The sequence below is a fragment of the Cupressus sempervirens genome, chromosome 11 (genome assembly GCF_028749045.1).
Source record: "Cupressus sempervirens isolate cs-2001-9-10 chromosome 11, ASM2874904v1, whole genome shotgun sequence".
Lineage (NCBI taxonomy): Eukaryota > Viridiplantae > Streptophyta > Pinopsida > Cupressales > Cupressaceae > Cupressus > Cupressus sempervirens.
In genome coordinates, this window is record NC_143128.1 from 304323273 (window position 1) to 304395361 (window position 72089).

General features: G+C 34.7%; 1 non-coding gene across 1 annotated transcript; it reads right to left on the reverse strand.

Annotated features, from left to right (window-relative positions):
• Positions 1-26238: 26238 nt before the first annotated feature.
• On the reverse strand, positions 26239-26310 carry TRNAD-GUC (transfer RNA aspartic acid (anticodon GUC)). Its single transcript has one exon. It is a non-coding gene; the product is annotated as a tRNA-Asp (tRNA).
• Between the last annotated feature and the right edge of the window lie 45779 nt (positions 26311-72089).

Sequence of the window (72089 nt, forward strand, 5' to 3'; positions counted from 1 at the left end):
TCTTTTAGGTTTTGTGATATCCTTCTATAAGGATTGATCAGTTGTATATTTCATTCATTCTTTTTGTCTGATAATATAATCTTGCATATTTTTAGAGCTAAATCATTACATTCTCTTGTCTTTTCTTATCTATGATATGTTCTTGCATGCAGGTGTTCTATTGAATCTGTGGATTTGTATTTCTCAAATCCTTTAGCTTTCAAATCTTATTAACTTACAATTATCCTTTATAGACTTGGATTTTAATTCTCTCCTATTATAGAGCTTATAAGTTATTAGTTCTTTTCTATAAATCATTTGAATGATGCAGTTTCCTTTTATTTGTTTTATTACTTATAAAATTAGATTTAAAAACTTTCAAATTTAAGGAAAATGTCTATATGAAAAACTACAAAATGAGGATGATATGACATGTTTTCTCACCCTATAGCATTTACCTATTAACCTATTTCTATTTCACAAGGAAAAAAGTGACACCTTGCCAAGTTGTAAAAATAGGATAGCATGGCATGTTAAAATACTAAAGAAGATAATATGTCATTTTAACCCATTATGATAGAATTCAACCCTTGGAAAAAATAAATTTGATTGGTTGTCTATGATGTTTCAATGATGGAAAAATTAACCAATAGTACAAGACATGTAAAAATTATATTAAGGAATACTTTTGAATCTTGATTGTTTGAAATTGAAATTGGATCTATAAAGAAACGCTAATTGGTCCAATTTTGAGTATAGATATTAACCAAAGACTACTTAGAATTTAAGATTGGGTTTTTTTTTTTTGAGTATAGATATTAACCAAAGACTACTTAGAATTTAATATGTCATTTAAATAACCCATTATGATAGAATTCAAACCTTGGAAAAAATATATTTGATTGGTTGTCTATGATGTTTCAATGATGGCAAAATTAACCAATAGTACAGTACATGTAAAAATTCTACTAAGGAATACTTTTGAATCTTGATTGTTTGAAATTGAAATTGGATCTATAAAGAAAAGCTAATTGGTCCAATTTTGAGTATAGATATTAACCAAAGACTACTTAGAATTTAATATTGGTGTTTTTTTTTTTTTAAACTTTTATAATCACCACCCATACTAATGTCATCATTCTTGGATTTCCCAATCAAATTCTAGCATTTCTTTCTAGCACATGAATGTTTATTAGTCTCATATCATGGATGGATTCATTCAATAACCACCTCATGGAAAGTTTTCTTTCAAATATCTTGTTAGAAATAGAGAATATTGAGGAAGGGTTAGCGATTGGGTGGGTGTGCTTTAGTATTCTATCACTTTAGCCCAAATACATAATTTAATACTTAACCATATGCATATACAAATAAATGAACTGAAAAGTAAAGTATACAATGCCAAGAAACTCTAACACCATGATTTATTTTAGAGGAAACCCTAGCCAAGGAAAAATCCTAGTGGGGATGGTACCTACAAAAAGGCACTAATATAAAAGTTCTTCATTAGAATACCTGACCCTATTAGGATTCATTGCATACATTTAGTACATCATTCCTTGTTAGAGGTCTCAACCCTATTAGGAGTTGTAACAAAATAGATCTCATTTCTCATAGAAAGATATAGATCTATATTACAAGTAATAGATACAATAACAAAATGAATATTTTGATATTAGCTATGGCTAATTAGTCCTTTGTAGATTGTGCATTTGGTTCTGCTAATACGACAATTGATTGCATCTAACTATAGAAATGTCATAATAGTATCATACATAAATCTCTGATATCATGTGCATATCAATAACATATTTCACATTATCAAATTCCCTTCTTATATACCCTTCTAATTATATGTATCTAGTTGGCCTGATGAAACATGTAAACATGTATCCAAAAATTATTATCAAATCTTGTTAACTGAGGGTTAAAATATAGGATGCCATCCCTACATTTCTAAGTAATTGAATTGACAAAGAAATTCAATTCCTTAGGCAAAAATACCTTATCTCTAACTCATAGTTTATATTCTACGATATAGACATGTCTTCATGTTAAATTAAACCAAAAAATATGCCAACCACTTAAAATAATTACATCATATATAGACTACATTCTATCATAATACAAATATTGTGAAATTAATACTTACCTAGTAAAGCTCTCTGACTAAAATGGTACCACTGCTAATAGCATTCTTGAATTATACTTAGGTATTTTTTGCATTCAACAAAAACCAAAATTGTACATAAGTCCACCTAACCTTACCTTCATGTAGAATTTTCATAAATTAAAATATCCATGCCATCATATCTAACTACTTTCCAATAATGTCCCCCTTTTCATTAATGACAAAACTTCATGAAAATTTGACAAAGTGTTAAAATTGTTAGAGCTTCAAAACTATCCAAAAACTTAACCTAATAAAAAACTTAATCAAGATGTCCATACTTTTACCTCCTCATTATATACTTTCACTTTCTTGATACTATACTTTTCTTTCTATTATTTACAAATTCTTCACTAATATAACTCCCCCCTTAACATTGATGGAAAAGGTGAGTAAACTATGTACAAGTAAAAAATTTAATACCTCAAAAAAAATTCATATCAGCTTCAAAATATCTACAAAGTTCCTTCTTAGTGTGTCAATCTTAGTATCCCATGTCTTCTTCATGTTTTTATCCACTTGGATAACTCCACAAATTGCATATGTTGAAATATCTTCTCCTTGGAGATTTGTAAGCTTGAAAACCTCATAAGTCTTCTTAGAAGACTCCAAAAACTCTAATTTCTTTTGCATTATCTCTAATTTGAGTGTTAGAAGACTTTTCAATAATGAGAATATATTCAATACTTTGTTTGTTTCCCTTTGTAGGAGACTCAGAGCATCAAAACTTTACTAATAGTTTTGTCCATATCAACCACATTCTAGTATGACTTAATAAACTAATTTGTTATCTTTTCTAACATATCTAAATCATCTTTGATACATTTGGTGACATCCACAATATACTTTATAGATTTTATAGAAACATCCTCTTATCTCCTTAATGCTTTCATCAATCACTTGAATATCATTAACAATGTTTGCATACACCATATGAAATTGTTCCCTTTCAAATTCATGTTCTACCTTGGTCTTGGAAAACTCGAGAAGTGAATTGTAATGAGCATCAAAGTCTTCTATCACACTTGTCAAATTTTCAACAACATTGTTTTTTTCAAAATAAATTGTGATGGAAATGTCTTCTATAGTCTATCCAATACTTATTCCAATATTTCAATATGGCTTTTATATTTCTTTCCCAATCTTTCCTTTTCTTTTACAAAATTCATTAAAATATCTTCATTAATATTGTTAGATAGTAAAGTCCGCCAAGATAACTAAGAGTGGGGAGAGTGATTCAATTATACAATTAAAACAACTCTCAATATTCTTATTAATTCTAAGATATGTAAATAGTAGATGCAACAACCGTAGTAAGATAACCATGCACAATAACACTAGATTTATTGATTAGAGGGAAAACCTCGGTGGGAATGATACCCACAAAATGATGTACTAATATAAATGTTCCTTGTGAAAGGATAGACCCTGTTAGGAGTAAATGAAATACATTAAATACATAGCAGTCCCTATTAGGAGATTCTAACCCTATTAAAATTTGTTCCAACCCTATTAGGAGTTGTTTAGGAAGATAGATGGACCCACTGTCCAAACAATTTTAGTACTATCCTCATTGAATAAAACAATGGTACATCAACACAATCAAACAACAACTTCTCTTCCAAATACAGTTCCTTGTTTGCTCATTGTGCCTCAACTGCACCAAACACGTATTTGATCAAAAGATATTCATTATTAGGTTTATTGGATCACACATACAAGTTCACATGCTCCCATTACAAAAATATATGCACTGGATGAATTTAACCAAGAAATCATATTTCTTTTATACCAAGTCCTAAAAAATTATCAAGTTGGCCTTGAGGCTTTCCCAATTTAGAATAACAACATAGGACCCACTTTAGATGTTATATTTACATGTTACATTACAATATTACATCATTTTACAATCATACATAGATTTTCAACTCATGGTATTTTTAACTCTTCACTCGATGCTCATCCAGATGTGTGTGATTAACATCAAAATCTTCATCATAGCTTCTACCTCTTTTTAAGTTTTCATGACCAGATTCTATCTCTATTAAGAGATACAATCCAAACAACACTAACTGCTACCGAGTAACTCTATATGAATATTGCCTTCACTAAATCAATTATTTCTTTGTCTAGTCTTTGTATTTTTGTATGCACTCTTAACTATAGCATGTAGACACTCAATATGAAATCTTCTCAACTGTGCATAATCTCATCCTCATTCCTCAAACCATCTGAAACCAAACTCTATCTATTGCTTAGGTAGTCTTCACATAGTAAATAATATGTTGACATTAGTGATAAGCTCTACCATGAATGCAATAGACAACATCTAAATCATTTCTCCAATAGTGCTAGGATACTCCCCCATAGGAATACCATCAAAATTCATGGTTAACAATCTTCCTCTCTCACATTGATCAAAACATAGATGAAAAACATATAAGATTCATGAATACCAAATGTCTTTTAGCTACAATTCCTCCCCATCGATGTTGTCCATGAATAGCATCTGTACTATAACCCACATGCCTAACCTTTAGAAGGTATAAATCTCCCTCATACATCAGCATATTTTCAAATCATCTTCATCAATTAATTCTCTCCTTCAAGAACAACTCTCTCCCAAAGGATAAGCTCCTTTGAATCATCTTCCCTCACTAACATCAATAAGCATACTTCATGTGTTACTATGTCCCATAAGATATCTCAAAATATTCATATCAAAGGATTTTTTTCATGTGTATTTCTCTCTTATTGACATCAATGACAAAGGTATGTTAATGTCAATTATCTTCATAGGGTATGTAATAATCTCAATTGTCCAAAGGTGCTATCAAATACCATTACCAAGAGTCCTTAAATAGTACTTTGTACCAACTACTCAAAAGTAGGTTGGGGCGTAACCACAAGCATATCTCTCAAGTACTTAAAATTGTCCTTTTATAAATATTTCTTCTATCTACTCCTTTTTGCTAACATATTTAGGTCCAGTCTCTTGCTCTATAACTTTCTCTCTCAAAAAGTGATATTTAATGTGTGTGTGTGTGTGTGTGTGCACGCGCGTGCGCGCTTTGTCTTTGAATGTAAAACTAGATTCTTTGACATCCTCATTGTACTTGTGTTGTCACAATATATGATAATGGGCTCTATAACTCAATCCCAATGTGTTCTAATATTTATTTCATCCATATAATCTTATTAAAATTACTTTTTCTACCACATACTCTACTTCTATCATACTCCATGAAATACAATCATGTTTCTTACTTAACCAAGAAGCCAATCTTCCTCCCAAGAAGAATGCTCCACCACTAGTAGTTTTTCTTTAATCTACACTTCCTACCAAACATGGATCAATGTATGCACATAAAGTAAAATCATTTGATCTATCATATCATAATCCAAAATTGGGTGTACCCTTCAGTTATCTAAAACTTCATTTTACTATTGTATAACGTGACTCTTTAGAATTAGCTTGAAATCTTGCCACAATTCCACCTACATTAGATATATCAAGTCTAGTGTGTATTGCAATCCACCAATCACAGATCTATACTTTCTCTTCTCAACAATAGGGGTTTCATCTTTGCTAAATAATTTTTGACTAGTTACCATCGGTGTTCCAACAGGTTTGCAACTTTCCAAACCAATTTTTTTTAACAAGTTTTTAATATACTTAGCTTGTGATATGAAGATACCATCTTTATTCTGAATAATATACAATCCCAAGAAATACTTCATCTCACTAATCATACTCATCTCAAACTCTTTCTTCATCTCTGTTGCAAATGCTTCACTTTCTTTATCATAACCTCCAAATATTATCTCATCCATAATTACTTCAACAATTAGTAAGCTATTGTCAATCTCCTTCAAATACAAATTTCTATTAGCATTATCTTTTGCAAATCCCAAACTTATCAAATACTTATCTAATCTCACATACCAGGATCCAGGTGCTTGTTTCAATCCATACAATGATTTCTTCAATTTTAAAATAATATCTCCTTTATCTATCAAAGGAAAACCATCAAGATACTCAATATATACCTCTTCTTCTAATTCTCCATTTAGAATTGATTTGACATCCATTTGATACACTTTGAATTTCTCGTTAGCTATTCCCTCATCTTTTTTCTAAATGCCCACTTCGTTCCAATAAATGTCTTATCCTTAGATCTAAGAACTAATTCTTATATATTGTTCTTTTCAATCTGATCTAGTTCTTATTTCAAAACCTTATTCCAAAAATCATCTTTACTAGTTTTATTAGCACTTTTAGTTTCAATCTAAGAAATCAAACATAATTCTTCTTGTACCTTGTTTCTTGTAATAACTCCTCTACATTTTTTACCAATAATCTGATTTGCAAGGTGATTCTTTATCAAGTTTATATTATGTGTCACTACTTCAACTTTGACTTCAATTCTAGGTTTAGATCTTAGTTCTTCTCTTTGTTCTTCTCTTTGTGCTTCTCTCTATATTTCATATTGAAACTTAGTTTCAATCTCATAAAATAACTCTTGATCAAAAATTTCACTGTTAGGCCTTGGATTAATCTCTTCATCAAAATTGTAATCAAGTATTCTTTCCTAAATTCTAAACATATCATCAACTCTCACACTTGCACTCTCAACAATATTTGTAGTTCTCTAATTAAAACATCTATATGCCTTACTTTCCAATGAATATCCAAGAAACATACCTTCATCACACCTTGAGTCAAACTTTTCAACATCATCATCTCTCTCACTGGAACATTTACTTCCAAAGATGATAATAGTGCTTCTCTAGCAAGCATATTGAACATGAATACATCTTTTTTATTTTCATCACAACCTTCAAAATTTTCTTCTTCAATCACATCCTTTTTTCTCTTAGTTATCAACCAATAACCCAGATGCATGCATAGAAAATGTATCTTCATCTTTCCTTTCCAACTATCATAGTTAACTCCATAAAATTTGGACATTTTTTTCTAAACTGTTCCATATAGATCTCCATAAGATATTAAGCTTTTCCTTCAAGGATCTAATGCTCTGATACCAATTGTTAGAAAGTAAAGTCTACCAAGATAACTAAGGGGGGGCATTGTGAATCATGTATTCAATTAAAATAACTCTCAATATTCTTATTAATTATAAAACATGTGAATAGTAAATGCAAAAATCATAGAAAGATAACCATACACAATACTGCAAGATCTATTAACTAGGGAAACCATTGTTCAAAGGGAAAATCTTGGTGGGGATGGTACCCACAAAATGATGTACTAATATGAATCTTCCTTCTAAAATGATGGACCTCGTTAGAGTCAATGAAATATATTCAGTAAATGTCAGTCCCTCCTAGGAGACTTTGAATCCATGTTAGGGTATTCCAACCCAGTTAGGAGTTCTTTAGGAATATAGATGAATTTATCATCCCAATAGCTTCAATACTATCCTTTCTAAATAATAAAATGGTACATCAAAATTATCTATCAATAACTCTTTTCCAAATACAATTCCTTATCTACTCACCGTACCTCAACTGTACCAAACACTTCTCTGATCAAAATATATTTGTTTTCAGGCTCACTAGATCTCACATATAATTTTGTATACTTCCATTACACAAATATCCCCACTAGATGATTTCAACCAAATAAATAGTCTTTCCTTAATACCAAGTCCTAAAAAAACCTATTGAGTTGGCCTTGAAGCTCTCTCAATTTACAATAATAATAATATAGGACCAACTTAAGATATTACATTTATGCAATATCCCTCAAATAATATAGATAATATATATGGGATTCCTAGCTGATTATTACACACACACACACACACACACACACATATAAAAGATAAATAATAGTAAACAAGTGCAAATTAATAAATATTAAAATAACCAAATAACAAGAAAGGTAATACTAGGAACTATAACATCAAATTATAACATCCCTAAATAAAATAATAACAAATGAATGCCATACACCACATCAACCTATAAATCAAAGGATGAGATCCTTGAAATGTGTGCGGCTAGTATATATGGGTAAGTGCACCAAGTTATGGTGCCAAAAGGGGGTATAAGTGGCCACTTTCTTTTTTCTGAAATCAACAATTTTTGAACTTCAATAAGAATTTAAAGATAGTTATGCTCAAAATTTTAAGATATGACAAAAACAAAAGTAGTAGTCCTTTGAATCAAGTTTCTAAACTACTTTTTTTTTTCAAAATGGTTTAGTTTTAGGACCTCAAAAAAGGGGGCCATAGAAAGTGGTATTGTTTTTTTAGAAAAAAAACATAACATAGTGCAAAGTGTTTTTGATTAAGTAAAACAAGTTTTAAAGGGATCCTGAAACCCAAAAGTTTTTACAACATATCAAAAATATAGATATTCAGAGAAAAGTCCAACATCAACGAAACTACTTAACAAAAGCCAACCCTAGACAACAAGCCCATGGTCAGGAAACAAAAAACCAACAAAACTAGAACAAGAAAAAACCAGCTACACTAGGAAAGAATGAGATAGCAACAAAAGCACTAACTATCAATTCTCTCTATCAAGAACCTATAGGGACTCTATAGCTTCTTTGGTCTTCCTATTGTCCTCGTCCTCCTAGTCCTAGTTCTGAGCATCCACCTAGTCCCTAATTTCTTTTGAATCATCCTCATCCTTCCCAATTTCTAGGCTAGTCTTCTCCATCTTTTCCCCACCGAATCCAGCACTAATCAGTGATTCACCTAGGCTATATTAAAGTTTTCATTCAGAGCATTCAAATTAGCGATCACCTGATTTGCCAGGTTTTGGTGGGAGAACTCCATCCTTTGGACTCTTTGTTTAACCTTGTTGATTCTATCCTCCCGGTCTGCCCTGTGTTCCTAGATGTTGAAGTGCCATTGGCTTCCACCTTGGCTTCTATCCTGTTCATTGTGTCCCTGGTCACTACCAATTTTTTGGTTACCATCCTAGCTTCTTCTCCCCTTAAGTTCTTCAATTTTATGGAATAACCATTTGATAGACTGGAAGTTGATGCTATTCCTAGTGTTGCTCAAAAGGTTAGGGCTAGTTTCCCTTGCATTATTAGAGATAACAACCAAACCAAGATCAATGAGATCATCACAGTGGGTTTTTCCATAAATTTCCTCCATCACTTGAATATTCAAAGGCTCCCTAACAATCCCCAAATTGGTTGTATTCGAATTAAAATTCCTCCAAGCCCTCCTCCTATTTTTCGTTGTCACCTCCCCACTCTCTTTTACCCCAAAATATCTATAGATAGGGAGGAAGTGGGGCCAGGGAAAGGAATCTCAGGGATCTGGTCTTTGGTTTCTAAAGCCACATCTGCTTTCATTTTCTTAGGATTCCCTGACACGTCAGTTGAATCCTCCACCTCCTTTTCACTTTCCCTCCCCTTCTTCTCCTCCTTATCCTCATCATCCCCCTTCTCCACTTCCTTTGAGTCAATATCCTTTTCATCATCATTATCCTCCTCCTCCTCCTGAGGCTCAAGCTTGGGGGGAATGGGGGGTAAACCTTTGGGGCTCTTTCTGTAGGGAATGTGGGCAGAGGGTTTCCTTTCTTCTTTAGGTTTAGACGAAACAATGTCCTCTTCTTCTAATTTTATGCTCTGCACATCCTCTAAGTCTAAGCTCCTATTTTCCTTGGATACATACCCAGTATCACCAAGGGATTTTCCCATGGTTTGAGACTTCAGATACTCATAAACTAGGAGGAGTAATCCCTCATGAAGAGTTGGGTTAGCGGTTGGTTTCCTCTTGAAACCCTCAATACCCTTGCTCATGAAGGTGAAGAGATAACAAGGAAAAAAAATTTTGATACCATCCCTAAAGTGATTAAACAAGACAAAATGATGTGTTCTTATCCTATCAAATCTGGGGTCCATGGAAATATATTCAATGATAATCTTGAAAACATACCTCCATAACTTTTTAATGGACTCCATCTCATAATACATCTCCACCTTGATAAGCTTATTTAGCTCCTTTTCATCCTTCACAAAAACTTTGACAATGTTCATCAACATTTTCTTATCTCTGAAAAAATTACACCCTTCCAAAGGGATTTCCGCAACCCGAGCTATCAATTTCACATTGACATGGTGGGTTACCCCTTCAATTTTGACTCTCCCATTTTTCTAAGAATCCACCATAATCTTGGTGATCCCCACATCAAATCCATGGAGCTTCTCTAGGAATCTAGTGATTCTACCCTTTTCCAATTTATGCCAAACCTTCAGTTTCTCCTTCCAATTCCTTGCCTCTCTCGATGGCTCCCTCCTGATTCTTTCCCCCACCATGGTTTCCTCTAAAACAATAAGCCCCCACCTACTCGAAAACATTTTCAAAAATACCAGTATTAATGGTAGTATTCAAAACAACCCTTAAAGCATTCCATCTGTACATGCTATTATATTTTTAAAAGAGTTTTGCATGATTTTTATTAACTCCCCCTCCTATGTGCAATCTTGCAAATCTTTCGATTATTAATTTTGGATTTTTCTAGTACTTCCCTAGATGCAATCTTGCAGAATTAAATTATTCACTGCCACCGAAAACATGTCGCTAACATGCCATGTCATCTTCACATTATTGATGACCACTTCATTAGCAAACCAATCAGTAGCCAAGTTGGCCTCCCTATACACGTGGCTGATATAGGTCTTGTTGAACTTTCCCTAGTCAGACTTTAATTCCTCGATCATATTTGCAATGGTCCAAGAAGGCATAGAGTGACCATTGAGACAATTGATGATGTTTAATGAATCCCCCTCCAACCATAGTTTCTCAATCCCAAAAGTCAAGGCCAATTTAACAATTTGACTGGCAGCACTAGCTTCAGCAAAGTGGTTTGTCTGATGTCCTAGCGGGTAGGAAAAAGCTACAACTCCTCCACCATAGTTGTTTTTGATAATGCCTCCACTGCCAGCAAGACTTGGGTTCCCTTTAGCGGCCCCATTAAAATTAGCCTTGTACCAATTTTCATAGGGGAAAAACCACCTGGCCTCCTGTCTTTTCCTATCCCTGTCCATTTTCCTTTGTCTGCTTTCCCACCTTCAATATTTCCTTCCTTTGTGGTGGCGAAGTTCTGCTTTATTAATCCTTCAATTTTCTCAGCAATGACAAACTCAAGGGATTCCCTGTCTCTGAAGATTCGATTATTCCCTTCTTTCCAAATAACCCCGCAGAAATGCGAGAGGGACTAGGAGCCAATTAATTGGGTGATTAAACCACCTTTATGTGCACTCCTCCATCAGCTGAAGAATTCTTGAATGTTGACTAGGAGCACTAACTAACCCCTAAGTCCCTTGTTAGGAGGTTCCAAACATTGGAGGAATAGGAGCAATGAATGATTAAGTGATTAACCATCTCCAAAGAATGCTTGCATAAACTGCATCTATTGGGGATAATCTAGCCTCTCTTAGCTAAATTATCTAGAGTAAGGATTTTGTCTTGGAGAAAAAGCCAGAAGAATATGTTGATTTTTGGGGTAAGGCCAAGGATCCATTCCTTAGCCCAAATGGGTTTTTCCATTCTATCCTACAAAAAAGTTCCCAGAGGCAACAAAATATTGGTCATTCAAGTTACCTCCCCAGATGACTTCATCCCCCTTGTTATTTATTAAAATAGCATTCAAGTTAGTCATCAAAGAATTGAGTTCCAAGGAGATCATAGATAAGTCCTACCATCCATTACCTATTCTATAATCACTGACTTTTAGACCATATCTTCTTATGCATGGCTCTACCCATCTACCATAATTGTGGTGCTCAATAAGAGGTCCCTAGCTCATCCAGTCATCCTACCAAAATAAGATATTCTCACCTTTGCCAATTTTCTATTTAAACTTGGACTTAGCCAGGGCCATAGCCTTTAGGATCCCATTCCATATGTAAGATCCTTGAGGAGTTTCAACATAGTGCAAAGTGTTGTCCCCCAAAAATTTTAACTTTCTTTTTGAAATTCTTTAATCGCTCTAGTCAAAAGTTACCTAATTCCGTGTAGTTTATCCTAGATTTTTTGGGCAATTTTATAATACATATTTTTTTAATAAATTTTGCAATTGGACACATCCCAAAAATGTGAAATATATCTGTGATCCCCCTAGAAATGATGAAGACTAATCTAAAATCAAAACTTCTTTTTTGAAAAGTGTGTAGAATGGAGTCTAACTTCTAAAAAACTAAGTTGTTGCAAAATTTGATCAATGAGCTAAAATATATACCCCAATTAGTACATGTTGGTTTTTGACAAAAAAGGGACATACATTCAAAAGAAATTATAATTGAAAGGCTTAAAATAGTTCAAATTTGAAATAAATTATATGGTTAAATAGCTAACATAGAGAGCTCCAATGTCATGTAACCTGATTTTATCAATGATCAACCATAAGGAAACTTGAAGGAGAGCACAAAAGAAAAATCAATCATTTTTTGTATGTTTTCTACAAAAACATGTCTTAGACCAATTTAAAGGCTTCAAACCTTTGGGTTGGATCCCCAAGGAAAATCCAAGCCTTAGGCTTTCTATGATCCAAATTTTTAAATAGTATGTGTGTGCCATAGGGTGTGTTGTTTATGTAAAGCCTTTTTAAATTTAGGCTTACATTGCATGTATGCACTATAGTGCACACACACTTTGTAAGCCTAAATTTCAATAGAGAGGGAAGAAGGGAGGGAAGGACAGAGGGAAGGACAAAGGGAGAGAGGGTAGAGTAAGAAAGAGAGAGAGTAGAGGATGGTGAGAGAGTAGGAAATGGGAGAGGGTGGGATAAGGAGAGAGGGAGGGATAAATGGAGAGAGAGAGAGAGAGAGAGAGAGAGAGAGAGAGAGAGAGAGAGAGAGAGAGAGAGAGAGAGAGTAGGGGATGGGAGAAGATGAGATGGGGACAGAGAGAGAGGGGGGGGGATTGGAGAGGGAGAGAGTAAGAGAGAGAGGGAGAGGAGGGGATGAGAGAGGGTGTGATAGGGAGAGAGAGAGAGAGAGAGAGAGAGAGAGAGAGAGAGAGAGAGAGAACTGTGTGTAAGAAATATATAGTATAAGGGAGGAGTAGGAGAGAGATTTAGCTAGAGAAATAGAGAGAGAGAGAGAGAGAGAGAGAGAGAGAGAGAGAGTAGGGGATGGGAGATAGTAGGATAGAGAGAGAGTGTGAGAAAGGATGGGACTAGAGGGAGTGAGAGAGAGAGTAGGAGATGAGAGAGGGTCTAATAGGGGGAGAGAGAGAGAGAGAAAGAGGGGAGAGAGAGAGAGAGAGAGAGAGAGAGAGAGAGAGAGAGAGAGAGAGAGAGAGATGTGTGTGAGAAATATATAGTATAATATAGAAGCGGGATATAGATTTAGCTAAAGAAATGGAGAGAGAGAGAGAGAGAGAGAGTAGGGGATGGGAGATGGTGGGATATAGAGAGACAGAGTCACCCATTAATGTTTTGAGCAAGCGTAAGCCATTATAGTGTGACCCACAAATTTTGTCATGGACTCCAGCTAATGCTCATTCAGACTCATCCGTCTCTAAGCACCTAAGGAGAATTCCATCTAGACCCATCCTATACAAGTTACAAGAGAGAAGGTCATTTGATAAGTCTTTCAACTGGTCATGGACTTTCTTTTAGGGTGAGTTGAAGCTAGGCAAGGTAGTGGTTTTTTAGATTGGATTGTAGACAATGCAACACAAGGGCATAATAGACTCATTAGATAAAACAATGGACTTTAGACTTTACCTTGTGTATTTTTTAATTTGAACCTCTTTGAATTTTGAGATTCTCACAAAACTTGTGTTAAATCAAGGCTTGTTGATCCATGTAAAACAAAGATAAAACCATGGAACTTTTATAACAAAGCCTCATATCCAGATCTCACATAAACATGTTCAAATGTAAAATTCTATAATATACTACATAAGATTCTAGTTCCATGGATTACCTCAACCAAAAAAGTACAAGTTCATGGATTTAGCATCTAATTAAAGTTATATCAAATCATTGAAAAGGGAAGAATTGGTAGTAGCCTCCAAGTGTAAAGTTAAGAGACACACCATGTTGAATCCTAGATGCAGAAAATCACAACCAAAAAATAAAAAGCTATGGGATACATCTTGTAAAAACAAAGGTACATTCCCAATGTGCCTAAAAAGGTTATAGTTAGACATGGTCTCCAATTGTAAAACTGTCTGCAACCCCACATTCTTACCTCAATTGACAAGGTGCAAGTCCTAGGATGAAGCATTTAAGCCAAACTATGTCCCCAATGTAGTTAAAAATTATATAACTGGAAAATGCTTCCAACCAAATAATCTCTTGTAACAAAACACATTTAAGTTTGCATGTGGAAACAAGAGTTGGGTCCTAGAATGCAACATCTAAACTAAAGCACATCCACAATGTTCTTGAAAAGGGTACAATTAGCCATAGCCTACAATTTTAAGCATTTCATACTCTAGGTAAGAAACTACAAATCCTTCCCTATAATCTAAGTCAAAGATATGCCTCAAGAAACATGTGTATAAGAGGGCATATGTCACATGTGCTCCACATAATGTGTGACAGACAATTGAACAAAATGCATTGCAATGGAAATGAATCACAAGCTTCCTAACAATTAAAACCATGTCAAAATAAATTATCCAATAATTATTTAAATCTACCATTCTATATAATTCTAATGTATAATTTAACCTAAACAAAGCACAAATATCCCTTTTATGGAACAATCTTCCACATAAGCTTCTTTAAAATTGTGACATTACATCTAATTCAAATGTGTTAACTAAGTTGATTCACTATCTAAACTAGACCAACACAGATGGAAACCCTTTAAATGGTACTTGATCTCATCCACAAAGAAGCAAGCTCTGAATCAATACAAGGAAGACCCCCACGATTCCTCAAGCTCACAAAACAAGCACATGCAAAAGATAAAGAAAGAGTAATCATTAAGCCTTCTCTATGCAAACCCCTCAAATAATGGTGCCATCCGATAGAGTTCTAAGGGCAATGGAGGGATATGCAAGGTCATATGGATTGTTTCTTGGGTGCTAATTGTCGGCTAGATCAAAGCAAAATTAAAATAAAAAATTGGTAAATTCATGTGCATGTAGCTAGCAGAGATGAAGTTCATGTAACTATCTGACATTTTTCTGGTGGAGCAAATTTTCTCTCCTACCACTTGCTTGGCATGTCCCATCAAATTTTGCAGTGTGAGACATGATGCTTCAATGGGAAATGCCCACAATATATAGCCTATTGGCTAAATATGCATAAAGTTTAATTAAGAAAATGAAATATAGCATATGTTGTTTACATGCATCATTCATAAGGAACCATTCAAGAAGTGTAAAAGAGATGAGTCTTATCAACTCTGTTGTTAAATTGGTAAAATTACACTTTAGAATTTGCATCAAAAGAACTGAGCTCAGCCTACATATTAGTTAAGGTCTTTTTGAACTCAAGGTTATCTTGGTAAAGGACTCATGGATGAGATTATGAAATGTCTTTTACTAGTCAAAAAAAAATTATTAAATTCCTTAAAATCCATTTTAAGGTATAACAATTCACCTCTAATCTATTTTTTGTATTGATTAGTTAGGGTTTCCAACTTTACACAAGACTAAGTGTGAATTATGAGATACTAATTTATGGAAAATTTTAATCTCAAATTTAGTTGCCTACAAGGCCCTGCCTTGTATTGGGAGAGGTAGGCAGTTATGCAAAGAGTATTATCTCCAACTATGTCCATCAAATATTTAAAAAGGTGAAATATGATTCACATGTAGTAAAAAAGAATGAGATTCCCAATCCAAACATTGTGTAATAGCATAATTTTCAAAGTGTTTTCCTACTCCTCTCACATTAGAATTGACAATGTCGACATCATAGTAGATAACAGATAAGGGACAAGCTAATCTCCATCCAAAATGTACTAAAGACAAAACAAAGTCAAACTTTTTTTTTACGTAGTAATTTTTTTCCAATTTTTTTGTTGCTTTTGACTACAAATTATGTAGATCATGAAGATCAAACACTAAAATTTTAGAAAAACCCATTATGTTTTCATTTTTTTGAAAATTGGTCAATTGTACAGTTTGGATGGAGGATAGCCACATCCTGATAGATAATGTAATGCCCTACCAAGGGATCCAAAAGAATTAACCTAAAGTTTTACTAGGTTTGGCAACCATTTATTTTTTTAAGATAACATATAATAACAAACATAAATAGCGGAAGCAATAACATACAATCATTCATAAGCAAACATAATAGATTACATTCTTTAAGGATCCCAAGACGTTGTCACATTTAAATTTAAATAATACTAAGTCTAATAAATACCACATCCACATGAAAGAATAATTACAAGACCAAATCCATTTAAATAATATACATTTTTTATGAATGCCACTTGGCAATAAAATTCAGAATGCACAATCATCTACTATACATGTCATAGGGTATGAAAGGCTAAAAGAATATACATTTATAAAAATAGATTATATCATCCCTTTTAGATCCATGAAGAAAAGTACAATACAATAATTGAAATCATCCATCATAAAGATATAATCATCCATCATAATATACAAAGATAGAATGAAATGCAATGCAAACAAGGAACTTCGGCCATGGCATCAACGAACAGATCTCAATGGTAAAAGTAAAAAGCACTACAACCCAACCTCATGGTAACCCAAAAAGGTCCACTCCCACCACACTAAGGAGATAGTCTCAAGTCCCAAACAGGATATCAATCCCAAAATCAAAAATAATATCTAAGTCAAAGAAACCCTAAAAGTAATCTAACTCAAAGGTTCCAAGATAAATCGACATCTAGACCTAGAGGTAAACACAGACACGTAGTGAATCTACTATGTAAGTGGGCAAGTGTCATTGCAAAAATCAATGCTAGAGTTACCCTGGTAGTCTAACTTGACCCCAGCCCCTTAGTGTCTCTATGTGGTACTAGTATCCTTTTGTACTAACAAGGCAATCTAACGATGCATGGTCGCAACCAAGCATTCTCTCTACTCCCATCCTAGTGTGTACTAGCACTCGAGGCATGGACAAGAGTAGACAAAGACTCTTAGATTAGGTTCATTTTATTCCCATTTAGTGTAATGTTTTCACTTATTAAACAACTTACAATGGGTTACCCTAGCAACCACTTTGGGCCTCGGCCTCCATTGCAAGCCACTTCACGACATTACATATAGATAACCTACCCTAAGCTCATAAAATCACAAATCAAAAAATCATAGAATTTCCCATAGTCATATACAAAGGACCAGAAAACATCAAAAGATAATTCACAATAACCCATCAGTTCTTTACAAGCAACTAGAAAGCATCCCAAAAATACTAATCAAAGACTCAAAAAGGTTAAGTCAAATATGTCATAACATTCATCTCATTATCCCACAACAACACTGAAAGCAATAACAAACAATATAACCAAACTCATCATAGAGCATACCAAACACATTACCATGGTTGACTTTAAAAGATCAAGATCAATTCATCATAATATCACAAACACAGAACTCCCAAGCCTCTGGCAGATGTCTTAAAACTAATCATCACTCTAGTCAACCCAAACACAAAACATAGACAACATACAGATAACAGTGTAGTTCCATAATTTGGTTTGATTTGAAAATACATAGTTGAGTTAACAGTAAGGTTTAAGTATTTGTTTCAATGTATGTTTCAAGTAGGTGAGATTCACAGTTTACCCTTACAATTTAACTCATTTCTAATATTTGAATAAAATGCACAATTACCCTTATTCGATTATAAGTCAAATATTCTAAATTAATTTAAAGGTATTTATTTACTGAATTATTAAAATAATAATTATCGATTTTCAAACAAAATCATTACAATTTTACTAAAATCAATAGTATTAATAATAATAAAATAAATCTAAAACTTCATTAATTAATTTCCATTATTAATTAAACTTAATTAAACTAAATTTAATTAAATAAAAATAACTATATTAACGTTCATTAATTATTTATTATATTAACTAATATTAAATGATAATTTTAATTAATAAATAATAAACTCTTAATAATAAAATTAATAATAAATATTATTAATAAAATAATAATGAAATTTTATTTTATTTTTAAACTTTATAAAGAAATAAATAAATAGAACCTATGAATGCATGGTCGCAGGCCTACTGCCATGGCAACCCTGCTACCATGACACCAGGCGTACCTGGTGTTCATGGCAGCAGGCCTTCCATGTGGCCTTTAATGGCCACCGACACCTTGTGCTATCGTGCGGCCTTTAATGGCCACTGACAGCCTGTGCTTTCATGGAAGGTATATGGTGGGAGGTGGGGGGTTTGACAGCCCCATCTCCCCACCAAATTTTATATATATATAAAGAATAATAGCACCCCCCGCCCCCCCCCCCCCCCCCCCCCCCCCCAAAATATATATATATATATATATATATAACACAATTTCTATCCATACTCTGATAGGAAAATTACAACAAACCAATCAAATTTTCAGTTTAAGATTTTGATTTCATTTCAAACCCTTTCTGATTTAAAACTAATTTCTTTCATCTATAGAATGAGGGTTTCCAATAGTTTCAAGCCTCACATATATAGAGAAAATAATATGAATGCCAATAAATTCAGATGGAAGACTGAAAGATTCATTACAACGAGATCTAGAAAATAATTCAACAACCATAAAGAAGACATGAAATACAAAGAAACATAAATTGTTGGGTGAATAAACACGAGGATCTACCTAGCTTTGATGCTAATTTGCGAACACCTGAAGATTGTGAGAGAAATCTCTTCTCTCAAAACCTTCTCTCTGAAAATTCCCTTTTCCAAAATTCCCGGTCCCTGAAAAATGGACCCTCAAATGTTGATAAGGAGTTCTCTCCTAAATTTGGGGCACTAATTGTGATATCACCCCAGGGAACTCCTTGATCACAACTTTTTAACTCTTTATTATCTTTTTTGAAACTTTATGCAATTTTAAATATCTTTAATGATTTAATTTTCTCTCTTTTAAATTAATTTATTATATTTTAATCTCATGCATTATAAGATTTATGCAATTTAATTAAAATAAACTTTATTAAATAATTGCTTACTCTCTCTTAATAATTTTTTAAGCATTTTTAATACAATATTTATTAACTTAAGTAATAATATTATTTACCATTTATTTAAAAATGATCTCCTAAATATATTATTATTAAATTAATTAAATATTATTGCGCTCTCAAATTAGAACTATAATTTCCTCTTTAAATTTTAATTATTTTTATTTAATTAATTTATCAATTAATTAAAAATAATTAAATATTGAAATATCATAATAATTTTCTGTTAAATTAAATCATTAATTAATTTTTTAATTTGACTTAATTAATTGAAAGATCACCAAAGACTTATAAGACGAAATACGAAAACTCACCATAGAATACCACATACAAGATCAAACTCAAGTGTTATAATCACAAATTTATGTCATATGACGAATTCGAAAGGGTAATCATCTTAGATACTTGTCCTAATTTTCTAAGACAATTGGTTTGAAGTTTTAGGATTTGGACTCAAGAATTTGTCTCCCCTCTCTTACCATTGAGATATTGTGATAAAGTATGCTCATTCTAGCAATTCAGGGAAGTCAATACCTGGTACTTGTAATCTACATAAAATCCATGCATGTACAAACACATATATTCTAAGCTAAACAGGCAATGGTAATAAGTGGTGCATCATGTAGATCCCGACTAGCAAGTGACTATGACTCCCTTCCTTAACCACATCAGAAACATCATACATAAAGAAAACATACACACACATCATACACATGCAGTATGGGGTAAGTATCCATAAGAAAACACGTATAAATAATCCATCTAACTAATCATCATCAAATAATTGAAATCACTGTAATAATCATTATCAAGGTACAATCATGAATACATAAAGTAACAAGTACCAAAGTAGTCTCATCATAAAATCAACTGAGTATGAAAAAAATATCTGATAATCTGAAAGATAATGCTATTAATCATTAAGCATAAACTAACCTAAAAAAATTGGCACTAGTAACAAAATGTAAACTAGGGGCAGGCACTATAGATAATGGGGATTTTTTTTCCAAAAAATGGATACTTTATATTTTGACATAGCTTGAATTACTATTTCGAAATTTGCTTCAAGACATGAAGCTTACCTAATTACATTGTTGGGAAAAAAAATTACTAATGCCAGCTCAACTTGCAAGTCTGATAGAAAAGAGTAGTACAACTATTGTGTTCATTTACAAGCAAATGATTTGCATTACATGGAAAACTACCAAGGCTCCATTAGCACGTTCATTATGTGCAATACATTTTGTCAAACAAACAACTATGGTTGTGGCTATGGTGACAACGGAGGGGGTGAAAGCTTTCGAATTTAATTTTTATTATTTTTCTTAATAAATTCATTTTTTTTCCTTACTTTTTTTTTCTAGCAGTCAATAGAAAAATAGATAGCTAGGCTTTTTAGATTTTTTAAATACATATAAATTTATAAAGTTTAAGAAAAATATCTATGTTTGAAAAAAATCAAATCTCATTGGTAAAAATAATTGTCATTATGCACTTCATGAAATTCCTTACAATACATATGATTTTTAGTTCATGCCATAAGGTAGGAGACTAAAGTTTTCAGTAGCTTCCTCGAACATTGTGCATTCTTCCTTTAACCTATGGTCGTTAGAAAAAATTTGCTATTAAAATAAATTTTTTATTTACTTTTTCTATTTTTCCATTGGCTATGAGTTTTATTCCTAGTAGTCTTTTTAATTTTTCTGTTAAAAGATTATGAAAAAATCTGGAAGGTGTTGGAAATGTGTGATGTTGCATAAAGGTTGCATGAAGTTTGGTAGTTGGCTAGTGTTAGAGATGGCAAATGTTAATAGCATGCCTTTTTAATATTCTATTTAGGGTCTACTATCATTTTTAATCACTGTTGTCCATAGGCAAGGACTAATGATTCGCAAATGTTTTCCATAAAATGCACTTGCAAATTATATCTTGCAAACTTATCATCAATTTTTCCATTAATATTTCTAATTTTCCATTGGTCGAAGGCTTTATTCTCGGTGGTCTTTTCCTTTTTTCAGCACCAAAAATTATGCAGTAAATAAGAATTCAAAGGATGTGGCAAGCAGTGGCAATTGAATAATGCATTGTAGCCAAATTGTAGCCAGGTGCCCTCTACAAACTCTAGATGTGGTGTGTGCATGTAACCTAGCTAATCCACTTCTATTTACCTAATACTACAACCAAATGAACACGATCTTCACTTTTAACATTGTTGTCTTCGCTTTTAACATGTTGTCTGCAACTTGAATTTGGGTTCAATTTTCATAGGTATCTTTGTTTATTATTAGTTGATAGTGCATTCTCTTTCAGTTACTTACCCTTCTATTGAATACAATTTCTTTTTTCCCAGAGCCTATGTACAAGACTTATTACTGGTTTTATTTTGAATATTTTCTATGTTTCTTGCAAGCTTTGACATTCCATACATTTCGTAGATATTATATTCTTGGATTATCATCTCTTCTCATTCAAATCTTCTACATCAAAAGTCAATGATATGGATTACTATTGATTTTTTTAAATTGATTTATCTCTAGCAATCTAAGATTTATTTAAACATAAAATCATAGAGCATCTTGCAAAATCACTGTGTACAAAATCCCTCGTGCACATATCCTGCAATCCTTACATTACTTTTAGTCAATATGTCTAATAGTTCATGTTCTGATGAGGATTTCTCTATCTGCGGTAAAATAACTTTATTTATTCTCCAGGAATTTTGATTCCTGCAATTCCCCTATTCTTCTCTAAAGGCTATCATGTTGATTTATGCAATCCCACTGTAAATAAATTTTACCTACAAACCAAAGGATCAGGTGGGTTATATGTCAGTTTTAATGTACTTCGAAATTGAACTTACAATAGAATTTATTTTTGAGTTGTTTCGAGTGCTTAAGATTTGTGGGTGTTGGAGAAATGATACTGGTATTCATGGTTTTGGATTTGTGTTCCATTCTTTGATGCTTAGGTAAACTCTATTATGGAGAATTTGGGTTTAATTACAGATTTTATTCATTTATATTTTAGATCAAACCTAAAAATACCAAACTCTATAATTTATTAGTAGAAAGTTAGATGTTCTAGAACATGAAAGAAAATGAAAAATGGATTCAATACATTACTACGATAAGATAATTATGTTTGTATTTCATTTTGAAGGGTCTTTTTCTTTCATGTGTTAAGTATGTTCACAAGGAAGCTTGACAAGGGATTCATAGAAATCATATCATTTTTTCTAATAAACATTGAAGCTGGGCTCAATTCTATGAATAATGAAAAAATTGGTACTATAAATTTAGGTGAAGGTTGCAATATAAGCAACTGCAATTAAGTTATTAAGAATTAATTTTATGTTTTTAGTTACATTGTTATCTAATCTTAGCATCTTGATTACTAAAATAGATATTAATTTTAAAAATATTAATTTGAACACAAGACCCTACACCCAAAAAATTCTTCAAGGTATCAATAAAATTTCAAACATTATATGAGCTAAAGAGACATTTGAGTCTACTAAAAATCAATTTTTAATATCTTTTTTCTAGCATGACAAAGAAAAATGTTTTTGTAATTGTTATGATTTTTTTTTTTTTTAATGCTTTTTTTTGTAGTTCTTATGATTTTTTTTTTTTTTTTTTGTGAATGTTTGGTTGTTCTTGAACAACTTTTCAATAGAAATTAGTGGAAGTTTCATTGCAAGTCACTCTGCTTTTCCAATGCATGACTATGAAAGGAACAAATCAGTGGTGAAGACCTGGAATGGAATGCGTACTACTGAAAATTTTGTGGCATATTTGATGCACATAAACAAGGAATTGAATCAGGTATTTTTAGAAGTAGTTATCATGTCTATCCGATGTCACTGCTTAACTTTGTATTATTATAATCTGTGTTGTAGGGTTGTGTAGTATTTCCATCATGCTGGTTTAAAAAGTGGGCTTTTCCATCAAGAAAGTTTCCCATTTTGCAGATCTATGATCCACTCAGAGTCAAAGGCATGGTACACAATGATGGTTTCTTTTATGTATTTAGCATCAATAGGAAATTGGCATTATATGCATGCTCCAATATGCTTTGCTAATTGAAAGCTCAACATAGACGTTTGGATTTTTTTTCAATAAATTGATCCTTTTAACGGTAGAAACTGAAAAATATTTCCACCAAATTATGGCCCTCTTATTTAGTCCAATTAAAATGAATGTTCGAGTTTAAAATTTCATTTTCCCATTGGAAGAGCTGCTTTTTCCTTATGGTTTTTTTATTTTCCTCCTTACAAAAATCTGCAAATAAAGCAGCATGGTGAGTAATGGCAAAAGGATATGTTACAATAGGCTGCAAGCTTTGAACATTGGGATATAATATCTGTTCAAGCACAGTATTCAAACAAGAGCTCTTAGCGAGCTGTAGTCCCTTCCTTTAAGCTTAGAATGAGAAAATATTGTATTTTTTAGAAAAGGTATTTTGCAATTAGAGTGTCAATTGTTATTAATCTATTATTTTTTTTGTTATTAATTAATTTTTATTTAAATAAAGTTAATCTTTCTTGTAAAATTTAGAAATCAATAAATTTATAAAATAGTAGTTTTTTAATGAAATGGTAGAATGAAAATGATTTATTTTTAATGAAATAATAGATGTTTAAAAAACAGTAATCAAAAGTTCCCATTTGTGTGATCTTATTATTGGAATGGCTAAATAAGCAAGTCATATATCTATTTTACTATTGGTTCCTAAAATTTGGTCCCGAAAATTGAATCACCTTAAACTCTCACAAATGAAAAATAATTTACATTTCAGAAACATAAACACAAATAGAAATAGTGTACAAAATAGTTAAAATAAAATTCATAAAGAAGACTTAGAATTTACTTATATTTATATATATGTATATTTCAAATCATTCTAATATTTCAAAAATTAAAGATTAAATTTATTTCTTAATTGAAATCGCACAGTTGTATTCATTAGATTATAAATTATCAACACAAGATTTTATTCAAAATATTTATAATAATTGAAGAGTTCAATATTCTCTGAAAACATACTTGATATGTCTTAATCTGCAGCTTGCCAAATGGAAAGATAATATAATAGCCTGGTCCAACGTGTAGCTTCCCAAAGCACACAGTAAGAGCCCTGCACCACGTATCCAGTGTACAAATTATAATATTTGCTACGCCCTCACGGGACATCCCTAACTTACATGTTTTGTACGGAAATTAAAATGAAATTGAATTTCTGGTGAATTTGGGGATTCATTCAGAATGTATCTAAGTTTAATAGAGAACACTACAAAGTGAGTACGGTTAGGCTGCAAAATTACTGCGAGATGAGAAGATAATTTGCTACTCGGAATCTTAAATCTTTTCTTCTGTGAATTTCTGTTGATCTTTTTTTCATGATTTTAAAATGGAAAATTTGGCACATACTTGCAGATGTCGATCAGCTACAACTCAAAATGTTAGTTGGCAACATAATATTTGGAAGGCGTTGCATTATTGTTATCGAAGTCCAATGTCGGTGGTTCTCCGCAGCCAAATCAATCATACCTTTTTGCCACCAACATTCCTCAAGCTCGATGCGAAATAAATGCATCTATATCCTGTCTTTACTAGTTCTTACTTTTCCTAAATACTCATAGGCTGGTTGGTTAAAATCATAACCTGGTTTTCAATTTCATCTTCTAATTTTGGTCAAAAATTCGAAGAAGTTTCTTCCAACAAAAAGGTGAAATTCGAAATTAAAATCAGGTTTTGAATTTTATTACAATTTTTTTAATAATATTGTGGGGTCCACGGTATATTCATCTTCCGTGTCAACCAAATGGACCATTAGCTTTCCAAACCACAAAACCAAGATTTCGAAAACATGGTTATAAGATAACTTGGTTATGGCAGAAATTTATCTTCCCCAACCAAACGGGGCCTTAGCCAAAAAGAAAAATGAGAAATAGGTAGGGAAGGAAACGGAAACATTAGTTCACTACCTTATATAACACAGAAATTAATAACATATTAATACTATTATTTTTTTATTGTGAACAAATTTTAATTGATGCCTATTTTCCTCTTGATTGCACACCATAGGGATGATCTCTAAACTAGTTTGGGTAGACATGATTGAACGTGGATGGTGAGAGATCTTATTGGTATAATGTTGTGGGTTTGAAGAACGAAAATGAGAGGTTGGTTAGAACATCTTATGTTTGCAATTCTCCGTTGCAAGGATTTACAGCTTACTTGCCTGTGGATGCCCAATTAGAACAATGAGCATAGTTCACTCAATCGGATCCCTCGTGACTATTACAGTTGACTGGCAAAGGCTGATAGCACTAGAGAGGAATGCAACTGGCAAGGGAAAGGAGAAGAGAAACCAATCCTGATAATCCAGTCCTTGCACCCTAGCAATAGTGTAACCTTTTGTTGGCTAACACTTAAACCAAGATCTTGGGACTGTTATATAATTGGGGATAAGCACTAAACCAGTACACTTCATGTGAGTGCTATGTTGATCCTATTATGATTCTATCTTTTCATGTGTCACCTACAAACACACATTATTCCTACGTTGTCATAGGCGGGGACTAGAGCTGCACGCAGCCCTTGTTAATGATGAAATTTTACCAGAAAAATAATATTTATATTTACATCACATTTACAATAATATCACACTTCTTTGTCCAATGTTATAATTTATAGCTACTTTCTCTGGTGTACAGAACTCAAATTCCTCTGCAAATGGGTACTCTTGATCTACTTCGACTCATCAAAAAAACGCAATCTTCGAAATCTCCTAGAAGAACAGCGGCTTAACGAGCACCTTGGTAAATCTAAAATAAATTTGGACGATGTTTTTGAATTTGAAAAATGAAAACAAAATATTCTAACAGTTTACTTGCATATTCATCGTATATTCATTGTTTTCAATTAAATTTAATGCAAAAAAGTGGTCATCGCCGTTGCCGGGGATCGAACCCGGGTCACCCGCGTGACAGGCGGGAATACTTACCACTATACTACAACGACTGCTATATTTTTTAAAAACTCAACCCGAATTCATTTTGACAAGATGTTCTTAGCGGATTTAAGTTTTAATGGCGCCGCAGAACATATTCGGCAAATCTTGGCAAGACCCAGTTTGCAAAACTGAGGATTGTATAATTTTTCACAAGGTACTAATTCAACGTGCAATCTCAAAGAGAGAAGATCATAATCAGTCTCCTAGATTTAAAAACATCATAAAATAAACACGATAGAAAACAAGCTATATAACGAACTACACCCCAAAAAAAAAAAAAACTGAGCTCGTACTTGGCCAGGCTTATTATTATCTGGAAAGCTTAAACATCAAACTAAGCTGTGTTATATTTAAAAATATATGAACTAAGATGAGTTTAAAAAAGAAGTATAAGATAATATTTTAACCTTGATTGGCGTTTTATTAAATTATTAATAAACCTTTAATTTTATCTTATTTTGAACTTTGCTTTAGGGTTTTATTACTACATTACAAGTTTAAAACCATTTAAAAGCTTTGAGAATGGTTTGCAGGATTTGAAACAGTGCCCTCTAGTTTATCCAGATAGAAATAAGAAATTGACCTTTTCGTTTAGTAATTTATCTCCCCTAGTTTTGTATAATTAATTATAGTTTTATGGACTAGTTGAAAGTCAGTTATTAGTTTGAAATCAAAATTAAATTGTTAAAGATATCGTTGAAAAGAAGCGTGACTGTTTCTAATTTAAACAATTACTGTTCTCATTTGGCAGTGGGTATGAATGGATTCTGAAAGTTTGAGGTTTGCAATCACCTGTCGTTGAATTATAAGTTTAATCTTAGGTCTTTAATGAGGTTTAAGGGGTGGAGATTAGTGGTGTATAATTTAGAGTTGCTCTTTCGAGTTAAGCATTGAAATTCTGATGTTACAGGGGAGTGCTATTAATTTCAGTCTGAAGTACGAGATCGAGATTCTAAATACTCATTTTGTGTTAGTCGATCTTATTGATATTTGGGTGGTGAAAAGTTTTTAACTCCTTACTTGTATCTGTGTCTGTGTGTATACTTCTTAGATAGATGGTAGGTTGGTGTTTAACCTGCTCTATGAGTGGTCATACAATTACACTAATATCTATCATAAAATATCCTCTTGTCATAACTTTAAATTTCATAATTAGTTTGTCATAAAGATTGCAAAGGTGTAAAAAGTATGTGCTAATATTCAGATTCATGATGCTTTGAAGATCTCTGGTAAATTCAAATTATCTAAGATCTTTATTATCTGAGATTCTAATCGGTTAGAGATTTCTTTGATAATTAGTAGTGGATAACATATATGATATATAGTCTCCTCTTTCTCATCTCTTGGAAACCAATATACAAGATTCTGATGAAAATAGAACATGAATTTTAAACCAATCTATTCAATGGGAAATAGAGCACGGGATCAAGCATAAAACTAGGCCTTTGATATTTAAAATACCTTTCTTTATATATTTATAGCAGAAGTCTTTACAAAGATCATTTTGAGTTATATTATCTATGAACACTACAGACGTGAATTGCAAATGTCAAGGCACAAAGATCACCAAGGACAACTAGTTTAAGGCCAACAAAGGGAGAGATGGAATGGAAGACACTATCAGAGATATTAAGAAGGAAAATGCAAACTACAGAGATCACTAGCCATAAATCCTTAATAACGGGGAAACTAATGTCATCATGAAAAAGTGACATGAGTGCACCAGAGCTCCGTTTCTTTTGCTTGACTTGTTAAAGTTGGGTAACACAAAAAGTCATAATTGAAGACTTTTTCTCCAATTGCTCCTAACTTTATTTACTCCTTCCAAAGTAATGATAATTGTGTTGGCAAGATGTATTTTCTGCAGTTGTTTTGTGCCTATTTTGAACTAGGGTTTGTGTTTATCCATGTGAAAGTTTCCTTAAATAAAAGCTCTAGCAAAGTGGGTGGAAGCTCTTAGATCTTTATATCTTGAAGTTACTTTTTAATCAACTAATGTGAGGATCACTATATGTGAGGTGGCACTCCTTTTTCTAAGTGTCTGACCACGTGAAATAATCTTCTATTAATAATTTCTTAAGGAAGGGTTGTCATACCATGTGTTTGGCCCCTTTTATTTCCCTAGTTGCTCACAACTTTGTTTTAAGCTATCTAGCTGTGGTCTACACACATTTTTAATATTAAAACCTTAGTATATAACTGATTTTCCTTTTTTTTCCTGTGAGAAAGGTGGGGACATGATCCAACGGTTAGCACATCTTCGCGAGGCCTGATAGAGATCATATAAAAAAAGTGGGTGTGAATATGTGTTTGATCACGGGAGAAAGGTTTTGAATATCATTGCATTGCTGGTTGAGAGATCGATGGCTCTCTCTTACTCGCTAGCCTCTCTCTCTTTCTTTGTGAAAAAGCAAGATCACACAACATGGCAGGGACATGTCCAGTCATAAGCATTATTATCGCTTTCATTAGTCCACGTAATTCTAGCATAGATCAGGCTTGGTGGTTCTGAAAGCACAAGCATCAAGCAAAGGCATTACGATGACGCCATATGGACTTGGGATGATCGAACGCACTTCACAAATCAACCCATTATTTTAATTAGACAGCTCTCACTTCTTTATGAGAATCTCCCTCCTATATGAAAAAGCGAGATACTAACGCATGTTCCATTTACTAGCGGAGTAATTACTCAGTGGGATTTGACAAGTCAACTGGGACCAAACATTATATTGGACCACATAGATGATGTCAGTGGACCTGAACGCAGTCGTGTACATAGTTTTCTCTCTTCTGCTTTTTGAAAAATTGAGATGCTTCCACATGTCCATTTTGTGCATAAGGAGATTCAAGTCACTTAACAAGGAGATTTTACATGAGTTCAAATCAATGGCTAGGACTTAATTGTGGAATAAAGGAAGATTCACTTTTGATGAGTAATCTTAAGGGAAGATGAAAGGTCCACGCTTTCTTGCACGATATGATAGTTATCTGGTGAAGAAGCGAGATGCGAACACGTGGATTACTTTTCTCTGGAACATGGAATTTTCAAAGGAGCTTACAAGGTACTCTTGATTCTTATTGGATGAATAGCAGGTCCTAGGTGATGATGAGGATGGTTAGTTAGGGTCATACAGAGATGATAGTTGTCTGATGCAAAATAAAAGAAGATAAATGATAGATATTCAAATTTTGTACTATGACTAAGGAATAGTCTTTTCTACTTGACACTGGGGTTATTTTTCATGGTAATGGTTTTAATACCACTTTGAGAGAATTAAATTTGTCACTTCATTATTTATCATTACAATAGTGCATTCATAATCCAGAGTTACAATCATTTGCGATAAGAGAGCTCACAGCAAAATTTAGGCAAATTTTTTCAGCGAAAAAGAGAAAGAACAAGTAATAGAACTCAATCTTCAAATCCTAATTTGATATTCTTACAAAATTGAAGTTCTGGGTCTCTCTAGGATTTTGAATTATTGTTAAAATCCTAGTTTTCAATTGGCAAACCAACATAGAACCCTAGTGGTCTTAGTAACCTTAATTTGTAAGGATGACACCCAAGAAGTATTCTAGTAAACTCAATTTTGATGATAGGCACTTACAAGAAGATTTCATTTACCAATTGCTCCTGTCAAAAGAAGGTAGGGAAGCAATAGGGGATTGGAAAACCCTAAAAAATGAAGTTCTCCTAGTATTAAAAGATAAATATAGCAATATCCATGATTGACATATGCCAATTAAGGGTGTAGATGTATATAAGAGATGGTACAGTCAAGCTAATGTTGGAATCCCTTTATATAATGTGTGGCAATATCACCTAGGAAAATTAGTCTTTCCCACTATCTTTCTGGATATTGACTTATTGTAAGAACTTGCAAAAAAATATGACCCTATCACACACAAAATTATGGATGTAAATGGAGAATTTTTACTAAGTATAGATGTTCAATCCATTAGGAAGTCTTTCGATCTTCATCCACCCCTAGATGTGAATAGTGAAATTGACGTCAAAATATTTGAAGATGCCTTCAACCAAGTTGGACTAGATATGCAATAGAGCTTGATCCCTCCTTTCTTAAATGATGTGGATGCAATCAAATTAACACCTGTAGCTATCTCATATATTATAGGTAATATAGAGCACTGTGATGATATATTGGTTAATACACACACTGCTCTATATTAGGTGTTAGGGTTGGAAAATAGAGGAAAATTTAGTAAATCAGCTATGTCAATGTGCTTGTGAATCCAGAAGTAATGTGGTAATTTATAATTTTCCCCAATACTTAGAAGCAAGAATTAGTTAAGGGTTGGCAGCTTTTCATAGAGGAGAGATAACATATTTAAGATGGTAATCAATTCTCATGCATATGATATGTTTTTATAATAGATATTACTTTGTTGATCATATGTATAGGGAGTTTGTGAGGGATGATGATACATTACCACTACAGTTGTGGTCAACTATCTTGTTAGTTGATTAGGACTAGCCCAGTTTTACTTTGTTTGAAAATTAGTTTGGAATTTCTCTCTAAAGAAGAATGTTGCCCTTTGTTAGAAACTTGTCTCTTATCATATAAGTAGGCTTAAGACCAATTATTTGTAATGTTAAGCTAAAGATATCTCACCAATGGTGAGATATTATTTCTATCCTCACACAACTATTGTTAGAGTTTATGGTTTCATTGGAAGACCTCTTGTAATGTTGAGGTATGCTCCTTTGAGGATTGGATTTTTAGAATTCATGAGGTGGATTAGTATGCTCCAAGATACTGACTTCCTAGAAAAGGCATGTAAGGGGACCTTCTTCCCAAACCTCATAGTTTTCCATCATTTTGCAATGATAAAAGGAGGGCAAAAGGAGTTGAACATTTCAATTCCTCAAACCTTACTCCATGGAGTTTAGTTCCAAAAAAATAAATGATATGGAGGGCTTTTGTCAAATTTTAATACATAAGATAAATGTAACACCAAGGGGTAAGCATGAATTTGATTTCCTAAAAGACATCATTAGAAATGATAATGAAATTGATTCTCAAAAGAAAAAGAAGGGAAGATGGCATGCTTTTAAGGAATTGTTGGAGCATATTCATAAAGAGGACCCAACATATGATCCTTGTCAGATGCCAAGACATGGGCTTAGAAGCTAAGGATAATATTTGAGAATTTTCAGGAGTGTATGATACAATGAGTGAGAAACTCAGCAGAGTCAAAGCATCAAAGGTCACATTCATAGAGGATGTTGAAGAATTAGATATGTTGTTAAAATCTTCTGACATGATTGTCGAAGAAGTAAGGGGGGAGAAGAGACTAATATAAGAGTTAGAGCCTCAAGAAGGTGAGTCTGTAAAGAGAATTAGAACTAAGGGGGGCTTAAGGCTACACCATAGGAAAAGATTTTCTAGAAAGCTAGTAGAGCCAGTGATCTTGGAAGGTCAAGAGGTAGAGAACTCAACTAGAAAAACCGCTTCCCCACAGTTACCTAAACCAACTACTCCACCCTCACCCTCAGGGAGGCATCATGATTTCATGCTTGAAAATAGGGGAACCCCTAGTAGTATACTACCTACGCAAGATGTGGATTAGCAAGGTGAAGCAAATATTCTTGAAGAAAAAGAGGAGGAAGATTGCCTTTACATACCAAAATAATTACTAAATGAAGGACTCCTCCAGGTACCAAGGATACTAGTGTTTAATATCACCACCCAAGAGATCAAAGGACTCTTCCCTAAGGATCCAAGAAAAGAAACTTGTAGAGAAAGATGATGATTTTGTTAAATTGGTACCTTTCAAGAAGTTTCTATCACAACACTATAGGTTAGAATATCATCAAAAGATAGAAGAAAAGAAAGTACAAATACCAAGTGTTGATGTAGAGGACCTCATTCAAGAAATTGAGGTAGAAATGATGAATAGGTTTGAGGCCCTTATCCTGGAAGAAGGAAGAGATATTATTGAGAAATTAGGAGTTTTGTTGTTACCAAATGTCAATATAGAAGATGGTGTGGCTTTTGATTCCGTAATGCAAGACATGAGATTGATAAGGCTAAATATTAAGGAATCAGATAGGCCAACAACAAGCATGTACTATAGTGAGGACTTAGCTTCCTTAGCTACTTGGTCCTTCTCATCCTCTACTTATGGGAAGTTCATATTTTTTTTGCCTATGAAACTCAGTCAAAGATAACTACTAGTCTAACAACTAAAGCGAGTTTATAAGAACAGAGAGTGATTGAGATAGAAGAAATTAAGCCTCCTAGTATAGACAAGCTATCATGTGTAGATAGAGAAAGTTCTTCAAGGCAATTGAGTATTGTGCCATTTACATTGAGAGCTACCATAGTGCCACTCCAACTGATTCCACCCAAGGAAGGAAGAGATGTTAATGCTTTGATCAAGGAGGTGGTTGATCTATAGTTATAATTTGAAAATTAGAAAAGCATCTTGGTTTTGATAAAGAGGTCATTATTTGGACTATAATAATGCACTTGCATGAGAAAATTAACTCTAGAATATTTAAACTCCACCAAGTGTGTGAGTTGTTATATCTATCAATCAGCAAACTAGAAGATGATAGAACTTTGGCAAAACCAACATATCAAAAGTGGCTTGACATAATATTGAAAATAAAGAAAATTGAACTATATGTGAGAGTGGATCCTAATCCTCCTTGAGATGCCATGCCCATAGTTCAGATTATCAAGTCACTAAAGTACTTTTCATTTTTCCTTGATTACATTAAGAATATGTCAATGGAGCTACAAGAAAATTTAGAGAGTTTCTTGGACACATTAGTGACACCAATTTTGAAAGAGGGTAAAAGTGTGAAGGAATTCACTAAGTGGAAAAATGAAGATATTTTCAAGGTAAATGACGTGGTAAAACACACAGCCTAAGCTATGAACATGACACTTTTTCAAGAGTTTATTTCAAAATTACTAAATTCTTGGGTATTTTATGAAAACTTTGAGAAAGAAGTAACACAAGCCACAGTAAAGCGTAATCCATACAAATAGTTGGAAAATCATATGCTCAAGAACAAATGGCCAATAAATGATAGATTTGAGGAGTGGGTTAAAAAGGTACATTCCTATTGATGATTCCGACAATGAGGGTCCACCTGAGCAGCAATGATTTTGAAGATATTCTCTTTTGGAAATAATATGTGGTTAAGGAGAAGGAGCATCTAGTCATGTGATCTAAATCTATCACATCAGATTAGGTTATGTGCAGGATCATGGTCAACCAAACTATGCCCTTAAGTGGTAGTGAAAAACTAGCAATTCAAGGTTATGTCAACTTGATGCATAATTTTAAAGTAGTTATGGACTTTATATCAAAAATTTGTAAGAAAAGAATATGTAGGAAATTGAATTTAGTTTCTAAACTACTATGCCCTATCTAAAGAAAAAAAATTGTTTGGTCAAAATCTTGGATTTTAATGCAGTAGCACAAAAGTTTTAGGACAAAAATAAGAACTAGGTGTATGTCTGACCACCTTAATGAAAATAAAATGTAATATTTTTTAATAAGATTCTAGAAATAAGAATTGCACTCATGCCCAGATGTGACACATATTTTTGGGTATTTTTATTCCAAACAAATAATTAATTATGGATTTTCTACTTTACCATTTTCAAAATTAAAAAACTCTCATGTATGACCACCTTAACTAATTGAAAAAAAATTCAAACTCATTTTTTTCTTTTTTATCCTTTTAGGAGTAGAAGCATAGAATGTGATGCATCTTTTGGATTTCAAAAGTATTAAATGGTTTGAAAGTTATAGTTATTTTTCAATCAATATTTCAATCAGGACTTTGTAGCTAACTCCATTAGAAAATAAGTTACAATTACTTACTAAACTCATAATTTAACAGAAATCATATCGATGTAAAGTTGAGAATGATCTCAAGAAATCCTCTTTGATTTCATCAAATTTGGATGAAAAAAAAGTCCTTGGCTACATAGTCGAAGTCATAAGCATATAATAGCAAGCCAAAAACATGTTTTTGGTGTTGACCATGGAGGGTTGGCACCTAAAGAAAAACCAAGCCTAATCAGGTATCCATTCCTAAATCAAATACTCATTCCCAAATTGAATACTCATTCTCAGATCGGATACCCAATTTTCCCAAAAACAAAAATTTAATTTAAAAAAAAATTAAACTTTTTTTTAAAATTAAAAATTAATTTTATACAATTTTTTTAATAATAGTATGACCCATTTTTAGGATCCTTAGTATGTTTTTTTAAAGGCTAGGACCCTTAACCGTACAAATAATGGTTCCAAAGGATCAAAAGGGGTCATAGGGTACCCTTTGACACTCTTTTACCCATTCAATCACAATATGCATTTTTATGGGTCCTATGGCCCCTTTTGACCAATTTGATGACATTAAGTGTGCTTAGCAGTCATAGAGTACTCTATTGCCCCTTTCAACTCACTTGAACACATGATATATGTTTCTAGGACCCCTAGGAATGTATTTCCATGTTTAATGGGTCAAAAGGGGTCATAAGGAACTTTATGACCCTATTAAACCCATTCAAACACATAATGTATGTCCCTAAGGGTCGTAGGACCTCTAGGGGCATATGTTGTCATATAATTCGTTGAAAGGCATCATAGGGTACTATCTAACCCCTTTCAACTCATCTGACCACATGATATATGTTCAGAGGGGTCCTAAGACCCCTAGGAACATAGGTTTTGGGTCATAGGGTACCATATGACCCCTTTTGACCCATTCAAATACATAATGTATGTCCCTAGGGGTCCTAGGAGCCCTAGGAACATATGTTATCATATAATGGCTTGAAACAGGTTACAAGGGACTCTATAACCCCTTTTGACTCATTCAAACACATCAAATATCTTTCGAAACACATGTCATATAATGTGTAAAAAGGGGTCATTAGGTACTCTATGGCCCCTTTCGAATCATTGTAACACACAATATATTTTTCCAGGGGTCTTAGGACCCCCATGAACATATGTTATCATTTAATGGGTGAAAGGGGTCATAGGGAACCCTATGACCCCTTTCAACCCATTCAAACACATGATGTATGTCCCTAGGGGTCCTAGATAAATGATGTGTTCTAATGGGTCAAAAGGGCTCATAGGATACCCTATGACCCTTTTAAACCCATTACATGACAACATATGTTATTAGGGGTCTTAGGACCCCTAGGAACATACATGTTGTGTTTGAATTGGTAGAAAGGGGTTATAGGGCATGCCATGACACATTTCGATCTATTACATGACAAAAATTGTTCTTGTGGGTCCTAGGACTCCTAAGGACAAACATATTGTGTTCAAATGGGTTGAAAAGGGTCATAGGATAACCTATGACCCCTTTCAATCAAATACACGATAACTTATGTTCATACGAGTCATAGAGCCCTTAGGGACATACATGTTGTGTTCTTGTGGGTAGAAAGGTGCCATATGGTATCTTATGACCCCTTTGGATCCATTACATGACTAATACATTTGCCATCGATTTGCGATGGCTATGTTTCGCAATTACGACACAAATGTGTCACCACTGCGATAGTAATAGACGTCGTTGTTTTTTAGTTGCAAATTATGACATCTATCCTATACTGTCACAATTATGACGCATATTCCTTGCTATGCCACCACTTTATTATGACATCAACGCCGTCACAATTCTGGTGGGTAACATCGCAATTGTGACAAAAACCCTAGAAATTGCGACAACTGTTGACCACTCTATTGTGGCATCAACACTATCACAAATCTTGTGGCCAATGTCGCAATTCTGACATCCTCCACAAGAATTGCGATGGCCGTTGTCATCGCAGCTACAGCAACATCTTCATAATTCTTGTGGAGATGTCATAATTGCGACGTTGGCCACAAGATTTGTGATAGTAGTTGTCGTCACAGCTATAGCAACACCATCACAATTCGAGCGATGGGAGTCGCAATTGCAATAGAAATAGAGCAAAACAAAAAAAAATGTCCTCGGTTATATTCAATTGCCAATACTTGCCCATACTGACCACCCTTGTCAATCAGTGGTCAATACAGTTATTCTTTCGTATAGGCAAGGATTGCTAGGCTAGATTGAATTGAGAAAGAAGGCACTAAAAACACATTACAAGAAGAGTTGGAGTGCAAGATTGATAACATAAGACAAAAAGTGGAGTTATTTGTATGAGGAGAAATTGACTCGAGATAAGTGTATGAGGAGACAATCTCAATTTGTTAAGTGTATGAGGAGACAATCTCAATTTGTTGACCCAGGAAGTTGAAGTGAAGATGTAAGGTCTTCAAACAAATGAAGATCATAACCCAAGTCTTGCTCAGGTTCACCACCAACTGGCATTGGTAGCAAAATGAGGCCAGTTCATCAATAAGCCTTTGGAACCCCTCTCGAGAAGAGGCCAAAAGGACCACATCATCTACAAATAGGAGAATGGAGATCAGAACCCAATGCAAGTAGAAGCCATCCTTGGGGAGCGAAGCCTCATGGAGGGAGACCTCAAGCTCATCAATATAGATGCCCAATAACGTAGGGGAGAGAGAGCAGTCCTACTTCACCCTGATGGTGTTTTGAATCGGATCTAAAAATCCCTCCAGAGTCCTAAATCTACCAAACATTGTCTCGTAGAGTCTCATAATCACTATCACTAGTATATCTAGAGTACCAATGTCTTTGAGTCTCTAAAAGAGAGCCCCCTAAGGCTTTGATTCAAAGCCCTTAAGAAAGTCTATGAAACAATAGTAGACTTTTGCAGTACAGTGTCGAGCCTCCTCAATAGCTCACAAGGTTAAAATATGATCCATAGTCTAATAATCTGCATGGAATCTCGTATTTCCTCTAGCACAACACTATCACTTGTCAAGTTGTCGAGTAAGAATAATGTTCAAAACTATGTGAAATGTCCCTTTTCTGATTTTGCATGATATTTCAAGCCTCAAATCAGATATTTAAAACCAAAAAACTAATATCCGAAAGATCCACCAAATTTCTCAAGAAACCCCAAATCGGGTATGCCGAAAATTGTGCCAAAAGCTTCACAGCTTCACCTATTATTAATAAATCTGAAAGTGGAAATTTTTACAGAAATTTCAGCAGCATAACAGCCTAAAAAATGACATTTACAGATCCATATAGCCTTTACACAACATTTCTCAAATGTAGGACAAAAACTATGCTCATCGGGCTCCCGAAATTAACACAAAAATGCCCGAAAACACCACAAAAACTCTAATAATCTATCTCAAAAGTTTAATCACGTACCAATACATAAATTCAGCTCTATTTTAACACCTTAAAGTCTGAAATACAGCAGCAACCCAAACTGATATGAAATACTCAACTGAAAACACCAAACTCGTACAAAAAACACACCCAAAAACTCACAAATCTGCACTGTTCAGCACAAAGGAAAACTCTGTATGAGAATGCACATGGAATGGCTTCAAAATCCTGTCCTTAACCTTCCTGGAAACCTGCAAACTCCCATTCTTGGGTCTCCCTGGAAACCTGTAAACTCCCGTTCTTGGGTCTCCTTCTCCACAGGTTTGGCAGCCTCTGAAGAATAACAAAGAAATGAGCAAAATCAAGTTCTCCTCCTCCCCAAAATGCCTCCAAACCCCGTAAAAGGGGCCATAACCATAACTCACGTCCAAGAGAGGTTAATGAAACATATTTTAATAATAATTTCATTTATTAGTCCAACGGTTTCCAAAGATTAACCCCCCTTTTTCCGAAACTTCACTTTCTTGGGCCTGCCTGTCTTAGCAAAGATTATTATTTTTTTATTATTTGAAAAGGGGACATGACAAGTCCTCCCCTCCCCAAAAATTTCTTGTCCTCACGCAATGGCTGAACAATAAACCAATCAATCCACCTGGATCCCAAATGTAGTCATGAACTATACTACTACCAATTAACACAGGCTCTTGCAATATCCTCTGCAATATGACCAAGAGGAATCCATAATCAAATTGACAATTATAGCTCAACCAAACTCCAAAATCACCACCACCATAGTAAAAAACCCATGAGACACAAACTCTTAGAACATCAGAACCCAAGTAAAGTGGAGAAATCAAACTACCAACACAGTAAATACCATCAACGCATCCCACTGGCCTATACGGAATGTACAATCCAACTCTGCAACAATGGTGAAGGCTCTCGAATGAAACTGTACCAAGTATGGAGAATCCACACACTGTACAACTCCTGCAGTCAACACAACTTTCCAAATCACCGACCACTATCTCATAACCATAACTCCCATGCACTACTGATGGTGAAAAGACATTACAAGATAAAGAGTAAGAAATGGAATCCAAACCAAATTTGTCTGCCATCAACTCCTCAGCACAAGGATCAAATGCTAACTAATGTACATACCCTGCAATATAATGTTGATAAAAAAAACCAACCTCAGTCAACAGCTCACCATGAAGAAGTGATACAATCCACTGTGATTGATCACCAGCTAAGTCAAGAGATGTCATAGCCAAAGGAGTAGAATCAATAACAACACCTGCTAAAGCATCACTCCAAAACTCCTGCTCTAAGTCATGTATTATCAACCTGTCAACTGCAGGACCTATCACCATGTCATGCCCATCACAACTCTCATCCAGAGGCATCAAACTATCCCATAACTGATGATAAGCACTAGGAACCAAAGTACATCTCTGTATCATCATCTCATCAACATGGTCATCAAAGGTAGATTGATGAGCATACCTCACAGTGTAATGCTGATAGAATGCACCAATCTCAGTCAGTGGCTCAGACTGCAATCCAAATGTAACTAACTGCAATCGATCATTAACCAAGTTGGAACTGACTACTACCTCTAAAGACATTGCGAAGGGAGTAGTTTTACTAGTAGGGACCATGCCAACTATCAGCTTACCAACATCACACATGGTCTTTGATACAACATCTCTAGTCTTCGTGCCATTAGTACTAGAGGTCACCACCATGTCAGGCACACCACAAAAATCTGCTACAGCACCCAACTCAATTGAACTTGACTCTAGTGGGAATGAACCTGATATGCTAATGTTACTATCAAGGATGGATGCATCCCCATCTCCACTGTCTCTAACAATCTTAGCCATGGACATCCTTGGATCACCAAACACCCCAGCTTGTGACTGTATAGAATCAGGTAAAGACTGTAGTCGCTCTAAATCCATGGTCAACTTAGCCAAATGAAACTGTGACTCCTTGAAAGCCAATTGTGTACTCTCAAGAATCTCAGAAGTCACCTCAAGCTACTCAGTAAGCTCACTCACCTCATCTTCCTTGGCCAACAATGCATCATATGCTGTACTGCCCCACTCCATAAGATAATCTCTGTCGGCTACCAACTGCATATAATTCTGTCTCAAAATCCGAATAGCCTCCCATAAAGAGTGGAACTCTGTCAAGGAAAGATAATTTCCTCCCTGCTCATCAGTAGTAGGAGAACCCCATCCATAAACTGCTAACAACTGACGAGCAGCATCGAAATGCTGGCAAGTGATAGCAATATCTCGGTCACTAACTCTCAACTGATTAGACACATGATGGCACTGGCTTGATTGTCTCCTACAAACCTCCTCTAATGCACTATCTAAAGGAGTATCCTCAAAGTTACTAGTCTCTAGAGTATTACCATCCATATCTTGTGAATCAAATCTAAAGCTCATATCAATATACGGAGTATCAAAAACATTAGCACTGCTGTCCAACTCCTCTGTACCCAAGGAAACTAAGTCTTCAAAACTGCCCACTACATCCTCCTGGATGTCATCAATGCCAATATGATCCTGGGACTCATCTGTACACACTGCCAAATATGAAATATCATCAACACATTCCAGCAAGTATGGTCAACTAGATATATGAACAAAGCCCAACACCGGTGTATAAAAACTAATACAAACATCGGATAAGCTCCTGGCACAAGAAAAGACAACACCGTGCAATCTGTTAATCAAATCCATGGTAGCACCCAAACAATCACTGCTACCAAAAAGTGTTAATGATTTACAGTCAACTGAACCCCAAATGCCAATATAAGAATCTCGAGTCCATATCTGTAAACTAGAATTAGCTGGTAACTCAAGCAAAATCCTGACTTGAGTAATATGACCAATACTAACTAACTCCACATACTTGTCATGATGAGATAATGTAGTGACAATATTGTCTTCACACACCTTCAGCTGGCGGGATAAATCATGTGAAGTACTACTAGCCTCAACCTCATGTGACGAAGCATGTAATTGTGCCTAGTACTCTCTCTCAGAAAAGTCATGAATGCTCAATGTCTGCTCATCTACACCAGGTATCTCACCATCATGCACAACAACATCCTCATAATCATCATCCTTGAGGTCAAATCTATCTATCACTCTTTGACTAAAATCATCAAATGTAGTTACCTGATCATGACCTTGAGTAGTCATTCCATGATACCACCAATCATAGGCTGCATCTTCCAAGTGTAGACTTGCAATTTGAACAACATCACTCTCCTTCATGGGGTTAAGTGTGAAGAAGGTCTGTAATTTTTGTAGCCATGCTCTAGCTGAAATTTTATTTGTTCCATCAAAAGTAGGTGCTATAAACTTGCTTATTTTATTTTTGAGCTCTCTTCCACTTATGTCATGCTCCCTTCTGTACTCTTTCTTGGGCATCAAAGTGTTCATCATATCCACATATTCTCTAAAAGGAACTGAACCATGAAAGTCATCATCTAAGCCATTATAAGTAGCTCTTAATGTAATCAAGTTACCTGTAACCTCTTCCATAGGATTAATGGCTGGATTTGGTACTGGTGGCTCATCTGCAGGAAAAAAAATAGTTTTGGTTGATTTAGATGGTGTGGATTTCAGATTTCTTGGCTCCTCTGAAGTGCTTCCTTTCTCATTAATAGATGCAACTCCTTGTAGTTTTTCTGTCAATATTCGCAAAGCCTCTCTAGTTTCTGCCAAACTATCCACTGTTTGCTTCTGAGTATTTTGGATGTCTTGGAAGAATTTCTTTGCCATCTCATCTGGATCAGCCATACTTTTCCCTTCCTTGGATTTTGTACTTTTACTTTCAACTGGAGGTTTGATCAAAATTTCTTTATTCTTTTCTCGCTGCAAATATCTTTTTTCTCTTTCACTTAGTTGCATGCAACCATAAATTTTGACATTCAGCTGATTAGAAGCAACATGCAACCACCAAATTCACCAAGAACTAACATGCATATGATTAGAAGTAGAATGCAACCATAAATTTTGACATGCAAGATTTGGGTAGTTATGCAAGATCTGGGTAGTTGTCAAAACTAACATGCAAGATCTGGGTAGTTGTCAAAACTAACATGCAAGATCTGGGTAGTTGTCAAAACTGACATGCAAACTTCTACAACCACCAAATTCACCAAGAACTAACATGAAAATGATTAGAAGTAGAATGTAACCATAAATTTTAACATGCAGCTGATTAGAAGAAACATGCAACCATAAATTATGACATGCAAAATCTGGCTAGTTGTCAAAACTGACATGCAAGATCTAGGTAGTTGTCAAAACTGACCTGCAACTTCTACAAACCCTCAGGCTAGCAAGATCATGACTCTGATACCACTGAAATGTCCCTTTTCTGATTTTGCATGATATTTCAAGCCTCAAATCAGATCTTTAAAACCAAACAACTAATATCCGAAAGATCCACCAAATTTCTCAAGAAACCCCAAATCGGGTATGCCGGAAATTGTGCCAAAAGCTTCACAGCTTCACCTATTATTAATAAATCTGAAAGTGGAAATTTTTACAGAAATTTCAGCAGCATAAAAACCTACAAAATTCCATTTCCAGATCCGTATAGCCTTTACACAACAGTTCTCAAATGTAGGACAAAAACTATGCTCATCGGGCTCCCGAAATTAACACAAAAATGCCCGAAAACACCACAAAAACTCTAATAATCTATCTCAGAAGTTTAATCACGTCCCAATACATACATTCAGCTCTATTTTAACACCTTAAAGTCTGAAATACAGCAGCAACCCAAACTGATATGAAATACTCAACTGAAAACACCAAACTCATACAAAAAACCCACCCAAAAACCCACAAATCTGCACTGTTCAGCACAAAGGCAAACTCTGTATGAGCATGCACATGGAATGGCTTCAAACTCCCATCCTTAGCCTTCCTAGAGACCTACAAACTCCCGTTCTTGGGTCTCCCTGGAAACCTGTAAACTCTCGTTCTTGGGTCTCCTTCTCCACAGGTTTGGCAGCCTCTGAAGAATAACAAAGAAATGGGCAAAATCAAGTTCTCCTCCTCCCCAAAATGCCTCCAAACCCCTTAAAAGGGGCCATAACCATAACTCACGTCCAAGAGAGGTTAATGAAACATATTTTAATAATAATTTCATTTATTAGTCCAACGATTTCCAAAGATTAACCCCCCTTTTTCTAAAACTTCACTTTCTTGGGCCTGCCTGTCTTAGCAAAGATTTTTTATTATTATTATTTAAAAAGGGAAAATGACACTATGGCATAAAGCTTGGAAAAGGTATGCCCGATCATGATGGTCCTATAGCTGTCGGGGTCTGATGCTAGCCCAAATTTGTGAATCGGGTAAATCACATGCCTCGACCAAGAAGCATGGAAACTAGTACACACCATCGTATTGAAGAGCACTGGGAGGATGGGGCACATAATCAGAATACCAATCTTTAAAAACTTTTTGTCGGCAGCTCTGCTACATCTCATAACTCTGACGGCCTTACAAACTATAGATGGAGTGAAAAGATGGCAATGGGTGGGGAAGGTAAGATGAGTGGGTCGTTGACCAAGGATATCATAGAGAGTAGAGGCATGGGAAACCAAGGAGTTCCAATCAAGGGTGGAAGGTAGGGGAGGATGGCGAAAGAACAAAGTGTGCCAGAAGGATTTTGGGTTGTGGGCAAGCATGTCGCAGATGGATCTACACTGTTAAGCCACAAATAATCACTTCCTATGATGAATAAGGCGATGATATCAAGAGCCCATCTGAGTGCACAAGGGGGAATGGCCAGAAAAAGATGCATGCAAGGAGTGATGGAAAGACTTACACCCAGCGTCGAACCAAAGATTAATAGGACATGATTTTCGACTAGCAAAGCCAAGGGGGGAGGAGATGTGGTGGGGTATGGAGAGGAGAGTGGACTCCCAGATACCATCAGCAACTTGATCAAATAAGAATGAGGCCTGGGAGGGATTAGTAAAGCAATTTGGGGGGATTAGTAGAAATAAAATTATACCACTTGTAAAGGTTAAACAAACCAACATATTAAGAAAAATAATTCTAAGTAGGACATGCTCTATTAGGATGCATCTAGTTTAGAAGCTTATTGATAGTGTAGGAATATGTACTATGTTTACCTTCTCCCCACAGGTTGAGAACTCCTTATAGAGGTCTAAGTAGTCTTTCTAGTTCTTGGGACATGTTGGATTGTAGCTATGACACTCATATTAAAATCCTTAAATGTAGATAATTTTTCCTCAAAACAATCACTTGTTCGGAACACATCCATACATGATTCATCTATTGTTCTTGGTAAGGTTCTTCTTACTTGAGTTTCTTGCTTCACTTTCACCTCAGGTTTAATCCTCTTTATTCCTACATGTGCTTCATTTTCTCCATCAACAATTGGATGTCACTAAAGTTTTTGATTTTCTCCATATTACTTGAGTTTCTTGCTTGAGCCTTTGATATCACTAATATATCCCAACTCAATCTCCACAAAGAAAACAATAACTTGCAAAGAAAAATTGAACAAAATATAAATGGGAAAATTGATTCTCTTTTGGACAAAGGTATGCTACTATAATAGGAGTACAAGGCCACAAAGGACATAGAGTATAGTTCATCAAAATAGTGGACTTTGAAACTCTAAAACAATAAATAATAGCTCATCACTTTTACAACTCTAAAACAATGAAGAATAACTGATTATTATGGTAATAAGACATCAACGTTACAACTCATAATAGAGAGAGTATAATTATGACTGTCAGTGACAATATGCAAAAGATGCAGTGACCATTGAACCATCAACAAATAGTGGCATTGAACATCAAACTAAAATACATATGCAGTCATGTGCTATAGAAAAAATAATCTAACCATCGACACTAACGACATAGCAGAGATAATGTTTGAAAATAATGGTCATGGCAAGCAAGTAGGCATGTTATTTTACAAAGGCAAAGGGGTACGAGTATGTTGTGATAAACCCAAACCAATGTTACTTGAGTCACAGTGATCAATCTAAATATAATTTTGAGAAATGTGTTAAGGAAATACTATAGTAGTAAACTTATGAAATACAATGAAGTCATTGATGCATCAGTGATGATAGCACTAGGGCAGCATGCTATTGTAGTGGTAACATGCAGCTATAGGAGTTAATGCACTCATTGAGCAATCCCAAATCAAAAGAAGTCATCAACAATAAAAGAAACATTAATTTAATGAATATTATTGATATCTCATGAAAGGAAATTGTGTTGTATAAAGTGACATGACAGTATAATGGAGGTGTTAGCATTGATTAATAATATCATTGGCAATTGCAAGAGATTATTCTTTAATGAACTATGTAAGTGCACTGCCTTGAATGACAGTCAACCATGTTTATAGTTAATATTGATAGTGATCAACAAAGTCATATATTATGACAATGTCACAAAATATGCCATTAAAATAGAGATGGCATAAAACCCCAGGATTTACTCACTAAAGTATTGTGCTAAGAATAAATGAGCTTTTACAAAAATGATTAACTCATTAACGTATCATGCTAAAAAACAATGAGCCTTTACAGTACACAAATAAACAAATAGAAATCCCAAAGAATTTGTTGTAGATTTCTTCAAAATGGAGATGCATGATGGTTTACTAAGTAATAGCATACAAATCAATTATGTCTTGGGGTAGATAACGTCTTCCAAAAGACAATCAATGATAAGAATCAAGTAAGGTATTGTTATTAAAAAGTGCAGGGATAGAAGGTGTTGATCAAACATTCTGAGATTAAAATGAACTTGCCTCGTGTTCATGACTAATGGCTAACATCTCCCCTCAATCTAGCTTGTATATGAGAATCTTTCCTCATCTTTCGTAAATTTTTTGATCTTATAATATAAAGGGAGTGGTTCTCAAGAATAAGAAACTAGTGATTAAAGAAAACACATAGTTATCAATAATGATAAGAGTCTATACGTCTCAAATAATGAGTTAAAATCCAATTCACAATGATAAAAATTTATACTTGACATGAAAGAACATGTCTATAAAACTGTTATTTAGTCATAAATTTATTACAGATTCATAATATAGAATACCCAAAATGGATTCACTCTAGATGCATTCTTCACAAAGTTAATAAGATCAAAAGAGAAAATATTATCTCTTAATAATATGATATTTCCATTGACATTCAGTGTCTTCAAATTTTAAACTCAACATTTATCGTTTGTAGTGTCAGTTTATTTTTAGCATGAATAAGACATTGAGACTAATATAAACTGAACTCAAGCAAGAATCAAGTCCAAAGGGATTGTGATGACCTGGTACAAAATACTCTTCACCGTATTCCAAAAAATAGCGTTCTAAAACAATTTAGGGTGCACCTCTGAGAGCAGGACCTAGATTCATATCTCTATTACTAAATTCAGGAGACTAATTAACAGTATTTGAAATCTTGATTAGCTATAAAAAGTTATTGTTTGCTGGAGACAATTGAAAGATTTTCACCATTCTCCCCATAACCTCCAATTGCGTAAACAAGACCATCCAACACTGCATAAGAAAATTCATAGTGTGCCACATTCATTTATGTTAGTTTGCTCTGTCCAGCACACAGTCCAGTACCAAGGGCTTATCAATCTGGCATTTCCTTATGCCAGAATGGAGTTAAAGCCTAAAGATATCTGAAATCCAATCATCTCACAACCTTAAAACTATCTCATCTAATTGAATTTAATGCCATAAAACATAACTATTTATCTGATTTTAGTTACATTCAATTCACCATAATCAAACCTTTAATTAGATTTTGGTACTCCTGTGTAACCTCTCTAATCACTTACAAATGGGCTATTCTAGATGTTGGTATTAGAAATAGCATGGATAGACTAATCCAATGCCCAAATCTTACCAATTAACACTACTCAAATAAGAATGAGATTCAATTAAGTCTTACCTTGATCATGTCCCTGATATTGATGACCAGAGTAGATGGGTTTAACAGGAATCCATTCACCATCATTACACATTTGTAGCCCTACTATTTCATCATCCTGCAATAAAAAAATCAAAGCATATCCATCTGAATGAGGGCTTATGCCTAAACCCAGATCTGGTCTTGGGCAGGGTCGGTAGTAATTCAATCTCATTCTCTGTCTCATTTTTCCTCACATGTTAAGAAAATAGTTTGGTGGTAGCCCAAGATATTTAGATAAGAGGCAAATAATTTTGTTGCAAAGTCTTTGAATTCAAAGAGCATATTGATCCACAGTTAATTTGCAACAAATGGGCAGCATGATTTGAAAAAAAAAATGAAAATGATGAAAATCAGATGGATAGGAACAGAGCTAATACACCAAGAAATTATTTTGAAATGGACTGTAAAAACTTAATGATGTAGATGTGCTTTTCATACCTACAGCCATTAGAGGCCTAGGATAGCAGAAGAGGCAAAAATAGATTTTACATAATTTTTTATCAATATGAATTAACAAAGATTTGGGTACCTGAAATTTGTTGGCTTTGTTGGCCAGAAGTCCATTTTTCTATCCTGTGGGGGCAGAGTAGTCAAGGATGTCATATCCACCCAGTCTAGTACTTGTTCATCAGAGATTAAAAAAGCCTGGCCATAGCCTTCAAGCACTTGATGAGGAATTCCATGATTCATAGCCTGTAATAGAGATATAGATATCATATTAGTGAAGCAAGCAAGTTAGAAGATTAAAAATAATATGGAACCTGACCCCTATTCTACAACATAATTTATAGTCAATGTTGAAGGTTACCCACTTGAAAAAATCCCCATCCTGACATGCAATGCCAAGCTTTTCTAATTCCTTTTGCCTATAAAGATATGATTCTCCCAAAAAAATGCCCATATCAATAATGAGAATGTCCAATTGATGAGTAGGAACGGCATTTGGGCCCTCTTTCTCTGATCTGATATACCTTTAGGGGAGGCTGTGAAGGTTCTGAGATGCCTAATTCATGAACAATAGGAATTGTACCATCAGAGAGATCAAATATCATAACTGAATTAAACATGATAGTTTTTCAATCTAAATAAACCACCTTATGAGTTCTAACCCCTCACTCTCAAAATTCTGAAGTTCCATCAGATGGATTAAATACCAAGGTAAAATATTTTGTTTATTATTATATGTATTAAATTATATATTTATTATATTTTGTTATGAATATTTATTTAGATTGGTTAATTTTTAGTAAAAGTGAAAATGGGTGGAATTTGAATCTTGATGGCTAGTACAATAATGATACAACTTAATCATCACATTATACTCAAAATTTAATAATTAAATTTATCTTTTATTTTTTAAATTAAGCTAAGACAATCAATCATTTTTACTTGTGTGTGTATATCTATATGCATATTTATGTATATTTATATATGTACATGCACATATTAATTGGAAATAATTACATTCTCAATAGTATCACATACCTTGCTATACTCTCTACTCGTGTAATATTATTTTTCTTGTCAGCTTTATACTTTCCATCCAAAATAAGAGCCTACCACTTAGCCTCAAGAACATAGGGTGGACACTCATACCTGGGGTTATCCTGTAAAAAAAATTTGTACTAGTCCCTAATATACTTCAAACATAAACCATCTTTTTCAAGGAGCTTGTTTCTCTCGAATGCATGAGGTCCAAAGAGTTGGGTCATGCTCTCTATAAGATCATCCTTCAACGGTTTGTCTTGGTTACTCCACCTTTTAAGTAAAAAAAAAACATGTTAGACTCATAAATGAAGTGAAGCTACCTTTAATATAGTTCAAGAAATGGATGAAAAGAAAAACTATTCTAGCAATGATATGAAATCAAAATAGTGGTTTGGGATTTTAGTTAGGATATAATGTTCCACCAGGTACACAGGGTGGGCCCGAATATTTGCAAACACTCATCACCAAGTTTTCTCCAAAAAACATCATTCCCTAGAAAACAATCATGGGATCATTAGTCGATGAAGAGTGATCAAAAACTAAATTACTATTATATCACAATAGAATAATAATAACTTTAAAGTACCTGGAACTTTGGCTACTTTTAATGGAATGCCTTCATCGTCATTGATGATCAATATGACATCCTTCACCATTCCTGTACTAGGAACATAGGAACATCTAGGAAATGATGATGCAGCTCCTATTGCAAAAAGTTTCATAAGTTTCATAAGTCTTTGTCCCAAATTATAAAAGAACAAATGATAATTGATGTTAAAAAGTTGTAAAAAAAACTATTTGTTGCTGTCACAAGAGAGAAAAAGAGGGATTTGTGTACCAATAGACGGTGCAATAGTTGATGCTTGTAAGTTGCATGTTATTGACTCAGCAGTCGAAAAGAGATTTGTGGTTGTCCTGAATGGAGGCGGAATCTTCATAGGATTCAATTTATTTGAAGCTGAAGAATAAAATTGTTAGAGCATGCATAAATATAGAACATGTGGACTAGCATGGACAAGATTGTTAGAGCATTAAAAATAAGGATTGGTCGAGCATGTATTGTCAATGATTATGATCATTCCTATATATATTCAGTGGAAAACACAAGTGGGGAACATGCGATCTACCTGAACCACCTGCAGCACCCTCATCATGGGAACGGGACTCGAAATCATGCAAAAAACTCTATAAAGACAACACATCCATATTTTAATTAATGCCATAAAAGAGCATAAGATAAAAACCATTATTGAACTCTTGTTATAATTAAAAAACTCATTCATACTTACTTTTAAGGTTTCAGAGTTGTGCAACAATTCAGATCCCCTATCTCTTATTTCCTGAGTAGTAGGCTTTATGCTTGCCAAATGTATAATTTCTCTGCCAATTTTCTTTAGCAACTTTTTAATTGAACTAATCAGGTCATTGGTCTATCTACTAAATCAATATAGAAAGGGTCCTCCTCAGGGGGGGGGGGGGGGCTACTGATCAGGGACTGTAGGTTCCTTTCCCTCCCTCTTACCACTGGCCCTCTATGACAACAATAGTATTAGTATTATCAAAATTACTCCAAAACAATGAAGAAAACAATATTAAAAAAATAACATTTTTCTTCTATCTAGTTTGCACAATTACAATGAGTTTTACCTGCTCATGTGTAGATGAGCCGGGAACATTGCCAACATCCCCTCTGGGCGGTTGCTCCATATTGTGCCCCTGTGTCAAAGATCAAGTATAAAAATGTTAGCCAAAAATTTATTGACTAAATGGCATGTTGGAGTCATTGATTAGAAGTTTGTTCAATAGTATGTACCCCCCCATGATAGCAGCCTCGTTTGTATCTATGCGGTTCAAATTTTAATCAATAAGAAGCTCTTCCCCTACACATATTGATTTTATTGCACAGATGAATACACAATTTCCCTCACGTGCCTCAAATATGCAATTGGGTTGCTTTATAGTTGACCCAGGTCATGTACTATTTATAAAACCCGCAATATTCCCTATTGCTTTTGGCCTTCCGTCAATGTATATAGCCACACTTTTACTTTGATTATTGTCCTGCTATTGTATATAATTTTTCGAGAGGGCATACCTACACATACTTTTTTTTTATTGAACAATATGCATCCAACTTTTGTAATAGTAACATGGTCCAACATACTCCATCAATTCAGAAACTTTGTTGTAAGACACCTTTATGCCATCCATAGAAAATAGGCCCAAACCATGTAATGATGATGGTGCTATGCGATATATCCTCTCGTTAACACAAAAATCAATGTTTATTGGAGGAAGTTCCTTGGGTACCCAATGTTTCTATAGATCTTGGTACCTCAAGGGCAACTCGATGTCGCCTTTTGTCTCATCATCATAAGAACATGACCCCCCTTGAGCAAGGAAAAATTTCATGCATTTATTGAATTTTCTTCTAATCCTTTGACCTCTAGTTAATCTCCCTATTCTAGATAAACTGCATGTCTCACTTTCCTCTTCTATTCCTATATTTCCCTCACTCAAGGAAGACACTTATGAAAAATACCTATTCGTTGGTACCTACAAATGGGAGAGATCTTAGAAGACATCAATATCACTATTGATAAGTGTATTGAATAGATTGTCTATAAGGAGTATTGACTTATACCTGTCGACCCATGAGACTGTGTGGGATGCTCTTGAAAGGGGTTCAGTTTCCTGCAAATGTAATTCAATTATTATGAGCATAATCACATCATAATCATAATCACATCCATCATAAGAATCACATAAAAATTAAAAAAATTAAAAGGTACATGATATAACACTTAAATTAGGCTCACATTATAAGCCTACTAGGGAAGTAGGCCTAGCGAAGGGCTAAAACTGGGTTTTTGTATCAGCTGATGAGTCGAGGGCTTAGTCACCTTGGGGACATGCTATTTGAAGTTTTTTGATGTTTGTGGAGGTGGAGGAAACACCTAGTTAAGGTGAAGTCAAGTTTGGTACCTATTGAGGCATTGTGAGCATTTGATAGTTTGTTGATTAGATTGCTTAGATGAATCCATTGGATGGATTGAGGGACATTCATGGGATTATTCATAAGATGTAGAACCTAAGGTGGCATAAGGATTTGGTGTGCACTCTGATAGGTTATGGAGTTGGCTTGGATCAAGGATAGGGATCTTATGAAGATGCTTGGTTGGTGTTGTGAGAACACTATGGAAGTCCCTCTTGCTATGAATCATTGCAAGTCCACCTAGGGTCTCTGCATCACCTATAGAGGTAGAATTATTAACCAACAAATTGGGTAAGCACTTATATTATGTTGAAACTTGTAGCTTTTAAATAGATAATGAATAAACTATGTAACCATATATATAAGACAAATATATTTCTATCAAGAAATGAATATTAAATAGATTAAGGATTGATGGCATACCTCTAAATTCCATCATCATCATCCTCATTGTCATCATCATCATCATCATCATATTTCCTTGCATGTTCTTTATAGGTTGCATTGAGGTGGGGAATAGAGCAGGGAGTAAGTGTGATACCTAAGAGCTTTAATAAAGAGAGGATAACTACCAATTTTCAAGTTTGTAGTGTCATCTACCACGGACTGTTTTACAAAATGTATCTGCTACAAAGAGACCCCACTTGAAGGAAATCTATGAAGAGTTTATGAGAACTCTTAAACACTTGATAAGTAGGAGATAATTTCCACAGCAAGTCAAATCAAATAGTTAAATCCTAATAGCAATATCACAACTCTTAAACACATTTTGATGGAATTCTCTCACTGCGTTGGGATTGCATAAATCGAAATGATAACCTTTAAGAGAAAACTAAATGAATTGGTAAAATAAGAATTCTTGTGAATAAATGAAACTATTTTATCTCAGAGAGAAAATAGTACAAAGAAAATGTCCAAGAATTGCAGGCTATGCAGACAACAAATTTTGCATGACAATCTATGATTTTAGGTATAAATAATTCATATGATACTAAAATTCGTTGTTGAGATTGTTAGAGAAAAATTATTTATAAAATGTCTAGGAAATGTCTGAAATGCCAAAGCTTGGAACGGAAAACCTCTTAAGAAAAACATGGAATTTTTTTTTAAACAATGCTAGTAAAAGGTCTTTTATGCAGCCCTCTTAAAGGCTTGGGAAAACATAGCGATGTATTAGATATAAATTAATAAACAAAGGTACCTATGAATTGAACCCAAAGTCAAGTTGCAAAGAACAATGCAGTCAATTTATAAGCCTTCTTATTGTGCCGACAACATCTTTTCTCTGGAAATTGGCCTTCGCAATTTGGATGTGATGATGCACACTGTGACTCTATCTCATCCACCCTTGGGGCACTCAACTTTGCATGATTATTCTTATCTGCCAAATGGGTGTCAAGATTGCAAGTACCAAAAATATTTAGAACACAAGACATGAAAATGAAGAGGACTATCAATTCCTTAACGAATGTCATGTCCATTGTATTCGCAGTTCAAAAACTTGTAAAGAATCAAATAAGATGTTTTCTCTACATATTCAAAGAGGAAAGAAATAGCTTGGACATTAGAATTGTTTGTAACTTGAAGGCTTAGACTTCTTCTAATTATAGTGAGTGACCTATGTGAAAAGCAAAGACTACATTCCCTTAACTGCTCGTGACTAGGGTTTATTACCTATTACGTTGGTGCATCTTTAGGGAGTTCGACCAAAAAATTTGCACAAGAAGATTTTAACTTCATAAATTTCCTATCCATACCTTTTGCCGCAGACTGCAGAGATGGATTCTGAATGTAATGCCCTGGTTTCGCGCCACAAACCGTAGAGATGCATTCGTAAATATAAATTACCCAAATGACCAATGCACTTTTTGTTTTTTTTCCTTATATCCCGTTAATGTCACAATTGTGATGTTGTCAGGTTATAATTTTTTTTTAAAAAAGCCAAAAATGCTTTGCATTTGCCCACTGTTGCAAATTGAAGTCGCAAATGCACCCCTAATGTATTGGTGCATGAAAACATATATTTAGGGTTCCTAGGACCCCTAGGGACATGTACCTCTTATATTCCAATGGGTAGAAATGGATCATAGGGTATCATATAACCCCTTTCAACCCATTACATCAGAACATATGTTCCTAGGGGTCCTAGGACCCTTATCATCATGTGTGTTGCATTTTAATGGGTCAAAATCATATGACCCCTTTCAACCCATTACATGATAATATATGTTCCCCTAAGACCCCTAGGGCCATACATGTTGTGTTTCGATGGGTCAAATACCCTATGACCCCTTTCAGCCCATTACATGGCAACATATGTTTTAACCCCTAGGAATGCATGTTGTCATGTAATGGGTCAAAAGGGTCATAGGATACTCTATGACTCATTTTGACCCATTGGAACATAGCATGTATGTCTATATGGATCCTAGGACCCCTAGGAATATATGTTATCATGTAATAGGTCAAAAGGGGTCATAGGATACTCTATAACTCATTTCTACCCATTGAAACACAATATGTATGTCCTTGGGATTCCTATGACCCCTAAGAATGTATGATGTTGTATAATGGGTTGAGAGGGGTCATAGGATATCTCATGACACATTTGGACTCACTGGAACACATGTATGTCCCTGGGGGGACCCCTAGGAACATAGATTGTCATATAGTTTATTAACTTAGGTTACTAATATATATAATATATATGATATATAATTATATAATAATATACAATAAGTACTAACTGTATATAAAATAATTATATAGTAAATAATAATTATAATTATTTAATACTCTATAATAAATTTTAGTAACTATATATAATAAATTTTATTAACTGTATATAATAATTTTAGTAATTTTTAGAATTAGAGGATTTGAAGAAGAGATTTTGATAAGTATGAGGTCCTTATCAAGTATTGATTACATTCACAAGGTTAATATGAGGTCTACATTTTCCTTGTGTTAGATTGTCAAGAAATTGCTCTACAGATTAAAAGTTGGTTAGTGAGTGATTCAAAGCATTCATCCAACCTTGCATAGAATCAAAAATAATATTCAAGAATCTTTTATTTTCAATGCTATGTTATAGATCTAAAAGTATTTTCCTATACTTGCTTTAGGGAGCTTATAGATACAAAGGGTTAGTTATTTTTCATTCTTTTTGCTATCTCTAAGTTAGAAGACTTGAAGTCTATTGTTTGCTAAAATTGGATTAGTTTTCAATAGTATTATATAAAGGGAGTGGTGATTAATCTCAAGGCACACACACCTAAATCCTGTAGAATATGAAGGGAAGATGACTAATTAGCCTTATCAATTGGTCCTATTGGTTTGATTGGAAATATTTTTCATGGTTTTTAGTTAACTCCTAAGTATTTTCCACGTCACAAGAAGTAATTGAAATCCTATCAAATCATAAGCCAAACAATGTCTTAAGCTATCAAAGGCTTATTAGTAGATTATGTTTGATAAGACTTAGTTTCTTTTATGTAATTATCAGTCTATTGTATTATTAAGACTAATGGCCTTATTATCTTTTGATGAGGACTTATATAGATATCAAATTGAGCTATTGTATTATTTTGATAAAGTCCTTTCTTAGGGTGTTGTATAGTTCATATGTTATTAGTTTGATTTTTTTTATTTGTTTAAGATTAGTTTTGAATTTTTATGCGTTGCATCATTTGATTAGTGTTTATTTGGAGTGGTGAATTCTTATAAATGTTAATCCCTCAAGTGTTAGTTTTTGATTTTCCAAGTCTTATGTATTTATTCTTTAGTGTGAAACAGGGGTGTTTTATATTTGGAATTTGTTTATTTTTTTAAGATTTTTTTTGACTTTTAATGCATTGCATCATTTGATTAGTGTTTATTTGGAGTGGTGAATTCTTATAAATGTTAATCCCTTGAGTGTTAGTTTCTGATTTTCCAAGTCTTATGTATTTATTCTTTAGTGTGAAATAGGGGTGTTTTATATGAGTTATATGTCTCTTTGTGATGTTTTTAGTGATTGGGTTATTCATATCTTAACTATTAGTATAATTTGTTTAAGCTATTTTGTTACTATCATTTTCCTTCTGATTATTTTAAAATGATGTATTGTTTGTCTTAATGGTGCAGGAGCACCTAGGAAGACAAGAATACTAGGCCAGAGTTTATAGTATGATCTATTTTATTTTATTTTGTTCATTCATGATGTATTAAGTAAATTTTATTCAATGTAACTTTGAAAGACAAAATTGTAAAAGTTGTCAAATATGTAAGTAAATATTGTCATAAAATTTGGCAATATGAAAAATATGATGCAAGAGAGAAGGTGAAAGGTCATAGGAGTATTTGGATGGTTTAAAACTATTTAAAATGTTATAAATACCATGTATTGGTCATTCCAAATCAGAATGAGAAGGAAGAGAACATTTTGGTATTATTTTGTACATTCATTCCTAGTTATTTTGATTGGTGTTCACTATTTTTATGTCATTTCAAGGCCTTTTACAGATATTTATGACCTAGAAACCATATATAAGATATATATTTAGATATTAGGATGAATTATCTTCATTATCCTTTTGGTTTGGATTAATTATATTCCGTTTTGAAGAAGTTATGCATATTTTGGTGAAAGTGGTTATTTATAGATTTTGGATTGCCTAGCAGAAGTCATGTTGCAGAACTTGGTGCTCATAGATATGAATGATTTATGATCTCTAGATAGATTCATTGGAAAGATATAGGAATAACACTTCTTTTCCCTTTAGTTTGGATCATTTTTTCTGAATATTTGTGGAAGTTATGAATCTTTTAGTAGAAACTAGTTTTTGTAATATCTTCAATGGAATTGTAGGCACAACTTTGCATGAATAAAATGATTTATGAATTTTAACAATTAATGGCTTAAATATTTGGAAATTAGACTCATGAAGGATTAATATGAAAATGGTTTGGGATTATTTGGTTTTGGTTTGTGAAACATATTGGGTAAGTGCACCAAGTTGTGGTGCCAAAAGGGGGGTATAAGTGGACACCTTTTTCTTGAAATCTGCAATTTTTGAACTTTAAAAAGAATTTGAAGATAGTTATGCTCAAAATTTGAAGGATGAAAAAATCAAAATTCATAGTCCTTTAAATCTAGTTTCTAAACTACTATTTTTTTTTTCAAAATGGTTTAGTTTTAAGTCCTCAAAATAGGGGGCCACAAAAAGTGTTACTGTTTATTCCAAAAAAACATAACACAATACAAAGTGTTGCCCCCCTAAAATTTTAACTTTTTTTTTTGAAATTCTTTAATCGCTCTAGTCAAAAGTTACTTAACACTATGTAGTTTATCCTAGATTTTTTGGGTAATTTTATAATGTGTTTTTTTTAAATGAATTTTTCAACTAGATAGATCCCAAAAATGTGAAATATCTATGTGCTCCCCTTAGAAATAACTGAAAACTAATCTAAAATCAAAAAAAAAAAAATTCAAAGTGTGTGGAATGGAGTTTAGTTTCTAAAAAACTAAGTTGTTGCAAAATTCAATGAACGAGCTAAAATCTATAGCCCAATTAGTACATGGTGGTTTTTGACAAAAAATTAACATAGATTCAAAAGAAATTATGGATAAAAGGCTTGAAATAGTTCAAATTAAAAATAAATTATATGGTTAGGTTGCTAACATAGAGACCTACAATGTCATTTAACCTGATCTTATCGATACCCAACCACGAGGAATATTGAAGGAGAGCACACAAGAAAAATCAATCATTTTTTGTATGTTTTTGGAAAACACATCTTAGACCTATTTATAAACTCCAAACCTTTGGGTTGGATCTCCAAGGCAAAACCAAGCCTTAGGCTTGGTTTTAATGCAAAGCTTTCAGCACATGCACCCTATAGCATGCATGTGCTATAGTGCATATGTCCTACTAAAAGCATTTGAATTCTCAATAGCATGCTAGCACTATAGGGTGCACACAATATTGAGACCTAAGTAGTGCAGAGTTGCAAAGCATGAGTGAGAGAGAGTGGGGGGGTGGGGGAATGGCTATGTGTGTGAGAAAGAGAGAAAGAGATAGAGAGAAAGTATGGGATGGGAGAGGGGAGAGAGTAGGGGATGGGAGAGAGAGGAAGTGACAAAGAGTATGGGTGGCAGAGAGAGTACAAGATGGGAGAGAGGAAGTGAGAAAGAGTAGGGGTGGAAGAGAGAGTACGGGATGGGAGAGAGAGGAAGTGTGAGAGAGTAGGGGTGGTAGAGAGGGTATGAGATGAGAGAGAGAGGAAGTGTGAGAGAGAGTAGGGGTGGCAAAGAGAGAGTACGAGATGGGGGAGAGAGATTGAAAGTAGGGAATAAGAGAGAGAGGAAGTGTGAGAGAGAGTACAGGGTGGGAGAGAGAGATTGAGAGTAGGGGATGGGGGAGAGAGAGAGTAGGTAGTGGGAGATGGAGTGGGAGATGGAGAGTGAGAAAGAGGAGGATGGGAGTGCATGTGTGTGAAAGAGAGAGAGTAGGGAATGGGAGAGGGGGGAGACAGAGTAGCTTGAGAGAGAGGAGGCAATGGGAGAGGAAGTGGGAGAGAGAGAGAGAGAGAGAGATTGTGTGTGTGTGTGTGTGTGTGTGTGTGTGTGTGTGAGTGAGTGAGTGAGAGAGAGAGAGAGAGAGAGAGAGAGAGAGAGTAGGTAGTGGGAGAGGGAGTAGGAGAGGGAGTGCAAGTGAGAGACAAAGTAGGGGATGGGAGAGGAGAGAGGGGAGATGGGTGTGTGTGTGAAAGAGATAGAGTAGGGAATGAGAAAGGGAAGAGAGAGATAGAGAGAGAGTAGGGGATGGGAGAGAAAGAGATTAGGAAATGGTAGAGGAAGTGGGAGAGGGAAACATAGGGGGGATCAGAGTGTATGTAAGAGAGAAAGTAGGGGATGGGAGAGAGTGTGAGAGTGTGAGAGAGAGTAGGGGTGGCAGAGAGAGAGAGTGATAATAGTAGATGGGAGAGAGAGGGAGAGAGTGAGAGAGAGATAGTAGGTGATGGGAGAGGGAGTGGTAGGGAGAGAGAGGGGGAATGGAAGTGTGTAAGGGAGATAGAGAAGGGGATGGGAGAGAGTAGATAGTGGGAGAGGGAGTGCAAGAGAGAGAGGGGGGGGGAATGTGAATGTGTATAAGAGAGATAGAGTAGGGGATGGGAGAGAGTGTGAGATTTTAGGAGAGAGTAGGGGGTGGCAGAGAGAGCTCATATAGGATGGGGGGAGAGAGGGACAAAGAGAGAGAGAGAGAGAGAGAGAGAGAGAGAGAGAGAGAGAGAGAGAGAGAGAGAGAGTAGGGGATGGGAGAGAGTGTGAGAGAGTAGGGGATGAAAGAGAGAGAGTGAGAGGGGATGGGAGAGAAAGTAGAGAGGGAGAGAGAGTACTTGAGAGAGAGAGAGAGAGTAGGTAGTGCAAGAGGGAGTGGGAGAGGGAGAGAGAGGGGGGGATGGGAGTGTGTGTGACAAATCTAGAGAGTAGGGGATGTGAGAGGAGAGAGAGAGGGGGGATGGGAGTGTGTGTGTCTATGAAAGAGAGAGAGTAGGGGATGGGAGAGGGGAGAGAGAGAGTAGGGGATGGGGGAGAGAGAGTACATGGTGGGAGAGGGAGTGGGAGAGAGAGAGGGGGGGGAATGGGAATGTGTTTAAGAGAGACAGAGTAGGGGATGAGAGAGAGTGTGAATGTGAGAGAGAGTAGGTGGTGGCAGAGATCTTGTATGGGATGGGAGAGAGAGTGAGATTAGGGGATGAGAGAGTGTGAGAGAGAGTAGGGGATGGGAGAGAGAGAGAGAGAGAGAGAGAGAGAGATAGTAAGGGATGGGAGAGAGAGAGAGAGAGAGAGAGAGAGAGAGAGAGAGTAGAGAGGGAGAGAAAGAACTTGAAAGAGAGAAATAGTAGGTGGTAGGAGAGGGAGTGGGAGAGGGAGAGTGAGACATATAGGGGGATGGGAGTGTGTATGATAGATCTAGAGAGTAGGGGATGGGAGAGAAGAGAGTGAGGGGATAAGAGTGTGTGTTTCTATGAAAGAGAGAGAGTAGGTGATGGGAGAGGGGAGAGAGAGAGTAGGGGATGGAGGATAGATAGTAGGTGGTGGGAGAGGGAGAGAGTGAGAGTAAAGGATGGGAGAGAGTGAGAGAGAGAGAGATTAGGGGATGGGAGAGAGTGTGAGAGAGAGTAGGGAGAGGGAGATAGAGAGAGGGGGATGGGAGTGTGTGTCTATGTCTGTGAAAGAGAGAGAGTAGGAGATGGGAGAGAGAGTCAAAGTGTGAGAGAGAGTAGGGGGTGGCAGAGAGAGAGAGAGAGTATGGGATGGGAGAGATAGAGTGAAAGGATGGGAGAGAGTGAGAGAGAGAGAGTAAGGGTTGGCAGAGAGAGAGAGTACAAGATGGGAGAGATAAAATGAAAGGATGGGAGAGAGTGAGAGAGAGAGAGTAGGGGGTGGCAGAGAAAGAGCACAAGATGGGAGAGACAAAGTGAAAGGATAGGAGAGAGTGTGAGAGAGAGTAGGGGATGGGAGATAATATCTATAGAAGAAAGAGTTTAAGGGATGGGAGAGGGGGGAGAGAGAGAGAGAGAGAGAGAGAGAGAGAGAGAGAGAGAGAGAGAGAGAGAGAGAGAGAGAGAGAGAGAGAGAGTAGCAGATGGGAGAGAGAGAGAGAGAGAGACTAGGTGGTGGGAGAGGGAGAAAGAGAGGGGGGATGAGAGTGTGTGTAAGAGATAGTAGGCGATGGGAGAGAGTGTGACAGAAAGTAGGAGGTGGTAGAGAGAGAGAATAGGATGGGAGTGAGTGAGTGGGTGTAGGGGATGGGAGAGAGTGAGAGAGAGTAGGGGATGGGAGAGAGTAGGGGGATGGGGGGGAGAGAGAGAGAGAGAGATAGTAGTCAGTGGGAGAGGGAAGATGGGAGTGTGTGTGAGAGATCTAAAGAGTAGGGGATGGGAGAGGAGAGAGGGTGAGAGACAGAGAGAGAGAAGGTGGTGGGAGAGGGAGAGCGAGAGAGAGAGAGAGAGTAGGATATGGGAGAGGGGAGAGAGAGAGATTAGGGGATGGGAGAGGGGAGAGAGAGTAGGGAGAGATAGAGAGTGATGTGTTTTGGCATAGTGCATACGTGCTTTATAGTACGTATGCACTATAGTGTGTATGCACTATGTAAAATCACCTAAAAATAGTCAAAAAGAAACTTTAAGGCCCATTTCATCCATTCTCTACTTTTGGTCTATTGTGCACTCTATTATTCTGACAGAAATCATGGGTTTCAACATAGAAAACACTATTTCAACACTTTTTGAAGCCAGCAAACACCAAATTAAATCATTGGATAGACGATTTGAAGATTTTTTGAATATTCCTTGTATAGAAAAGATTAGTGCAATCCATTTTAAATATTGTTTGATGATATATAGATACAAATTTGATTATAATTTGACATGTTGTTTAATATATAGTGAATTCATTGAAAATAGTATGTTTGAATGAAATGTTATTTCGAAATCGTTAGAAATTTGACAAGTTGTTTGATATATAGTGTGTATTCATTAAAATAATTATAGTATTTATATGCATTTGAATAATTTTTAATTTACACATGTTGTAAGTAATTTAGATGTTTGAAAAATTTGAAATGTAGAAATCATCATCATGCCAAGGAAGAAACCAAAAACTCAAACAAATGAAGATAGGGAGAGAGATTTGGAAATTAAAAGAGATAAAATGAAATTACTACGTGAACAAAGAAAATTGCAAAGAAATAATGAAGAATTGACTTTCAAAGAGGATCAAGAACCACTGGTACAAAGAAACAAAGAGGAAGAATTGGAAAGACAAAGAGAATGAATGAGACTGTTACGCTCAAGAAGACAACTGAATTGTGGAGCCACACCATCTTCCAATGTTGGAGTCATATCATTTGCTACACCATCTTCCAATTTTGGAGGCATATTGTCCACTCATGTTGAAGAGACACTAATTTTTAGATCCAATGATGTACACACTCCATCATGTCATGTTGAAGGCACAATATCAACACATCAAGTAGGTGATATTCCATCTTTTGTATCTTATTACCAAAGCACATCATCTTTGATTCAAGTTATGCAATACACTCAACCTTATGTCAATGTTCACAATGTTGAGGAAATTGAAGAGATTATAACACCTTCTAGAATTTTTTTTAGAAGACCAAAATATTTCATTGATATTGATACTAACATTTTGAAATCAATTCCTAATAAGATTAGCAAGCATACTTGTCAAAGAAAAATTAATTGTATGTGGAGATTTTTTTTGAAGAATTAAATATTACAAGTCAATGCCAATTATTTTTTGAAATGATGAGGAATTTGAAATTTAGGCCTATCATGAAGATTATTGGGCTAAGAATGATGGATGATTCAAATGAAAAAAACATTGTAAAGAATCTAATGAGTTCTTATGACAAATTGGGTTCTAAATCACACACTGAAGATAGTAATATCACAAGACGAGTACTTACATTGAAAAAAGTAAGTAGCCAAATGAAGAAATCTCAACTCATGACAAAGACAAGAAAAATATTAAAAATTGGTAGAGGTACTCTAAGGAGATCCATGCTAAGGCATGAGAGATTGGAAGATCTAATAAAAAATGAGTTATGGACATTTAGCAGTAGACTACCACAAAAAGATAAAGAAATTAGTGAAGCTTTGAAATCATTGATCAAAGATTTTTGGAAAAATAACACACGTGTTTCCCCTAATCTAAGAGATGTTGTAAGAAGAAGAATTGGTAGCCAAAATCACGACCCACATGTGAAACATTTTTTGGACTCAACTCAGACACAATTTTTCGCAAAACTTATTGGTATGTATCCTCAAATTTGAATAAGTCAAAGATTTTTTGAGATGGGTAAACCTTTTTATGTAAAGATAAATCACATGTGCACAACTTGTTGTTTTAGCATACATATTTAATTTTCTAACCATTTTGATTTTTTTAGGCATATATGTGTGTTTTTGCATTTTCAGTTTGTTTTGCAGAATTGTGACATTAATGAGCCACCAAGATCTTCAATGGAATTCATATCCAACATTTTATGTGAAATAGGAGGCGGCCAAACATTTTACAAGACATCATGCTTGGATGGTATGTGTTTATTTTGTGGTTCTTTACAACTTTTATCAAATTGTCAACATATTGATAGTACGCATGCAATTGGAAATGAAATAATAGATTACAAAAAATTTAAGACAGTGACATATGCTCTAAAAGATGGGAAACATGGTAAAAGATGTGATATGGTCATTGAAAAGATTCTAGTGTATGAGTTCATGAAGAGTTTTTGTGAAAAGCTTATTTACAAGTATGCAAGGCATACCCATAGAGCTCGATGGTTGGATTTACAATTCAAGTTGTGCAAGGATACGTTTCCACTAGATTCCATTATTTTGGTTGTAGATTTCATAGAGAACTACACACTACAACCACAAAATGAGGGGCAAGCAAAGTATTATACTTCTCAATAGGTTTCCATATTTGTTCACATAATATTCATGCATTCACCTACAAGTATAGAGGATGACAAGAAGATTTTGAGGGAGTACCATTTTTACATCAGCAATGATCGATCACATTCTAAATAGTTTGTACATGGTTGTTTTCAACTATTTTATGGAGATTTGGCTAACAGGGGCATAACATATTGTCAGCACATTATTTTCTTAGACAATTATGCATCTTAATTCAAGAATGCATGAATGTTCTAGTGGTTGAGCAGGATTCACAGGTTGTGTAGAATTCAATATATGTGGAATTTTACAGAAGCTAGTCATGGAAAGGGAGAGCACAATGGTAAAAGTGCATGCATCAAAAGAGCCCTAGCTCATGAAGAACTAAAGTACAAAGATGGAGCAATATTGATGGATACAAAATCCACTATCCAATGGTGTAATGGTACAATGGGTCTAGGTAAAGAAGGTGAGTCTATGGTTCATAGATTTTTTTGGTTGATAGATAATACTGACATTGCACCATATCAGGATTGTTGCACACTAACAGCATCTAGTGAGTTACACTCTTTTAGAAGCTCTGATGCAAGTTCATGGACTATCCACACACAAAAAATGGCATGTTATTGTCCATCATGTGCAAAGGAAAATTGGGATGACTAAGTCAACTAAATGGGTGGACAAATGGGATATATAGGTTTTAGACCCAATTGACACCTATCGTCACCCACAAGGACTAGAAATGGTAGAGATGGATTTGTCTATTAACTTTGACCGCTTGTCAGATCTAGTGCAACCTAGTAATATATATATTTATATATATTTCTAATTTCAATATGTAAATTTATAACTTTTACCTAAGTATTTTCTAAATTAATGACTGCATTTTTTACATTTGTCACTGCAAGCCATGTTTTTGTTGTTATTACACTTGAAGACAATGAAGAAGGGACAAATTATTATTTTTTTCATTACGTCCAAGCCAAACAAAAATTGGATAACTTGGTTATAGATGGTGAAGGTTTAGAGTACCATGTTGGTGCAGTGGTTGTAATTGGCACATGGTTTAGATGATATTCTATGAAGAACCCTAACTTGTGGTTATTCGAGGATTGGCAAACAAAGAGGAAGATTCTTCATTATTCAAACCTTGTTGTCGCATCAAATGTCCACTTGATAAAATATGGTGTAAAACCACATAATAAGATTCTTTGGAAAGTTTGCGAGTCAGACCATGAGCCAATACTTGAGACATTAAAATGTAGAGCAAATCTAGTTGGCTCATTAGACTAAATAGGGAGAGAGGGAGAGAGAGAAAGTGTGATCAATTCCAGGATCCAAATACAATGTTCCAACCTCTCACTCAAGACTATCCACATGACAAGGTGGGTATTGTAATTATGTGTGAGTGATGAGATAAGTTTAAATCACAGATTTTATATTTTGATTTATTTAGGATCTAGATACATTATTTGAATTTATATTATATTCTTTAATAGGACCCATTTTTAGATTAGTCGTTTGAATAAGTGGAAGTTTAGAATTTGTTGTTTAGATCAAAATGTAATGAAAGAACATGAAAATTTTAGAATGTGAATGCTTTGTGATGTAAATTCATGATTATGTGCATGTAACTAGAAACTTCAAATTGGCGAAAGCAAGGATACAATGGGAGAAGTTTTCAATACTCATCAAGCAAGGGTTATCATAAAACTCAGAAAGCAAGGATTTGTACAAATGGATAATTCTTAATGACAAGCCAAATTCAATTTTTTTCATTCTCAAATTTTAGTGGATTAATCTTATCTTAGATTTTTTACTGTGCTAATTCTTCATTTGCAAGTCACCAAAGAAGAGGGCTAATAAAGTCAAAGCACCAGCGATAAGGGGTGAGATGCCAAAATCATCTACGAAACAATATTATCAATTCGCATCCTCAATGTTTATTAATGCTTTTTGTTCAAATACCATTGTATGTTAATCATCTTATGCCTAGGACTGAAGAGGATCACAATCATCAAAAAGTAAGAAGGAAAACAAGTCTCAATCTGATGACAATGGGGCAGTTACAGATATAGCTCTCTCTAAGGATAATGTTGATCAGCTAATGTATAAGTTGAGAGAACCAAAAGACTTTTGATATTTTGATATTTTTGGGATGTTGTTTAAAATAATGTCAACACTTGATGAAACCAAATATTATGAGTGGAACTTAGTATTTTTGTATAAGCATGTCTAGATCCCTAAAAATAGTCAATGAAAAATACATTTAAAGAGGTTTCTTAGATTGTGCACATTAAATATGTCCATGTCAAATTTTTTGAAATTATTCCATACTATGATTTTGAGGTGACCATTCAATTAAGCAATAAAATGATATTAAAAAAGAGGTGCAAAATAGAGATTTCTCATGTTTTTCTTCTCTTGTGTGCATGTGGGATAGTTTTACTTTTGTTTATTGTGTGCTAGACCAGTTCTTTCTTATTGATGACACAACCACTTATAATAATGATGCATATAAAATATTGTATTCATTGGTACCCTTTCACTTAAAAATCATGCCACATTAATGAGGTTGGTCAAGTCCATTTTTATTCTTTTTTTTTACATTTGCCCAATAAGGCACTCAAATCGAGGTTTCTTCATTTTCTTTTTTTGGGTGTGGGGGGGAGTTGGGTGGGGTACATTAAGATGGGTTACCAAAAGCTGATGGGCAGCCAACATGCTTTTATTATAATTCCTTCTATGCATGTTTTGGCCCATGAAAAGATAATTATTCAAATTACTATATTTAACTTGCCTTATAACTCTTCCCTTCAATATCTATGACAATATTTTCCGACATGTTTGTTGTACTCTTCATGTTGTAAATAAATTGAAACAGATTAAGTGATGCTATATGCATTTGAAGCAAGGGACTCATTTAACCCCAAGTGCATAGAAGGGTTGTTAGGGAATTTCCATAAGCACAAACTAAGGATGGAAGATATATGAGCTAATTGATCAAATGAATAATATGAAGTCTAATGAAGTTATTCACACCTCAATGCTCATCAAATGAAGATCGAATGCATTGCAAAAATGTCATATGAAGTGAGATGATGGAAAAGTTCTTGAGCTTGCCTATGGTCAAAATAAAATTTTAAAAAACCAATCCCAAAAATGGATTGGAACACTAAAGCACTCAAGACTAAAAAGGATAAAATGAACAAATTAGTTGAGAGGAGTGAAAGATATTTGAAGGAAAAGAAGAAGCAACTGAATCTAGAGATGGGAGAATCTTTAGAGGGTAAGGTGAAGGAAGAAGAGTAGCAACAAGAACAATAACAAGAAGTGCCTCACAAAGCAATAAACACAATGGAATACAAAGAACTTTAAACAACTATTAAAGAAAGGAAGAAGAAGAAGCCAAAAATTGACTTTTTGTATTGAATGTTGACTCAAAAGGATGTCCCTCACAAGTCCCAATAGTCTATCTCATCCCAGGGCCCCTTCATGCCATACAAACTAAAGATGATGAAAAACCTCCAAATATGTCACCAATTTGGGCCTTGGATGCTTCCAAGTACAAAAGCCTCAAATTTCTCATAAACAAGCCTCAAAACTAGGGCCTCTCAATAAACTACCTTCCACACCTTTCTAGGATGAATTGAGGATGGATACACCATTTATTTGATGTTAATAAACTCCTCAAACCATAAAAATTATGCCACCTTCAAGTAGATATCTCACTGCTACTCCCAACCATCCACTTCCATTAACCCTTCCACTACTCTTTTCGGTGATCACCAACCAAATACCTTTCATCTGCACATTAAAAGTTAGAAATTATATTGTACATATCAAGGATCAATCACTCCATGAGAATCATATTTTTATCATTCATGGAGGGATGATCTTTCCATTAAATTAGATCAAAATTGTGAAGAAAATCTAAGGGATCTAAGGAAGTATAAACTATAACAGATCAAGACCAAATAGGGATATCATCATATACATGTGCAAGGAGTTCAAATGACAAACCTTTGGTATGTAAACTCCAAAATACTATTTTTGGTTTTAAACTAAACTTGACTATGCATTTGACTTATTTATCCTGAAAATGCAGAATGCATGGAGATCATGTGCATGCACTGATTAGTAGACTTTGGGAGTTGAGCTTCACTTCAAAAATATATGAAGAACATGCATAGGTATAAGAAACTTCTCAAATTTCTTAACATACCCGTCACCTTTAAAAATAGTTTCTTCAAAGATAATACAAGGCATTTCACGAGACATTGCAATGATCCTTCATAGCACTACCTTCCTAAGTGGCTCATGATGGAGGTTATAATGTTTTAGAATTTTAGGACTAGTTTCAAGTTGATATCAGCCTAGTTGTAAAGGCTCGAGACTCATTGGTGTTTCTATAAACCTTGAGTCCTTAAGAATGATGAAGAGGTTAAGTAATCCTAAGCACAATGCTAATATCAACCCAATAGGATAGGTCTTACACCTAAACTTCTACACTTTGACACAATAGAAACACAAATGGATCAGCATTAATCCATAAACTTGACACCTAGCAACATGATTCAACACCCAAGAAATGGTGGATCTTCACAAATTAAGACTCTTAGCATGTAAAGGGAATTCGATATATCAGAAAAACCAAAAAAACAAGGCCATATAGAACTTGAACATGAGTTCCATACTTCTGTCCAAATAATGCAGCACTTAGCATTAATCCATGCAACTTTGAACTTGACTCAATGCTCCAAAAATGATGGATACTTACAAAAAAAGTTGAACAGCATAATAAGGGATTCAATATGTCAGCAAGACCCAAGAATCAAGACCAAACAGTGTGTTCAATATGAGTTTCATGGCACTATTTGAGAATGTAGCAATTAAGGCTACTAGCCCATCCAAGACAAAATGTGCAATAATTATAAAAACTTCCAAAGGACCTCCCCAACTAGTTGGAATTCTAGATACCCTTTATGGATTTTGCTAAACCTTCAAAAGGACAAGTGTTGCAACCAAATATAAGTCCTCCAAAAATGAACTGTCATACGGGCCTTCCAAACTCCAATCAGCACATGAACTTGCTTTCAATCTCCAAACACTGGTGCAAAGCACCTAATAAAAATGTTTTGTTTGTTTAATGTAATAAGGCCTTAGGATTGATTAATAAAATTTCCTCAAGGCTATCCACTCATGTAATGGATACAAGACCCTAAGGTGTTAATATGAACTTGGGCATCATTTGGTCCAAAAGGTGGAATTTTTTGTTTATTTTATGTTTTTTAGGATAGTTTAGGTGTTTTGAGTCTTAGAATAACATTTAAGAATGGTTAGAATTGAATTAAGAAGAAGATTTGTCAAAATGGCAAAACTTGCAAAAAAATTGCAAAAGTTGCATTAGCAACTTTCGCAATACTTTGACAACTTTTTTTAAAAACCACTCTAAATGGCTAAAACTACCATGGGGTGGTTCTACCTATTTGTAATGGCCTATAAAGGCTCTAGAGACTTGAGGAGAGAGATAACATGAACAAATATATGTACTTTCTCTTTAGAATCAATGAAATCTTCTATTTTTGGACCATTTTGACTAGTTTTTTCGTATAGTATGACCTACAATGATTGGGAAGTCAAAACTTTTGTACTAATTTGATAGCCTTGCTTATTTATGAAGTTTTGGTTTTGATTTTAAGTGTTCATCAGTCAAGACAATTCCTAGTTTCAATGGTGAAACTCCCAAACCATACAAAGGACCATCCAATGTTTTTACATCACTAAAAACCCTTCAACCACTCCTAGAGGATTGCAAAAGATTAATCACAAACTCTGCTCCAGCATCAAGTTATGCCCACTTTGTGTCACACTCCTAAATGGCAAGTTTAGGCTAGGTTACAAGGAAAACATAAACAAATGGGCTCACAGACTTGGTTCAACCCCTTGTATCTCTTATACACCTTGAATTTTTCCTTCTACACCCTTCACCTTGCTCAAATCAGTCAACTTGTGAGTCTGATCCTTCTTTTTCCTTCAAAACTAGACTAGACATAAGACTATGTTCAGTCTAGGGCTTGCTGGCAAAAATAGGTGCCCTACTCCTATAAGCCTACAACTCTTCCTTCTTAAATATCCCTCTCCTAACTTGTATTTCACAAAGTGGCATTGAAATCCCACAGTGGCTTTGCAAGTTAGGAGGCCATCTTGCTGAAACCCTCAAATTTAGGGTAAATCTAGGTAACCTTCAAAAAAAATTCTATAACTTTTGTTCTATATAAGATAAACACCTCAAACCAAATGCAATAGAATCCTCACTCAATCCTCTATCCAACTATATGCAACTTGTGCCACTCCCAATCTGTACAGGCCGTATAGAATTGAAAAAAGGTAAAAAAGGTAGAAATTCTAAGTTTTATTCACCAAATGTTGTCCACTCATCTGTACAATGACCTTCCCCATGTTTGGAGACCTTAAAAAAGTTCCTTCCAATGGTTAAAACTTCCATTTGGATGGTTGGAAGATCGTATAAGTTCCTTTTTTGAGTTTGACAAAAAAATTTGCTCTTTAGCAACTTTTTGCATTTTGCAACTTTCTTGCACTTTTGCACTTTTTTACAAACCTTTAATCCAAAGGTGTCTTAATGACTCAAATCAACCTAAAAAATCCTAAAAATATCAAAATACTCAAAATCAGAACTATTATGACTCCTTGGTTACAAATGGTCACTTGGTTGTTCAGAGAAAATGGCAGAAATTATGAGTTTTATTCAATGTTTGTTGTTCACCCATCCGTACAATGGGTTTATCCTCTTGTGGAAACCTTAAATAGATGTACTCCAACTATCACAACCACTTATAAAAACTAACACTAATCAACAAGAACACTAAAATATTGAACTCAATCATAACAAAAGATAGAATATTATACTCGAACTCATGAAAAACACTAGGTCATTGATCAAGTTGATCACATATAAGTACTGATATCTCGTATGGTTGGATAGCTTGTGAATATTATTTTTGTTACACTTGGAATGAGTTTCTAATTCACTCTACAACTTAAGATATTCCTAATTTACTAACTGATGTCCCCATTTTGTGCCATTACCTAGGGTTTTATCTATTTTCCCTCATATCTTTAGATTCCATGATGGGAAATTAACAACCCTTGGTGGAATCTGAATTAGGACAATTTTTTTTATATTCCTTTTGGTTTTAGGTCAAAATAATGAGGCTAGAGAGAAAAACTTGATGCCCTAGGCATGCAAGATCGATGTGCATGCTAGAAATTCATAGCAACATCTTCCATAACTTCTTACAGAGAAGGTTTTGAGGCTTGAAAATTGGTATGTGGTCATCTAAAATGATCCCCCTCATGTTCCAATTTCTAGATTGATGTTTTTCTCAAGGGGTAGGGTACTTCCTTTGTTAATGGATGCCTAATTGCCTACATTCCTAAGTGAGCCTTAAAAAACTCAGTTGTTGCATACTTCTCTTGAGATCCCAAGGCTTTAGTATGTTGTATAAATCTAAAAAGGGTATCCAAATCAGTGATTATTTTCTTTGGTTTGTGAGGAGATGTTTGTGATTTTCCATGTTCAAGGCCACAAGCCTAATCTTGAGTTTGTGAAGCAACTAGCCAATGAAAATTGCATAGTTTGAATCTAATGTTGGATTCATGTTAGTTTGGACCAAAATAGACCCTTTCCATGCTTTGAATTCAACCCTAGTCATTATTTTTATTTGTGGGGTTTTGTGTCAAATAAGCCTTGTGATGCCCTTAAGAACAACTAGTGATTAGTTGTCTTTGTAATAGGTTTTCCTTGTGATTGAGGATTCCTAGGAGTGGTTGGGTTTCTTAGAAGGTTATAAAGATCCTTAGGTTCATTACTTTAATTTTTATGCATCTTGGAGTTAAGATGTCAAAAATTGCAAAAAATTGCAAAAGTTGTCAAAGCAAAATTACAAAAATGCTGACAGATTTGCAGGAGTTTGGGAATTTGTGAAGGGTTGAGCATTTGGAAATAATTCATTTTACTATTTCCAAATTTTTTCAAGTCATAGAATTGGAATCAAGTGAAAAATGTAAACATTTAACTTTTTGTGCAAAGTTACATTGTTGAAAGTTGTAAAAGTTGCTCAAATTTGCAACTTATTGGGAAAAGGGTCATGGGATTGAACTGTCTACTCCATTAGCTTCGGGTGGATAGGTAAATCCTATCCCCAACCTTGTCTCATCTTGTTCAGAACTTGAATGTTCTTGAGCATGCTGAACCAAAATGTCCCTAAACGTCACTAAATGGCATAGAGTTGTGATCTTTGATAGGGCATATCTCAGAGCTCGTGTGAGGTATGGATGAGATTCTAGTTCCTATAGGACCATTTTTTAGAGAACTACACTAACCTCTCTCACTTTTTTGAGATCATACTCCATTTTTATTTTGCGATACCATCTCGGGTGATGCTGAAACTTGTAGTGTTGGCAAGTACAAAGTTGCCAACTGCCAAATCTCTCTCACCTATCATCATGGGATTGAACTATCTACTCCATTAGCTCCAGGTGGCTGGGTAAACCCTATCCCCAACCTTGTCTCATCCCATTCAGTGATCGAACATTCTCAGGCATGCCGAACGCGAATGTTCCTAAGGGTCACTAAATGCCATAGGGATGCGATATTTGACAGAGCATATCTTAGAGCTCGTGTGAGGTATGGATGTGATTCTAGTTCCTATAAGACCATGTTGCAGTGACCTACACTAACCTCTCTCTCTTTTTGAATATTATACTCCATTTTGATTTGGTGATGCCATCTTAGGTGATGCTGAAACTTGTAGTGTTGGCCAGTACAAAGTTGCCAACTGCCAAATCTCTCTCACCTTTTGTCGTGGGATTGAATTGTCTACTTTGTTAGCTCTAGGTGGCTGCCAAGTCAACCATATCCCCAACCTTGTCCCATCCTAGTGAGCACTTGAACATTCTTGGGCATGCCAAATCGGAATGTCCCTAAGGGTCGCTAAATGCCATAGTGCTGCACTAGTTGACAAGGCATATCTTAGAGCTCATACAAGGTATGGATGTCATTCTAGTTCCTATAGGACCATGTTGTGGAGACCTATAATAACCTCTCTCAATTTTTAGATATCATACTCCATTTTGATTTTGTGATGCCATCTCAGGTGATGCTAAAACTTTTAGTGTTAGCCAATACAAAGTTGCCAACTACCAAATCTCTCTCACCTTTCATCGTGGGATTGAATTGTTTGCTCTGTTACCTCTAGGTGGATAGGTAAACCCTATCAAAATGAATAGTTTTAAGGTAAATGATTAAAAAAATACAATTAGTGTACAACATTCATGGATATTTCAGCTTGGATATGTGTTGCAAGATGAGTATAGACCTTATGTCTACAATTGCAATACTTTATGTAATGATTTGAGTAAGTTATAGATGTTTTAGTAAAGACTAGTTGCAAGCTAGTGATAGAGAAATATGTCAGGTATTGTTACTATATTTTGGTTATAATTTGTTGGTGACCTAGAATTAAGGTTTG